The 72089-nt window shown below is 34.2% G+C and overlaps 1 protein-coding gene and 1 pseudogene across 2 annotated transcripts; one reads left to right on the forward strand and one right to left on the reverse strand.

The window, feature by feature from the left end:
* Positions 1 to 709: 709 nt before the first annotated feature.
* On the forward strand, positions 710 to 23766 carry LOC114410569 (annotated as a pseudogene).
* Positions 23767 to 51396: 27630 nt separating this feature from the next.
* LOC114409368 (ankyrin repeat domain-containing protein 2A-like) lies at positions 51397 to 57439 on the reverse strand. Of its 2 annotated transcripts, XM_028372799.1 has the most exons (10): positions 57318 to 57428; positions 57123 to 57178; positions 56417 to 56522; positions 55870 to 56027; positions 55000 to 55209; positions 54764 to 54912; positions 54482 to 54650; positions 53617 to 53709; positions 51890 to 52029; positions 51397 to 51747 (listed from the first exon to the last, which is right to left on the reverse strand). In XM_028372799.1, exons 3-10 carry the CDS (start codon positions 56424 to 56426, stop codon positions 51648 to 51650), a joined length of 1029 nt encoding a protein of 342 aa, XP_028228600.1. In that variant the 5' UTR covers positions 56427 to 56522; positions 57123 to 57178; positions 57318 to 57428; the 3' UTR covers positions 51397 to 51647. The 2 variants fall into 2 exon arrangements, with proteins under 2 accessions (XP_028228600.1, XP_028228599.1); XM_028372798.1 differs by lacking the exon at positions 56417 to 56522 and having other exon boundaries at positions 57318 to 57439.
* Positions 57440 to 72089: the final 14650 nt, after the last annotated feature.

The raw sequence follows: 72089 nt of genomic DNA on the forward strand, positions 1-72089 counted from the left end.
TCATGCTCTTTCTGCGGAGGAGGCAATATTTTTGTTGACCGAGTTGCTTGAGGTGTCTGCTGAGGAGGCTAGAGCCGAAACAACATGATCACGTGGGGCATACGTACAGCTGGGATGGGTTCGAGACATTTATGAGATGAGATGTCAAGCCCGGCGGTGGATTGTAACAGCTCGTGCTTATCTGCTGCACCTGGTCGGTTGCACTCCTTTTGCTAATAAGAGTGCAACATATGTTCATGTGGTGCACCTAGACGCTTTTCGAGACCTAGGTTAGAGTGCTGGTTATGCTTGGGGAGTTGCCACGCTGGTTCATATGTATGACCAGTTAGATGAGGCTTCTAGGACCACCACATGACAGATTGCGGGGTACCTGACTCTATTACAGGTAAATTTTGTGTTTTTAAATATGTTACGTTCGATTATGATTTAAACATGTTTTTATGTTATGTTAACCTCATTTTTTTTGTAGTGCTGGATCTATGAGCACTTTCTAGTGTGCATCAGTGCATCACAAATGATGCATACCAGGAGACGTCCCCACGTGCTTCCCGGTGCTGACGTCGAAGGTGCATATGAAGGGAATCACAGGAGCACCATACAGGGCACGTTGTGATGCTTTGACCGTCACAGATGTGTCCTGGTTGCCTTACACTGAGCATCGGGGGGATAGGGCCTTTGAGCTGATTTCATCATTCCAGGGTCAGCTAAGATGGGGTCCTATGGTGGTCACAGCTTGACCGGAGAGGGTGCTACAACAGTTTGGTTACATTTAGAGCATCCCTCTGCCGCTTGTTAGTGCTCGATTGTCACATGATGATATAGATGACAGGTGGATGCATTTCGTGGACCACGTACTTGCTGTGGATGAGCTTTGTCTAGTGCCTGGGCAGGTATCTGCGGATTACATGGAGTGGTTTTTCTGGATATCTCACCCATTCATGATACCGACCCAGGCAGGTGACCAGCCCAGAGATGCACCTGCCGCAGACCCTGAGGAGTACATGCAGCCGCCCAGCCCCTAGGTTCCAGTGGCATTTGACCCCCCTCCACATGCAGTGGTAAGATTTTTTGCGCGTTTAATGTTTGATGAGTTGTTATTTATTTTAATTTTATAATAAATGTTTTTAATGACTATCACAGGATGATTACGACGGCTATGAGGCGATTGCACAGAGGTTGGAGCGTGTGCTCAACCTTAGGATGGTCACTGTAGGCACAGAGTTATATGATATTATGCAGGATTGCCTGACGATCGCCAGAGGGGGAGCCAGTGCTGATGGAAGTGTCAGGGCTAGACAGAGACGGCGCACAGAGCATTGATTATCGTATTTATTTTTTGTTTTGTAGTTGACATGATTTTTTGTATTTGTTACACTTTTTAGTTTAATATAGTTGACTTATTTTGCACAGTTTATTATTTTATGATATTAACTGACGTATCGATTCTGATTCTGATCGTGGTCCTTAAGCGAAGTTTTGGACTGTTTTAATTTTTTTTAAATGAAGCTAAAATCATTAGTTTTGATCGTAAGAATTACATTAAAAATAAATTTATTTAGAAAAGAGGCAGAAAATCCAAAAAAATAGGAATCGGATCCTTTTTTTGATGTTGAAGTACCCATGTTTGGGGTTTTTTCCGTGGATGTGCAAGTAGCGTAAGACATTGGAGGGGCGCTATTTGTCATGTTTGGACATCAAAGAACCCAAAAAAATTATTGCCGTTCCCTGGTTCCATCAAATAACACCTCAAAAAAGAGGTAGAAAATTCAAAAAAATAGAAATCAGACCCTTTTTATGTTTAAGTACCCATGTTTGGGGTTTTTTTTCGTGGGTGTGCGAGTGGCGTAAGACATTGGAGGGGCACTATTTGTCATTTTTGGACATCAAAGAACCCAAAAAAATTATTGCCGTTCCCTGGTTCCATCAAATAACACCTAAAAAAAGAGGCAGAAAATCCAAAAAAATAGAAATCGGACCCTTTTTTATATTTAAGTACCCATGTTTTGGGGTTTTTTTCGTGGGTGTGCGAGTGGCTTAAGACATTGGAGGGGCGCTATTTGTCATGTTTGGACGTCAAAGAACCCAAAAAAATTATTTCCATTCCCTGGTTCCATCAAATGACACCTAAAAAAAGAGGCATAAAATCCAAAAAAATAGAAATCGGACCCTTCTCAGTATGCGTAAGGTTTGAAGGTCAAACAATTAAAATAAATTATCTTTGGACCATTGAAATAACACAATGAACTTTATTATGGGATTTAAACATGCTGTAAACAGATAAAGGTTACATCAACGAAAAAGCAAAAAAATAAACATTGCATTCAATTGTTTAGCGATGTGGCAGTGACCTCGTCTTCGAATTTCACAACATATTTAGTAAAGACAGCTAAAATTTCTATTGGTCCATATTTTTTCCAGTAGTTAGATTGTACTAACACCTTCAGCAGTTCTTCGTTGGTCTTCATCTCATTAATTTCATATTTTATAAGCGTATATGAATACTCAAAGCGACCTGGTTGGCGGAAAAACAATCGTCTTACCGTTTGTGATTCGTGAATTCCAAGAGGGAGAATCATTTTAGGTGCAACTTGCTTTATTAAATCCTTCAGTTCATCGATGGTACATGTTGAAGGAATTTGAAATTTCTTAGGATTTTTTCCTGTGAACGCGCATCCAACAAATTTGTTCTGCGGTGGCATGTTCCATTTCCCGTTGTAATACAGGATCACGTCATGAGTATGGGGCATAATGCGTTGAAGTAAGTTTATTATTCCATCTGGTGTTCTTCCAACGGTGCATAATAACTCAATCGGACCAACACAAGAAAATTGATCATTACACATTAACATTGTGTTGACATCATCATCATTTATCAATTTCATACACTGAAAGCGAATTTGGTTACCTATATGGGTGTAGCTAAATTTCATCCAAAAATTGTTTGTCGGATAGCTGAAGGGTATTGTGTATTTTGATTTTTAAGCTTGCAAAATCACAGCTGTTTGGTACTCGAATGGGCACCGGAGTAGAAGTTTGGAAGTAAACCCCAGTATCATTGTGAATAATCGATCCATTTGGAAAAATGAAAGTCAACCTTGAGTTGACAATCGTCTGACTGCTAGTTTCTCCTAAAAATGTCATACTTTGTGTATCAATTGGGAGACTATGTGAAAGCAAGATAATGTGTGATTTATTAGCCGTGTCTGCTATATATATTGATGGTTGTGACCGACAGATTGCTTCACTTTGTTTACAAAAAAATAGACACGCGTGAACATGTTTCGTGTTTATGTTTCCTTCAGAATGTGTAGTCAAGTCAGTCAATGTGTTGTTGCGCTCAAACTTTAATATGCATGCATGTCATTATGTGTTGTCAATTATGACAATGATGTATGCTACACGCGTAAATGATTTTTGTTGGACCAACAATTTTTTTGCTTAACGAAATGAGTACTTAATAATATTAATTGGTTATTAATAGCTTACAACAAATTATATCGCATAATGAATACAATTACATAAACAATGCATTTTTAGTCTTCATTTAGGTCGACATAGTGTCATTTGAATGACATCAAGCTTGTGTATTGCTGCATTCTACTAATATATGGAGTTGTCCACTGCTTTGCCTGAGAATAACAATTGCTTGACCACAACAACGCTCGAGGCGGTAAGGGACAATAGTCTTTCAAATAAACCTGTTGTACATGAACAAAGATTATATCATGCGGTGACCGACTCAAATGAACCAACGAAGTCATTGCATAATTGTTATACTAACTATATTCAATGTACCTGAACAAAATGATTTCCAAACACGTGACTGACACATATCATGATGCGGTGTGCAAAAGAATCAGGTGGTGGTTGACTTCTAAGAGGAAAAAATGTCATGCTTTGTTGTCGGGACAATGATACAAGGATTACGTTATACCGTGATGCAATCACATATCCCATCTCCGTTATATCCATCCACTTGTCCACACTAACCTGAATCAACCAAACATACACATGTAAGTAATTTAAAGTTTGTTATTTAAAAAATTAACCTAAAAACATACCTTCGAAAACCCATCAACAAGTAGGGACAACTTTAATTGTTCAAATCTCTCTGTGCCACCGAAGAGGTTCATGTACTCATGCGACCACCTGCCAAGTTCTTTAATCAATTCATTACGCACTAACGACCACAAATCTTCCCCCATACCTAATAAAGCGGCAATGGACCGATATCCACAGTTACCGTCCGCTTTCACATCCACAACGTCACGAATGAAACCTTGAATGAATGGCGCAAATTGATCCAACATCGGGATGATCCTTGTTGGCTGAGGCGGTTCAGAGCATGATGCACTACGTTTGACTGGAGAGTTGCTGCTTTGAACAGAATGAAAAGCATCAACATACTCCCAGTAAGACGAATCACGCTTTGTGGATCTTTGACTTCTTTTCATCGGTTTCTTCGATGCACCTTTAGTGTTGACCTTTGACGGAGGAGGGCACATAGAGTTGTCATCAGGGTATGCAATTTCTCGAAGTTTACTCTTCAGATTTACTCTTCATATTTACTTTGCCAGACACATCAAGTTCGTCAAACCTTTTAGATATGGTCTCAATCTCTTCCTTGATGCTGACTTCCGCCTCACATAACCCTTGGTCTGAAAAGCAAAGTCTCCTCCAGAAAATATGGACTGACTCCACTGGGATGTTGCCAGCAGTATACCTAGAAAGCTCACATGCACAAGAAAGACCGTGTGTGCTTTTCATCACACAACCACAAGAAGAGAGATTGTTGTCGAGATAACGTAGACGGTCAACCTCAGAAGTAATATGATTTAAATCGTCCCTTGAAACCATTCCAAGAAGCCTCTTGTATAAGGTTTTTTTAAATACATGCCCAACCACATGCGTACTGGTTTCAAAGGATGCTTTAATTTCAATGTGTTGCAGCGTGATCATGTTGTTCATGGCATCCCAAACACTACATAGGTCTCCAAGGCTATTTTGTAATAGTCTTTTTAGAGCCCAATGAGCTTATTCAACCCTACATTTAAAATACACAACAAACATGAAAAATATACAACAATTAAATACCATTTATTAATAATCGTTACTAACAAATAAAATCAGTTCTTAATACATGTTTGTTGTTGTGTTGCCTAGGTGCATGACCTTATTCGTCCATGCTGTAATAAATTTTTCCTTGTGGGGGATAATCCATGTGTCGTTAACATAGTCAATGAACATCGGCCAAGGCGAACAAGCAACTTGAAACTTCTGAAGTGACTCAGCGAACTGTTGTTCGGATGGACAATCAACCAAAGTACTCTAGTTATCCATTACATAGTCCCAGACATTTTTTTCACTGATTAAAGATTTTCACTTTGCCTTCACATTCTTATCGATATGAAACCTGCACAACAAATTTGTACACTCTGGGAATATAGTTTTCACTGCATTCATAAGTGCTAGGTCTCTGTCAGTGACAATAACAACAGGGAGTTGATCGTTTCTTAAAAATAGGCCTCGAAATCGTTCCAAAGCCCATACAATATTATTAACACGCTCAACCTCCAGATATGCAAACCCAGCAGAGAATGTCATCGTCGTTGGTGTCACCCCAATAAAGTCAAGTAGTGGGAGTCTGTACCTGTTTGTTTTGTAGGTACTGTCTATAAAAAACACCAGATGACATGCATTGCATAACTTTACTGCATCTGGGTGACACCAAAACAGATCACACACCACAACTTCATCCTTCAATCTATGCCAATGAATGTATTGATCACGTTCGAGAAGTTTCATCAGATGTTGCATTTCGGTATCAACTCTTCTTATTGAAGAACGATATGCACTTCTTGCATTGTAAATTTGCTTTATCGTGGTGCAACTGTTGGCATTGTGTTCCTTCAACGTTAGCAAGATGTTTTTTGGTTTCACCATCGACTTTGTCATATCAGCAATAATTTTCTTTTCATCCTTAGTCAATCGCCCACGTATGGATGTCCAACTAAGAACTTGGCCAATTCATGATTGTGAATCCCACAGATCAACTTCACCATCCAACCTTCCCCTCCATGCACTGGTTTCCCACGAAGCTTGAAGGGACAACCACATTTCCTACTCCCAGTGTCTTTTCTAACGGATTCTTTATTCCTACACTTGTACGTACCACTCCTTTCACACCCAATTAAGACAAATGAACTTTTTTCTTTGCTACTGGTATTTGTGTCAGACCTCATAATCACTGCAGCAAATCCATTTTCATGGGCAATTGTTCGAGCCCACTGTAAAACATCATCTCGAGTACCAAATACCTACGACGCAACCCCAATATATTAATTTTTATACAAAACATCAATTCAACCAAATGACTCAAACTAATCAACATGATTACTTGAGACGTATTAAAAGCATTTGAACAATCGACATGTGGTTCAATCACACCACATTCTTCTTCATTATCATAATCATAATCCATATCAACTTCTTGTGACATCGCATAGTCATACGTCCATTGATCTTCGTCCATTTTAAGGACATATGCTTCATACACAAGTACATACAAATTATCATATAACCACATCCAAAAATTTACTACATATTAACTAACAAACATATTAACAGGACATATGCATCATACAGAAGTATATTCAAATTATCATATAACCACATCCACAAATTGACTAGATATTAAATAACAAACATATTAACAACTAATACAAATACATTCTAAATTTATAACTACATTATTTACTTAAACTAAACTTAACACTATAATAAACAACTAATAAAACAATTTTCTACTACAACAAAATACAATTATGTTACCTAAATCATTTAATATTATACCAAAATCATTATACCTAATTAAACCAATTATCCACAATTGAAAATATAGATATTATAAATGATAATATTCATATATATATATATATATATATATATATATATATATATATATATATAAATTTTAAAACAAAATTAAAAAAATTTGTTAAGAAACTAACATTCCGGAAGAAGTACTTCTTCCAGAAATTCAACATTCTCATTCCGGAACTACTTCCTCCTGTAGTTAAAAGTTCTTCCGGAATAGCTTTTTACTGTTCATCTTCTCTAAACAACTATCCAGAAAACGCAAAAAAAAACCAATAAATGCGTACCTCCGACGAAATAGGAACAACAATGACTAACACAACTTCAAATACGGAACAGCTGCTTCACGGGACCACCAAATCTTCAAATACGGAACAACTACTTCACGGGACCACCAAATCTTCAAAGCTTTACGGAAAAGGATAGCAATAGTAAGAAGACAGGAATGAAGGTGAAATGGAAGGGTGTAGAACAAAAAGGCAGCGCGGTAAATTTAAAGAAAACAAGACAGAGGCAAAATCGTCATTACATATGCATTAAATATTATTTTATTTTTAGTTATTATTATAAAATGAAATTTATTTTTACTTCACGTTGTTATAAAATTATAATTATTTTTTATTATATATTAAGTTTTGTAATACAAATTAAATGTTATCATAATAAATATTTTATATTTTATATAAAATATACGAAATAATTAATTTTTATGATTTAAATTATACTAAAGTGTCACACAAATTATTATTTACATTTACATGCGTGTAAAAAAGGAATTACAAATATTACTGATAATTATGTTCACTAATAATTTATGTACAATAATATTATTTATTTTATAACTTAATTTTGTTATTAAAATTAAATAATTTGAAAAATAAAAAGCTAACAAAATAGCTTCCGGAAGAACCTTCTTCCGGAAGAAGAAAGTGATATTCCGGAAGACCCTTTTTCCGGAAAAATTTCGGAACACATCCTTCCGGAACATATTCCGAAGTTCTTCCGGAAGCCCACCTTCTTCTTCTGGAAGAAGGTTCTTCCGAATGTTTTCCAGAGTGACATCTTTCAGAAATTCTTTCGGAAGAAGGGTCTTCCGGAACAGGCTTCGTAGAAGGGCAATATTGCCCATTCACTGTTTGCTGGGTGCCCCAGCAATATTGCTGGGTGTACGTAGCAACTCCCATAACTGAAACGTTAGATAATCCAACAACCACTATCACGGCTGGAGAGGGTTGGAGGAAAAAATTGAAGATGATCGAAATCCATTTTAGTGTCCTTAATAAGACAAAGGAAAAAGTCATTTTTAATAAAATCCAACAAACCGCAAAAAAAAGGATTCATGACAAACTTGGAAGTTTAACTTGTATGGACAAGAGTTTGAAGAGTTCAATCAATTATTTAAATGAAAATTGGAAAGTCGGAACATATTTTACCACTTCATAAATATTAAATATATTTTATATGCACAATTTTGAAACAAAACATAAACTATAAAATTGAAATTACTAGAGAAATATGAAAGCCAAGTTAGACAGAAAAATACAATTTTATCATCCATGAACCTGAGCATGAAAAAATAATAATTATGAATTTAAATTAAAAAGATAACCACGATAAGAAAAGAATTATGAGAAATTAACGATTTTAATTCATACACAATTTAGTTACATAACAACGCTTAGTATATATTAACAATATATAGGCTAATATTAGTTATAAAGTTGTCTAAACGGGCTGGTCCGGTTTGGTGGGTTGGGCCCACCTCGACCCATCCTTTAAACGGGTCAGTCCAATTCAGCCCACTTCCAGAAAAAGTGATCTGGCTCGACCCATCATGGACTGTAATGCTTCTGATTGTCAACTTTTTGGCTGCTTTCACGTTACGACACTTACACGATGACACTTCATTCAATGCGACTAACACAAGACTTTTCAACTCACAGGGAAACTTCCTAGAAGGTTACCCTTCCCATAATTAATTCCTTTAAATCATTTTCAATCATACAATCTTATACCTACATAACTTTCAGATCCCTTTGTTTTTGGTGTGATTCATCGGGGTGTTACATGGGTTGTGGGTTAAACGGGTTTGCCCATCAACCCACCTAAAATAAAATAAAAAATATTTTTTAAAAAAAGAAAATTCAACAAAAAGAAAATCATTTCTTTTAGAAAAATAAATTTGGATAAATTTTAAAAGTATTCGTTAAATTATATTTTTCACTATCCACACACCACAACAAGACTTATTTTCACAAACTAGAAGTCTAGAACTATAATAACAAAAATTTTAAAAATAGTCTAGAACAAAACACTAAATAAAATAATGTTGAACAATGTTACAAAATACTAAAAACATATTTTAGGTGAGTTTTATTCTAGTTCTAGTTAAATGAACAAAACACTTTAAAGTCTTAAAAAATATTACAAAATACTAATGGGTTATTTTTTTAGGTAAGTTAGGTGGGCTAACTTGGCTCACCATGGGTGCAACCTGAGTGGGTTGGGTCAAGTTTTACAACCAACTGTAAAATTTCCCCTCTTTTCTGGGCCCAATTTGGACCGTTGTGTTGCAGCAATTGACGAGAGTGTGAGCATTGCTTTAGCGATAATTGGACTTTCTAGCTTTTGCTTTCGTGTGAGAGTGAGACGAATGGAAGATTGAAGAAGACAATGGGGGCATGTGGCCGGTGTGAGAGCTAAGAGGCGAGTCAGTGAGAGAGAGGCGGCAATGGGGAGTGTGGACCATGGATGATTGGTCAGAGTGACATGAAGGGAAGATTGAAGAAGACAGTGGGGGGTGGTGGCTGGTGTGAAAGGTAAATCGGTGATAGGCGCCAATGTTAGTGGGGAAGATTGAAGAATGAGAGAGAGAGAGAGAGAGAGAGAGAGAGAGAGTCAAGATCAAGAACCAAAAACCCTAGTTTCAGTAGTTTCTAACTTTCTATTTAAGATATTTCTTATTTCTTATTAATAATATTAATTTAATTATTATATATGACCAGATCAGGTTGGGTCATAGGCTAACAATTCATAACCCGTTGCCCAACTCGAACATAATCGGGTTTACATTAGGTCAAGTTGGGTTTGACCTAAACACTTTTAAAACCCAACCCAATATAATTGGGTCGGGTTAGGTCATGGATTGACCTGGACCCGTGAACACCCTTAGGTTCCTCTGATGAAGATAACATGATATGACAATGTAGATAGCTCAACTCCACATATCCAAACACATTACCACAATACAAGTTATTTTGAAGTAACATACTTTAACATAGGTAACATGTGAAGGTTATTGTTGTGTTGTCTTAGTGTTCTATCCTTGATGAAGACTTCACAAATTCTCTATAGTCTTCATTCTAATGTTGCACACTAAATCTTCTTAAGGCATTCTCAACTTTCCACTTGTGCATCTTCTAATATAGTTAGCATTTACTTTCTAATGTGTCCTTAATGTGTGTGGCAACATATGAAAATTGATATGCTTTCAACCCCAATCTTCTAATGTGCCCTCTATATGTGTGGCAACATATGGAAGAATTGATGTTGTCTTTTAGGTGCATTCTAAGCCTTATTCTGAAGTTTAGTTTTCAAAGTCAAGTTCTTCATCATTCTAATGTAGATTGTGATGCAGTTTCATTTTGATATGTAGATACTGCATGATCTTGACTTCAATACATCATTTTGATGTAGTCATCTCAGACTCTATCTTGTCTTGATCCTAGACTGTCATCAGAGTATCATTTAGATGTTCTCATTCTTAGAGTCCTCAAGTACACCATTCAGATGTTGACTTTGAAACAGCTTCATTCTGATGTTGTCTACTCAATGTAGCCTTTGATAGTTCTTTTGAGTAAGGCCTTCTTGATGTCTTTGCAACATGGTAAAATTAAGATTTATAGAGGGAGGGAAGCACTAAATTCATCACTTTCAAATATTCTAAAACTTCTCACTTGAAAGCATAGTTAGGACATCCATTCTGAGCTTGTTCTGAACTCCTCAAAACACTTGCTATGTTTTGCTCTTTGTATATCTTTCATTTTCATATATGTTGGCTTGCATAGCTTTCTTGCATTTGATGTTGTGCTTTGAGATAGTTCTCTGATGTAGATGACAAGACACTAAATGTTCTTCTTATAGGAATACGTGGATGAGATGACATGACATACTTGTATTCCAAACATTCTGGTGTGAGCTTGATGTAGCATGTTATGCTTGCTACTATTTTTTTTATTTCTTTGACCCTTTCAATGGACAAAATATATTTTGATGTCTTCATAAAATCTAAAGAGAATTCCATCCTTGACATTCAAGCATTGGTTTCATGTCATTTGGACTGCTACAACATAAGCAATCTTCAAATCATTGCAGTTGTGTTATATTCTGAGGACAGAATGACATTTCTATCTTCATAATCAATTTCTTCCAAGATCTAAGCCTTATTAGCCCATGAATTATTCATGAAAGATGTATATCTTTCTCTTATATTTCCACATCCATTGAGATCATCTAAAATGGACTTCTATAGCTCAAGTAGTTTTCAAATTACTGCACACATATCAAGCTTTCCAAGCAAACCAGAGTCTACAACTTTAGGCTCAATTTTGTCCATGATCCAGGTTGTATCAGACCACAACTTGTTCATGAAAGTTAAAGAGACTTCTAAGCTTTCCACAACCACCAATAACTACTCAATTGCATTTCTAGAACTATACATACAATGTCTAAAATGAACTCATTCTATTGATGAAATTCTATTATGAGTGTGTTGCAACAATATTGTTCTTCATGTCATGTTTATTATGCAGATCTTCATGTCTGTAACATTTTTCTTGTCTTTTAGTTGCTGATTACTTCTCATGGCTAGAAGTTTTTCTCTTCATTCAGTGAGCATGATGAGTTCTTCATTGTAGTACATAGCCAATGACACTTTGAGTATTCATTTTGAGTGACTTATGAAAACCTTGAGTTTGCTTTAATTGTCTTTCTTTACAAAAAATTTCTTCTAAATACACTTAAGCAAACTCATCAGTAGGCATAAACTTAGAATGCTTATGATTTGTGTTCAGAAGGTTTGTCATAATTAAAACACCAAGGGTTTTGGACTCAACGCAATGATTGTCCTCATAAACTAACACGAGACTTTTCAATGTGCTTTGCCTTCATTCACATGCTTTTCGGAAAGCTTCCTAGAAGGTCACCCATCTTATAAATACGCTAAACCAACACATGCTTAATTGTGAAATTCTTGAGTGATGGATTACCAAAAAGTATATGCATCTTATTAGTATAGGTAGTACCGATTAATTCCTTTAAGTCATCCTTAACTGTACAGCCTCATACCTCATAGGCTTGGATCCCTCTTATTTGGGTGTGATTTGATTAGGGTGTTACAAGCCCACCAACTTCCGCCTAGTTCATCCTCAAACCACACCGTACTAGGAGAAAGGTCTACTTAGATACCATTTGTAACGCTCTTGATTGTTGACTTCTCGGCGGCTCACACATTACAAAACTTCACATGATAATGCTTCACTCAACATCCTTGTTGTCAGAAACTTCCACCGATCATAACCCCCTCTGTAGGTAGCCCTTTTTCGAGACCTCGACAATTTGCTTCGACTATTTTCAAGATCAATGATTGTGCCCACAAAGCAACATAAGACTTTTCAGCATGCTTTGTTCTCACTTACATGTTTTCCAGTAAACTTACTATAAGGTCACACATCCCATCCCTGAAGTCACTTCCCAACCTATTCCTAAAGATGCACTTACAACAATCATCGCTTCCAATACTCCACGAGAAATAACCCCCTTGACCACAGTTTCTCTAATTGGTGTGTTTGAAGAGCGCCTTTAAGAGCTATTATGCCTTCAAGAGGCCAACAAGGAAGAAACTATCGAGAAAAGTTTCCTTGCTGAATGCATGGAAACCAATTTGCTGATAAAGAATACTTTGGAGTCATCCCTCAAGTCTTTCAACGACTCGGTGCTATTTAACATGAACTTGTTAATGCAACAATGACTGCCTCAAACCATCCAACCACCTCAACCTCCTCCAACTACTATTCCTTTACTTGCAACCACTAAAAATCCTATGCCTGCACCTTCGCCTTCACCAATGAAATCACCACGATCAAACCCTCCACCTCCGTCCACTGAGGGTTGACAATGATGTCCCAAGTTATTTTCCTTTTTCTCTTCAAACTCATGTTTTTTTATAGTGAAAAAGGGAGAGAAAGTAGAATATGAATTTTGATTTATAAAGCATTTGTACTATTTTTCAAGTTTAATAAAACAAGTGTTCTGGTGGTCACATATGTGCGCTTTCATGTTTTTTAATTTCCTACACATATACCGTGTATGTTTTGATTAATACATATTCTATGCTACATGCATAAGATAATGAACTCAAGGAGAGTCTCATTTATCTTCATATAATCTGCTTAATCATTTTGATAACATAATTGCTCTAATTCTGCAATACCTGCTCTGATTATGTTTTTGAAAATCTCTTTATACTCTGATAATTAAAAATTTTGTTGAGTGTCAAAGATATATTCTTCAGAGACACAAACCAAGAGTAAGTGGTGTGCAATAGTACATCCTAAACTTCTCTGATACTCTGATCTTAATTTCCTTATCTTATCCTTTTGATATTAAAATTTATATTGCTTGTCATCATCACAAAGGGGGAGATTGTTAAGTTTGGTTGCGTCAAAGTCACATTGGACAGTACCAAACAATTAAATTCCTAAGGTTTTGAGGTTAACAAAGTATAAATTTTATATATTAAACTTTCGTTCTTAAGCTACATGTTCATATATTAAACTTTATACTGCTTCAACATCCAATAATGAGAAAACAAGTGTTGCTTTAGCACTTGACTCACAGTACAAAAACAATGAAACCATTACTTGATTCTTAAGTACTAAAAACAATCATCAGAAAGTAACATCCATATGCTTAGTAAGAAACTCGTGCCATAGCGCACAAAAGGAAATATTTAAATTGTCTTGTCTTGAAATTCTTAATTCCTTTTATCTTATATTGTTAACATTTCTTTCGGTCCATACAATAAAAGTCAGCTCTGAGCATTGGGTGACACTGATAGATTGTACTTCTCTGAAGATATGTTGCAGAAAGTGTTTGTGGTCCCTACTCTCTCTTTGCATAGTAATGACCTCGTGTCAAGCACCAAAGCTATTAGACAACGGCTAGCTGAGATCTCTCAACGATCGAAGCTCTGAAGTCTATATAAAGCTTGAAGATGTTTGTGTTAAGTTAGTTCAATCATAAGAAAATAATCTGAGACCGTCAGACCCTAATTCCGTCCAAGTGCAAAATAAAAAAATATAAAAAAATAATCCTAATAATAATAAAAATAAATATATATGAAAAAAATAATGATAGTAAAAAAAAGAAAAAAAATATCCCAAAAGGACCTAATGGACTCTCTTAGGTAAAAAAGGATAGAAAGAGGAGTAGTAAAAATGGAGAGGGGGGAGGGGGAGTCTATGTTTTTTCACAGAAGAGAAGCACGGATACCGGGGTGCAAAAAGTGACCAATCTAGTAGTGCCATTTGGCTTCGTGGCCAAAGAAGGAAGAGAGCTCTCTCAGGTATCCCTTTATTCCTTCCCTCTCCTTTGCTCCTCTTTCCTATTTTCTCTTTCATTTTCTTAATTCTTTCTTATTCATTTCATCTCATCCGTGAGCACCTTGGCCCCTGGTGAGATCCGTATAGGTTATTTTTGTTGTTTGTTGCTTATCATTTCATTTTGTTGTTAGTTTATTCAAGCATTTCATCATCATCTTCCTCATTTGTGGTGTTTTGTTTTTTTTACTAGCTCTGACAAGGCATATGCGTTGCCTTTCCCGTGACCCCGCCGTGGCGGTGAGTCTCCCTCGTACCACTGCCGTGACCTCTAGCCTTGTCATGGTGGCTCAAGGTCATGCGAGTTGGTTCTTTCTCACGTCTCTTGCTGTTTGACTGGGGTTTTTGCAATCATTTGCGACCTCCAGTGTCGTGGCTCCGCGTCGCATCGCCGTTGGCCTGGTGGTCGTCTCGTGCCATCGTGCCTTGCGCCCGATGGCATCAATGCCCAGACCACTCTCCATGGTGGTGCACACCTTCAGTGTCGTTAGGGTGCTGCCGTTGCACCTAGGGTTTTCCAACCATTTCCTTGCTTGCAGGTTGGGTCGAGTCGCCCTGATCCGGTCACAACCATAGCCCAATCAATATAAAAAGAAATGGGCAGGTGGACCTAGTTTGTAAAAAAGAAAATAAAAGTAATACTACTAGTTACACCCCCTCCTTTACACACATACCCTTTTTTATTTTAGGCCTAGCTTATTTTCGATAAGTCTGAAATAAAATAAATACTACTAGTTACAACTCCCTCATTTACACATACACCCCTTTGCATTTTGGGCCCAATAGATTTTTGTTAAGTCAGAAGTTAAATAAATATTGCTAGCTACTCCCCCTTTATCCATGTATGCATCCCTGTCACCTAGGCTGATAACCAGGCCCGCGATGTCAACACTCCATCAGTGTTTACTATGTCAAATTCAACCCTTTGACTTTGACCCCCCAAAAGTAATATAATAATAATAATAATAATAATAATAATAATATTAAATAAGTATACTAATAGTTAGCTCTTTATTTTAGTTATTGTTTGTCTCTATTATTTGTTTTATTCTTCAGGTTGATTGTCTTATTATTATCATTGCTTAATTAGTTAGTTTAATTAATAATGAGTCGTAATATTTTCCGTTACTTATTTATTTTATCTTCTCCCACGTTTCAACCACATACCCTTAATTACTAAGTATAATCCCCGCTTCTATTCTATCCCTTTTCATTCCCATTTGATTTATTTGTGCACTCCTTGCCCATTTAATTAATTGCATAGGGCCATGTCAATTATTTTATTTATTTTTGCAATTCCGAATTAGTATTTGCACTTTCATTTCGTGCACTCCATGCTAGGTCTCCGACTTGCTTGGTGGTGTTTCATTAACGTGTGAGTAAATTTTTGAGTCTCTGATTTGCTTGACTTCACAAAATTTACCACAAAATTAAATTCTTTTCTAAAATGGTAAAAATACTCAAGTAAATGATCACTCAATTCTCCTTTTTCTTAACAAAAATTATACATTACTCGAGATCGTTTCAAGGTCCAATGCCTTAAGTGATTCTCTCTGTTGTTTTCTTAAAGTTCAACGTCTTTTCAAGGTCCAATGCCTTAACAACTCTTTTTCATGCAATTAAAACAAATCTTTCAAAAGGATAGAATCAACCCAACACGCAAGCTGTTTTCTTCCCAAAGAAGTACGTAAGTCTGATTTTCTTGTTGCACTTGGGGATACGTAAGAGCAAGGGTAGATAAAATCCTTTCTTTTCAAAAAATTAAAAAAAAAACTTGTTTTCTTTTTCTAAATAAAAATATATAACAAATACAACTCATGTTCTCAAGGAAAGATAACTAAATAAAATGTCACTTTTATTTTTGGCATACTCGATTAAAGGGTGTGGTCTTCATGATGGACGCGTGGGGTGCTAACACCTTCCCCGTACGTAAACAACTTCTAAACTCTTTTTCTCAAATTGTAGACCATTCCTTATCTCTTTTGGTTTTCCTTACGTTTTCCTTAAATAAATATTGGTGACGACTCTCCAGTTTTCTTTTTTTAAAAAAAAAAAACCTCTCTATCTTTTTATCGTCGTCCTATCGTGACCCAGGTTGCGACAAATAAACAAATAAGTGTTGTAACACTATCAGTTTATTGGACAAATGAAACTTGAACAAATCGAGTGAATCTTAGCTTTGCTAAGTTAGCAAGTTTCATTGTATTTGAGATTATTGAGTAAACACTCTTTGAGTGATTAAGAACACATTTTCTATCAAACATATATTGTTTGTGACTTAATGACAAAGAATACCTGAGTCTTAATCTTAGGGGGAGACTAAGTATAGTGCCAGGAGTGGCCTAGAGAGTACTCACTGTAGCCAGAAGTGACATAGAGAATACTTGGTTGTAATCAAAGAATTGATTAGTGAAACCCTTCAAGGTTTGAAGGAGAACTAGACTTAGCCCAAGAGTTGGGGTGAACCAGCATAAAACCTTTGTATTTTCTTTATTGCTTCTATATAACTAGTCCATTTCTATAAATTAGTACAATGTTGTATCCAAGTTTTGTGAACTGGTTTTCTAAGCACAAAGTAATTTCAAGCCCCTTGGACAAAGCCCATTGTCCATTGATAATTGTTTGAGAAAAACTTTTAAAAGTTTTCGAAAGATTAAGTTTTTATTCATTACACTATTCAGCCCCCCTTCTAGTGTGTTTCAGGTATTTCAGTGCATCTGGAGCTGATATTTGAGTGTTGGTTAGTTGATTTATGTCATGAATTTGTTTCTTGGACACAACATATATGCTTCTTCACAGGCATTTGATGATATACCTATCTTTGTCTATTATGCCCCATCAATCAGGTTATTTCTGCTCATAAGGGAGAATTTAAAACTGGATATGAGAGACGTGGACAAACTCATGAACATGTCCAGCTTGCGAAAACGCTAGGTGTGGCTAAGCTTTTTGTTGTTGTCAATAAAATGGATGAGGATATTGTGTAGTGGTCAAAAGAAAGGTTCTCTCACTTTCTTGCTACACACACACTCCTTCTATGCTTATATGCCATTTTAATGAGATTTCTTGTTGCTGATGTACCACTAGGTATGATGAAATTGAGTCAAAGATGGTTCCATTTCTAAAGTAGTCTAGGTATAATGTAAAGAAAAGTATCTGCCTTTTATTTGTTTGAGAAAATGTTGGGATTTATGTTTCCTGTTTTTTAATTCATCTGTTTTTTAATCGTTGGATGTTGGTGTGAATGTGTGATTTATAATGAGCAGGCTATTTAGCTTTTACATGGAGAACATGCATTATATCATATACTAAAAAATGTAATTTGGAGGGACTGTTTGTCATTTTCACTCTTTAAGCTTGTTGTCTTCTTGAGTGGGAAATGTTTTGTCTTGCTTAAAACTGCTAAAGTTTGGGACAAGTTGAATATGATTAGTAGTTTATTTGCACAAAACGTTGAGCAGGTTTGAGATCCTATATATTAAGTTCCATAAGGATGGGGGATGATGTTGAACCTAGTGTACAAAATGAACAACTTGTTTTTTGATTTACAAAAGTAAGAATTGAGATTCAATGGCCTTTAGGTTGTGTGAAGGTTATTCTCTTTCTGCTCCACATGTTATCTCTATGGCGTAGGATTTGAAAAGCTTGTGAAAATGGACATGGAAAGCCCTGTGTTTCGAAAGCATTTCTTAGCAAGAATTTATTTTATGTATATATCTTGACCAGTTTAGTTGATCACTTAATTGTGTAAATGAAATTATTTACTAATTATTTATTTAACAGATAGATGTCTTGTTTTTATCGATATCTGGTCAAAAGAGTACAAACATGAAAACAAGAGTGGATAGTGTTTGTCCATGATGGAATGGGGCTTGCTTTTTTGAGGTCCTTGATGCTATTGAAGTTCCACCATGACCTAGCGGTCCTTTCAGGTATTGTCTTTCTGACCATCTTGTTCCCACTTTCGAGGTCCTTGTTGTTTTATTTCAACATCTTTGCTAAATTTTTCAGGATACCAATTATTTACAGAGTCAAAGACACGGGGGCTGTTGTTATGGGAAAGGTTAAATCTGGTACTGTTAGTGTGGGAGATTCCTTGTTGCGCATGCCAAATAAGGTAGTTTATTTATTTATTCTTTAGGTTGTTGTAAGCTTGTTTAACACGAAATGGGTGAAAATTGCCTATGAACTTGCAAGATAAAGTAAAAGATGTTGCCATATTTATTGATGAGGATCGTGTTAAATGTGTTAGAGTTAGGTGAAAATTTACGGATTAAATTATCGAAGAAGAATAGATATAATTTGGGTTTGTCATGTCTAGTGTTGGTAAGGATTTTTTCCCCTCTATTCATTTAAAATTTTGCTAGACATAACTAGTAAATTTTGGAAGAAGATAATTTTTAAGGGTGTTGTTAACTAATGTTTTTAAGACATTGGTTAAGGAGTTAAAAGGAGAACATAGGAAAATCCAAAAAAAATCATGAGGTATAGAATTTTACACATCTTAATAAAAACTTTTCTCTTTTAGTTTTTTAATCAATGTCTCAAAAGCACACTGATTAGCATTTACCATTTTTCTTAATCATAGCAATTAATTCCGGAAAGCGGTGCCAAGGGGTTGGCAATAGATGGTGGATAGCAATATGACTGCTATGCTAACATTATACATATGTGCTCTATGGGGTTTCCCTTTTGCAGCTAATCCAATACCAACACTCACTGAGTTTGTTACTCAGTTGGTGATCCTTGAATTGTTAGACAATGTATGCATTTTTTTCTCCCTCATCTTCGACATTTGGATGTTAGCTTTTTAGTTTTTATATTAATTAATTAATCTAGGACATTAAAATCTTTATATATAATCTATAGGCTATTTTTACTGTTGGGTAAAAGGCTATTTTGCACATGCACTCTGCGGTTGAGGAATGTGAGATTGTTGAACTTTTACAGCAAATTGATACAAAGACACATAAGCCTTTGAAAAAGAAAGTTCTCTTTGTGAAGACTGGAGCTGCTGTATTGTAGCGTGTTCGATCAAGTGCATTTTTTATTTTTTATTTTTTTGCATTGTGAATCTAGAATCTAATTTGTCCTTTTTCCTTTTTATTAAAAAAATGCAATGGTTGGAGTTGTCATAGGTTTGAGTTGTGGAATTACCTTCTTACCATACAAGATGAGACTCCTTGATATAGATGAACATGTGACTTTCATATTATTAGCATAACATTTTAATCAATTGAACTAATAGACCAATTATGTTAAAATAATTAATGTCATTATATGTAACACTAAAATTTTAAATGTATATTTAATGCACATGTAAATTTACATAATAAATTTTGTGACAAATAATTTTTATCTAATAATTAATTTGTTTACATATATAAATTGTAAATAAAAATCATAGATTTAATAAAAATTTAATAAATTTACTAATGTATTTCTTAACCTTATTACAGTTAATTTTGATCTAATAATGTATTTGTTTACATATATAAACATCTAAATACATCATTCAATTAAATACCAAATTTGTTTAATTTTCAATCACTATGATAAATATCTAAATACATCATTCAATTAAATACCAACTTTGTTTAATTATCAATTGTTCTAATAAACATCTAAATACATCATTCAATTAAATACCATATTTTTTTTAATCTTCAATCATTGTAATAAACATCTAAATACATCATTCAATTAAATACCAAACTTGTTTAACTATTAATTACTGTAATAAACATCTAAATACAACATTTAGTTAAATATCAAATTTTGTAAATAAATTAAATGTATAAAAAAAAATCTAAATAAATTATATATATATATATATATATATTTAAAATATGCACATCTTCTTCTCCGGCGACGAAAAATCACTGAACTTCACCGTATATCCGTAAACAACGCACGTACACTCCCGACGACAATAAACGCTCACAAAAGAACACAAACAGAAGCAAGTTACACTATGGGAGTGCGATTTTACAAAAAAAAAAAAAGCGTTATAGAAATGAAAAAACAATATGTTATTTATAACGAAAATACTCATAAGGACATTTTTGATATTTTGGAAAACTGTTGGGTGTACCAACAAAAATGATGGGTGTCCCAAGCAGTTTCTAATGTTTTTTTTTACTGATTTTCATAGTCTCAAATCGAGAGGATCAATTTGTTATTGATGGTAGTTTGATTTCTCTGTATTTAGTTTCATTCTATTATTATTATTGTTGTTGTTGCTAATATCAGTTTTGCCAAAAATTGATGCTATATAGCACTTTTAACATTTGTTTTTTAGAACCAATGTAGAAAATACTTTAGAATACACACTTTTTGTCACATTTCTACATCGATTTTAGCCAGAACCGATGTAAATAATGATTTTCAATATCAATTTTATGTTGAAAAAAATGTCTACTTTCAATGATGATAGTTTCAACATCGGTTCTAAAGCCCTTTTATGTAGTAATGTAAAGAGTCTTAAAGACCTCACTAATTGACTGACTACAATGTATTTAACATTTTTTTCTCTCAAAGTTGTTTTCTTTTTGGCAGGGCATGCTCTATTTCTATTTTTTTTTTAATTTTTTCATTTTCTAGAATTGGATTGAATGATTGTGCTTCTTATGGGCTTTCTTGATGTATTCCATGTGGACTTTTGGTTTTATGTTCCACACTTGTGGTGTTTTTGGTTTAAAATAATATCATATCTTAAAGGTTCTTGGTATAATTTATTGAGGGATAGGTAATAATGGGTAGCCGAGGTTTTATGTTTTTATTACTGGTGAGGCAAGGGGCACTGATTGTATTGATATATTTTCTATTATTTTATTTATTAGAAAATGCCTTTAAAACAAGGTACCTGAACTAATAATACGAAACATAAAGAAGACTCTGAATGTGTTTTCTTGTGTTCAACTTGATCCTAAAAATGGAAAAGCTTAGAGTACAATAGAATTTGCTTGTATAGAATTATTTCTTTATTGTATTGAAAATACGAAACCACTTAGTTTCTTTTAGTGTATTTATTGTTTTTATTTTGAATCCTCACACATTTAATTATTTAAAGTCTCCTTTTCTATTTTGGTTCCATTCCATCTTTATTTGTCAATTATATACGTGTTAGTTTTTAATTGTGAAAACTACAACTTAGAATTTTACTCATTATAATAATTTATGATATTTTATTTTCAACAACAATATTTTCATTTGTGTTTAAATAATATATAAATATCATTAAAATAAAAATATTTTTTTATTAAATTTTGCAATGATATAGATAGTTAACAAATGATTGTTAATGGCATCAACTTTTTATTATTAAGAAAATATAACAATAATTAATCTTGGTAACAAAAGACTTTATTGTAACAACTTTAGTTGTTGCGAAAATGTATCATATCATAGCGTGATATTAATTGTTAAGAAAAAATATCTAATCGTAGTGACTATAATTGATGACATATAATGTTTTTGCAATAAGAGAAGGATTAGGAGTTGAAACCCTATTAACTCACACAAACCCTTGATAACCCTAACCTATACCAGAATCTATAAAGAAATCAAAATTTGATTGAATACACCTTGATGTGCAGATCACAACATCTTCAAGCTCTTCCTTTGATTATCAACTCATGATGAAAAATGAATGAATCTTGATCAACTTGAATCACTTAAAAAAATGCAAAGTAATTCCCTTAGATGACTCTTAGAATGTGTTTTCTAAAAGATAAGATTGTATCATGAGTCACTAATTAGAAACAATAAGTGAGGGCATTTATAATTTTAACAACTAAAACTGATTCAATTGATTATAAAATATGATAATCGATTAATTCGTTCAAAACCCTCTTTGTTTTGCATTTTCAGAAACATGGTAATTGATTACAGAATGTGGTAATCGATTAAGGGATTGATTAAGGGACTGAGGGTCTCTTAAGTTGTAAGGATTCCTGAACACAAGGGATGGGTTGTCCCTATGTGGTTCAAACTTTGTAAACAGATTTTTACAAAGGGAGTGGAAATCTCAAGTGGGTTGCTTGAGTACTGGATGTAGGCACGGGCTTTGCCGAACCAGTATAAAAATTGTGTTTGCATTCTCTCTTCCCTTATCTCATTTATTTTGTTGTAATCAATTTTGTCTTTCATGTTTAAAGAACATTATTAAATTGATTGTTGCTTCTTCTGCATTCTGAACCTATCTCTTTTAGAAGGGGGTTAAAAGTTTGTTAGTGGGAAATTAATTCACCCCTTCTTAAGATTTCTGAGGCCACATGTCCAACACCAACTATACACCACCCAATGTTGCACAGGCTCCCGATGAGAATGTTGATAACTCCGCTCTCATACCCATTGAGAGCCAACAACCCCAATCTGGTCATGTACAGGTCCCTCAACCCATGGGAAAGACACATGAAGTACCCTGAGACCACACTCTAGTCGACTTCGAGTCTCACCTCGGATATGCCACTGAGGGGCAGACATTTTGTGGCGTACCCCTGCCAAACACTTTGGGAGGCCTCAATATCGCCCACAACCCCAACCCTTACATTTTGCAATGGGAGGAGGGCCTTCTGCTATGGTGGAAAGGGAGAAATTTGATCATATAGAGGAAAGACTGAAGGTCATTGAAGGAGGCGAAAATTATGCCTTTGCTAATATGGCAGAGTTGTGCCTAGTGCCTGACGTGGTCATTCCTCCGAAGTATAAGGGGACTACTTGCCCCAAGAATCACCTGAGGATGTACTGCAAGAAAATGGGGGAATACGCGAAAGATGAAAAGTTGTTGATGCATTTCTTCCAAGAAAGTCTTACTGGGGCAGCCGTCACCTGATATACTAATCTGGAACCTTTCTGGGTTCATTCCTGGAAGGACCTAATGATTGCGTTTATTAGGCAGTATCAGTACAATTTTGATATGGCTCCGGATAGAATGCAACTACATAACATGTGTAAGAAGGAACATGAATCTTTCAAAGAATACGCCCAAAAGTGGAGGGATCTGGAAGCTCAAGTAGCGCCCCTAATGATGGAGAGGAAGATGATAACAATGATAGTAGACACGTTACCGGTGTTCTACTATCAGAAGATGGTGGGCTACATCATTTCAAGCTTTGCAGATTTAGTGTTTGCTGACGAGAGGATTGAAGTGGGTCTGAGAATAGGCAAGTTTGATTATGTTGCTTCAATGAATAGGAAGCCTGGGGCAAACGGAGAGAATAAGGAGTGAGAAACCCATGTTGTGACTGTCGTTCCTATAGGGCCAAATTTCCACTAGCTCAACAATATCAATACTCAGCCAACATTAGTCCTTCTTATTACCCACCATTCTACTAGCCAAGAACACCCAATCATCCATAAGGGCCGCCCCTAAATTGGCCACAAAACCCGCCTGCTGCACATTTGAGGCCAAACACCACCCTTAATATGAACCAAAACACCAACCAGGGAAGGAATTTTCCAAAAAATAAGCCTGTAGAATTCACCCCAATTTCGGTGTCATATGCTAACTTACTCCCATACCTACTCAATAATGAAATGGTAGCCATAATCCCAACAAAGATTCTTCAACCTCCAATTTCTCGAGGATACAACTCGAATGCAACATGTGCTTATCATGGAGGAGTTCTGAGGCATTCCATTGAGCATTGTATGACCCTGAAACATAAGGTGCAAAGTCTAATTGATGCACACTGGCTAATATTCGAGGAGGATAATTGCTTTTGAATTCTGATGTTGTCGAGTGATACTGCACATGATACTTGGGGCAATTTGAAGGTTGTTGTTAGATGTCTCTAATGACTCATTAGGATTTTCAAGTTTATGTCATTACTCTAAACAACAGTCACAATGCTAATAATATGGATAAATTTGATGTCCTTGCCTCTCATTCTCTCACAATTACATTTTTGCATATTTATTTAACATTCACTGGAATGTGAATGTACGTCGTTGGCTTATTTGCTCAAGTGACTTATGTTCCTAAGTTGATCTCCAAGTCTGTTCAATCAAAAATTACTCGTTTTACACATTTGGTGGGGGTGTTGTAAACGACGAGTAAAGTTAATCACCAAAAAAAAAAGAAAAAGAAAAATGTTTGATTGACTGTGTTTCAAATAAAAAATAAGAAACACAGACATTCATGTGACCTCATTTTATCATTCTTAAAAGTTGTCTTTTGAGAGAAAAGTGAGTTCTCAAGAACAAGAGTCATTCGACTTAATTTGTCAATTGAAAATCTTCTAAATATTTCTCGTCCTTGAAAATGCATTTTCGAGAACCTGCACAGTTTCTTTCATTTTTCCTTGCTACAAGGTCATTACAAAAGACATCCATAGATACCTCAGAGCCCTACACTGGGGAAATGAGAGGCACTATGCATGAGCCTCAAGCAAACCTAGGGGCAGATCAGAAGTTTTCACCCGATAGGTTGAAAACCCGAAAGGGCAGCCTAGGCAAAAATTAGGAAAGAAAGAAGAAGGAGCGTGTTTATCAGAGGTTTGGTCCCAAAATCCAAACTGCAAAAGTATCCTAGTGAAGATTTGAAATGACACATGACCATGTTTCTTCATCCCAAACACTGATTTATCCCTTGCTACCCCTTCCAAGCCAAAGCATATTTGAAAGTGTTTACAAACTCTTTTGAATTAGCTTTTGCTTTAGCCTAGAGAGTTTTGGTTGAGATTTCTTATAAGGGATATTCTTGAATTGATTCTACTTTGATCTTTCCTTCTTGGTTCGACATTTCTTTCTTGCACTTTGCTGGTTCGAATTTACTTCCTTATATAAGCCTTGGAGCTAGTCATTTTTGGATGTTGGAGGTAGAATTTTAAAATCCAAATGTTGTATAAGTTGTCCAAGTTCACATGGTTGGTAGTTAATGTTTGTCTTCTCTTCAATGTCTTCTATAGCTTGTAACTCTCTGAAAGTTACTTCTTTGTCCATGATCTTTTCTTCCACTGTCAACTGCATGCACATTTTAAACTTGAAAAGTATATGTTGGTGCTTATTTTTGGTCTTAGTGGTTTCTCATGAATTCTTGAGATTTGTCATAGAAATTCTTCTAAAGATTGTCCTACAACATGTCTTCTGGATACACTTGATTATTTTAGTGCTTATGCTTCAACATTTAGTCTTTTGGTTGCTTATTTTGGTCAATACTTGATGATGTCTTTGAGAGACTTCTAGAGAACTTTTAGCTTCCAAAAATGCTTCAGGACATTTATGCATGCATTCTGACTTGTAACCTTTAGTGTGTGTTTTTGGATAGTGTAGACTCTTCTATCTTCATCCAACTATTTTGCAACGCATCTTGTGATGATCTTTGAGTCATGTGTAGCTTCTAATATCTATCTATTGTATAAAGATACCCCCAAACTCATGCCTCTAATCATACATAGCTTCAAATATCTACATTTTGATCAAGAAAACACAACTTTCTTTTTAGGTTCTTATTAACTCTCCTTCTGCTAGCGCTTCTTTTAAATTAATAGAATCTATGTCTGGAGTGCTCTTGTTGTAGGCCAATACTTTACAACTTTCTTCATGCTTTTGAATTAAGTCTTGTCTTTTAAGGAACATCTCAAAGCAACCATGAGTAGCTAAGTTCAAAAAACTTATGATTTACTTCTTGAAAGTTTTTTGTCGTTAAAACTTAATCTTTAGGAGGGACTTTTTTTCAACACTTCTATTAAAGGTGCTTACTAAGGGAGGAAGCTTAAGTCATTTGAATAGGGTCTTCAGTTCCTGTATGTAAATGGATTCTAGTATGACATTATGCTTGATATTGTGTTGTAGAATCATGAAGCCCAATTTTCCATAAATCCTCCCTTTTAATCTTGTCTAATGATCTTAAACACTTTCTTCACTTTTTGCTATATAAAAAATGTTGACCGGTTAGTTTGAATTGACTAGCCCTTCAATAGTCATATTATCTCCATGTCTCCCAAGATGTTGAAATATATTTTCAAGAAAAGAAATATGAACATTATTTCAGTTCAGAAGTGTAACCTTGAATGCTTGTGCTATTAATAGATGTTCTTTTTTTATCTTTTGTCTTGGTGTAGTTTAATGAATGAACTGGTGGACAAATTTAATATTGCATATGATTGGCAATGCAAAAGGTGTGGTGATGTGCTTTTATGTGAGAGTTGCTTGGTTACTCATTTATGGTGGACATCCTCAAAGCACTTTTCCAACTTTGTAGGCAAATATGTTTTTTAACCACTTTTTGCTAGTTAGGCACACATTATTGAAGCTTTGTATTGCTTTGGTTTAAAGAGAAGATCAATAGGGGGAAACAAAAAAAGGAATAACGACACTCTCTTTATGTTTGACAAAAAATTATTGGAAATTATAAATTTGGGTGAGGTCCATTTCTCATTTAATGACTCTTTTCTGATTTAGAAATAAGAGCCACCAAAATTGATGATTTCCAATAAGTTTCACTCTCATAAAGAGAGGATTAGAGAAAGTGTCACTAGCATTCCTCTAGGTGATCATTTCATTGTTAGTCGATCGTTACATCCACCAATGTATCAGTGATTAGCATGACATACTCAACCTTTGTTGTGGCCTAGCTCAAATTATGAAAATCAAAGCAGACACTTACTTGCCCATACTTTTTGTTAACTGACATAATATTGGACAACGAGTATGTGTGCTTTGTCTTTTTGAAAAAGCCTATTACCAACAACTACTCAATTTCTTCTTTGATGTAACATGAGATCCAAATTGAAGTTCCTTGGCAGTTGTTTGTGCAACTTAAATCCATCTTTAATAGGGCTATGTGTTCCATTAGGGACCTTTCCAATCTTGACATTTCATGATAATCCTAAGGAAATCAATCAATATATTCAAAAACTAGTTGCAACAATTTTGATTACCTCTCTTCGTTAAGAAAGACACTTTGGTCATTTTGGGGATACCAATTGTCCTCAAGTTAACATCCATCATAGAAGAGGTAGGGGGTGTTCATCAGATTGGATTTAAGGAATGAACCCGATAATCCAAACCAAATAAATGAAATTGTTTCAAATTAGTTTGGTTATATGTCTTTTCACTCCAAATTCGAACCAAACCAATAATAATTCGTTCAATTATTGGATATTTTTTTAAACCCAAAATAGTCCAAGAAAATTTTTATGTTTTAAATTAATATGTTTCAAACTTATAACTTAAATATGAGCTTAAACTATTCACATGGTCCCTTACCTTTATTTTAGGTTTTAATTTGATCTCTTATTTTTTTAAAGTTGCAAAATGGTCTCTTATTTATTAAAAGTTGTCAAATGATCCCTTAAATAATTTTTTTAAAGCATGTTTATCCCAAACAAAAATTAAAAAAGATATTACTTTTGGGGTAAAACATGTTGTTGGAATACAAGTATGAGGTGACGTCTCACATTGGGTAGGAATGAGCAGGTTGGGAACCATATTAGTGAGGATAAGACCCATAAATCTGAGCCTTAAGGTTTTGGGTTAAAGTGTAGTGTCAAGTTCAATTATGTGATTGTTCATGGCTCATTGGTGAAAATCTCCTTGGTGTTTATCCCCCTCGATTGCACAACAATTGGTATCAGAGTCGATGGTTCGACTTGGTGACCGGCCCAGACGAGTAAGATAGCGGTGGTGGATCCTTGGCCTGGGGATCCCTTGTATCAAAAATCTTCCTGGCGATAGATCTAGACATCGTGTTCCATGGGTGGAGCAAAGGTGCAAGTATCTAGAGCATGTGGGCTTTAATGGCTACCATGGAAATACCCATGAATGAAAATGACTTCTGCTTTAGGGGAGACTATCATGTGGAAGAGACTCACACTTGAGGGGGAGATTGTTGGAATACAAGTGTGAGGTAAAGTCCCGCATTGGGCAGGAATGAAAAGGTTGACAATCATATAAGTGAGGATAAGACCCGTAAACCTAAGCCTTAAGGTTTTGGATTAAAGTGTGGTATCAAATTAACTTATGTGATTGCTCATAGCCCATTGATGAAAGTCTCCTCGGTGTTTATCCCTTTCGGTTGCACAACACATGTTATAAATAAAATAATTGTTGCAACCAGGGTCGTGACAAGACGATGAAAAAATAATTATTTGAAAATAAAGGAGTCGCCTCAATAATTTATTTGGAGGAAAACTACGGAAAATCCTTAAGAAAATAATAATCTTTGGAACTAGATTTGATTTTGGAAGTCCATTACGCGCAGGGAAGACACTAACACCTTATGACATCCATCATCAAGATGGTTACTTTTAATTAAATGTGCAAAATTATTTATAACTTTAAAGTTATTTATTTTACCCCTAAAAAAACTATTTTAGATATTTTGTTTATTGTGGTTATTTTTACAAAACACGACAATTTAAGAGAGAAAAGAGAGGAATTTTGGTTTTTTTTTAATAATCTTTTTTCATTGTCTTGTAGCAATTTAATCTTGATTCACTACTAGAAAAATCGGGATTAGGCATTGAAATTAGTGACCAAACATTTTTTGTCACAAACTACAACTGATTTAGTATGATAACAAAAAATGTTTTACACAAAACATCAACCACTTTTGCAACCAAACATTTTAGTGGATGAATGGTAGTCGTTATTTCGGTCGCATAGTAGTTTATTTTAAAAAAAAAAGTCTAGAAAATTTAGCGACTGATTTGGTGATTGGATATTTTTCCTCAACAACCGAGTACTTTTTGGTTGCTGACAGAGTTAATGATTGAAGAAAACACAATTGATTTAATTTTGGTACTTGAATAACAACTGCATTATTCTATGGCGATAAAATTTTTAGTCGCTAATTTGATATTTTGCTAATATTTGATTATTATTTTTTTTGGAAAGAACTAACATTTTATTATTAACATTAATAATTTTGTAAACATTCTGAATATTTGATATAATTCAAAATATAAATAATAATCATAAAATAATTTAGGATGTAATTTTTTTATAATTTTTGACATGTTTTTATATAAAAAAACTAATATAAATAAGTGTTACAAGATTTATTTTTGTTATAAATATAAAGGTACTTTTACATGTTAGAACATTAATAATGGTTAAAAAATGCTATTTAAACCCCTTTGAGGACCAAAAGGTTGTGCATTTTCAAATTAGAATGACTAAAATATAGGAATATTTTTTTGGGACTAAAGTCAAACATTAAAATTTTTAAACAAACCAAAATTAACCAGAATTTATTCTATAATATAAATACAAATATATCAATATTAATATCATAATAAATATTATACATAATTAAAATTATAAATATAATAGATCTATAACATTTTTTGGTGCAAAATAAACCAAAAAATATAATAAATATTTAACATATATTACAAAAAAATAAATAAAAATAAGAATATAGAATTAGAAATACAATATGAACTTTTATGTTGGTGTGTGATTAAATCTAGTAAAACCCACTTGTAAAACTAATTATTGTCTAAGGCCTAATAAGGTCGGTGTGAAATGTTGATGATTGACCAAGGTCTAGTAAGATACAAGTGAAATACTAATGACTGACAAATACTCAATAAGGTTTGAGTTTAAAACTAATGATTGTCCAAGGTCCAATAAGATCCAATTGTAATAATAATGATTAACTAAGATCCAATAAGACTTAGTGTAATACTAATGATTGACCTAGGCCTAATAAGGCTTAAGTTCAACCTTGATGATTGATTAAGACATAATAAGGCCCAGGTGTAGTATTGAGGATTGACCAAAACCCAATAAGGCTTAGGTGTAATATTGATGATTGACCAAGATTCAACAAAGTTCAAGTGTAATACTGATTATTGACTATGGTCCAATAAGACCCTATTGTAAAATTGATAATTGATTATGACTCAATAAGGTTTAGGTGTAATATTGATGATTGACCAAGACTCAACAAAGTCCAAGTGTAATACACTAATACTGATTATTGACTACGGTCCAATAAGATCCTACTGTAAAATTGATGATTGATTATGACTCAATAAGGCTTAGGTGTAGTACTAATGATTGACCAAGATCCAATAAGACTTAGGTATAGTAGTGATGATTGACTAAGGTCTAATAAGACCCAAGTGTAATACTGCTTATTGATTATTAAGGTTATTATTTATTATAATTATAAATTATATAAAATGAAATAAATATATCTAGTGATAAAATTAAATAAGTATAAATAAATTATTGTGATTCAATGTCACGTCTAATCATCCCCATCAATATCAATGTGATCTAAATAAATTAATTAATATGTTAATAATATTGATTCTTAAAATTAGAATCAACCATTGAAATCATAATTAATAGATAATAAATGAAATAAAATTTTCAAATTAGATAAGAGGGGAATGATGTACCATAGAAAAAGGTAGCATTTTGTTTTGTCTATGATGTGTGCAAATCTTGCACCGTTGCATATTTGTATTCATGTTATGTCCTTAGCATCCCAATTTCAAAAAGCACACTATTTTATTTTATTTTCCAAAAACTTTTGTGAAGATGAAGGGAATGTGTCAAACCTTTTGATTTGCTTTTGTGTTACGAAACATAACCTTATTCTTGTGCCCCTTTCGCCGCGGTTCTCCGCTGCTGTGATTTGTGGGAGTGCTATTGTGTTTTAATTTTACTAATGTGTTGTGTAGTACAATGATTAATGTATGTTAACTATTTTATATAATGAATTAGCAATAATTTCATATTTTATATTTCAGTTTGTTAATTGTATAATGTGATGTTTGACTATAAAATGCCTAGATGTAGAAATCTACAAGCATGGATTTGGTCAGAATCGGTATATAGATTTTCTTACTAAAATTTTAATGTAGTGTTCATAGTTATCAATGAGAGACTCACTATTGTTGGATCTAGAACATTAATCTAGCACACATCAAGCAATGAAACTTGAATCACACACTCGAACTCACCAAGAAAAATGGAGAAGATGAGCAAGAAAGAGATGGAGGAAAAACAGAATAACGGAAATTGCGTATTTTGCGGAAACAGAAAAGTGTTTATCTCATAACAAATGCTCCTCTATATTGTGAAATTACACTTATTCCCCTACTTATACTGATAAACAGAATTACCCCTTTCTCTAATAACTATCACATTAGGCTATTCTTTGAAGGTGATCTGTACCATTTTTAATACCCTGCTAGTCAACTGGTTTCTGTTGGTGGTTTTGCCATGGGTCAAGAATTTGGGTTTGTTTATGTTGGAAAAAGTAATTAGGCTATTCTTTGAAGCTAATCTATACCATTTTTAATATTGCTTTCTATATTTTTCTAATGTGCATGGTTCTGAATTTATGTAAACCATGAGATAAATATAGCAATATTTGGCATCAATATGAGAGAATGATCGTGCATGTTAAAAAGGTTAATATTATATTTACCGGACACTAAGTGCAGACCAATTAATTATCTTTTTGCCTTAGTCGTCAATTTGGGAGTGTAGTAAGGATTTTATGGTAGAATTCCTTGTTTGCAGCTAGCAAGTGGATTAGCGCAAAATGGGGAAGTTTACATGTGAAAGTTTATTTGCTATTGGAAATATCTTTCATAAGTTTTGGTTTGATGCGGCCACACCTTATGGTCCAACTGGATTCTTTGCTACTTTAATAGTAATTAGAGGTGTTCATGGGTCACATTGGATTATGTTTGACAAAACCCATTATTCAATTTGATCAAAATTTTATGGGTTGGATCAGATTGGGTTCATCAGAACATTTGAAAAAAAATTAGAACAATAATATGTTTTTGCTTGAAGTTTTGTAAGTAATAATGACTAAATGCACTCAAAAGAGACTAAGATGTGACAATATTTGACTAATAAAATTAATTATTTCAATGCTAATATGATTAATTTATTTTAGATAGAAATAAAGTATTGTATTATCATGAGAAAACATAAATAAAATCAAGACAGAGATAAAATAACTTAGAAAAAAGAGAAAAAAATCATGGGTAATTTAATAAACTATGTGAGCTAAAATTTGATGTGTTTTATATTTAATAATTAATTTGTATATAATAATAAATGTAATTATATGGTATGAGTGGGGTCGGGTTCAAAAAATAAAACCTGTTATCCAACCCGTTTATGATTGGATCTTAATTGAGTTGGGTCGGATTTAACTCGAATACTTTAAAAACTTAACCCAATATAATTGGGTTGAGTTGGAATCATGAATAGACCCATACTCGTGAATACCCTTAATAATATTCATTTGACCTTTTAAGAAGAAGGATATTACAATTTTTAACACATGTCTAAATTGATATAGTCTAAAGAGCATGGGCGACCACCAACGACTGGGAGGTGATGGAGAAAACGAAGAAATTGAAATCGGGAGAATGAGTCAATGACAAGTGCAGAAACCTTATTGTCTTATTGTAAGTTTAACATTTCTACATTTGGATTCTACTTTAAAGTTTATTATATGTTAATTTGGTGAAGGATAAAAATATGTTGTTTTGCCTTACTCTAAGACATTTATGCTGAATTTGCATTTAATCATAGCATGTGAATATTTTGTTTTGACTACATTATTCCTATTGAAAAAATGTTAATCATGAATATATCTTAGCATGTGGCCAGGATATTGTGAAAAGAAAGGAAAAGAATTGTATTTTATTTCTTTGAATTTTTTTCTTGAGTGGTTTTATTGTCCCTAATACTAACTACTAGTGCTTGGCTGGCTACCTAGTTTAAAAGTATTATTGAGTTTGCTTTGGTTGTTTTTCCCTATCTTGGTGAGGAACTTAATCTACACTTTCTATTTTTTGTGAGGGACTAAGTGTATTCTGATGTTCTTTATTTGACTTTATTTTTCTTGTGAAAATTCAACAAGATCGAGATGAGGCCTTGCAGCATGCCACACAGGATGGCTCATTTACCCCTTTTGCCTCTGTCAATGATAAGGACATATATTTAGTTGATGTCTATATAAATGAGAATGGAAATGTGTATGGGCTAGGTGCATTGAGCAACTAAAAATCTACCCAATCTACTATCATTCATCCTCAGGTGGTAGATCAAATAGCGGGGATGCATGGGACAATAAAAAAATTGAATGTTGAGCTTATGTCAAAACAAGATAAGGAGAGGACACTTGAGATGCAGGTTATGCAACCAAGGCAGAATCATGACCAGAGAATTGAGTAGCTGTAGTGAGAGATTCAAAAACAAAACTATTAAATTTGGAAGCAAAGTGAACAAATTTAGCAACAAAATGGTTGGATGCAACTTATATTACAACACATTAACTTAAATCTCTCAAGCCAGGTCCTACTACCTCCACAAATGACACTAAGAACCATGTTGATGATACTACACTTGATTGACTTCATCGCATATTAGAGTATTGTTCACTTTTATTTTGCTTTTATTCACTATGATGTGTTTTTTGTGGGTACCTATTTATTCTATTTGGTGCGTTTAATAGTAAGATTACTATAGTTGTATTTTTTGTTAGTACTTTGACTTGTGAATATGTACTTTTATTAGTATTATGAATATGTACTTTTTACTAGTATTGAAGTTGAAATTTATCATATATTTTAACGGAGATATTATAAATCTTTTTTAGATCTGACTCTAATAAAAACATAATTTATTAAGTAGGTTACAAATTTATTAATTATCAAAATGGCAAACATAATGTATGCTATTTAGTGAACAAATATTTTGGTTGCTAATATGTATAGAGAGAAGTTACAATTTGCGACCGAAATGACAACTACCTTGTTATTAATAATTGGTCACTAAGTTGCTACCGAAATCGTGACTATAGGTTATTTTAATTATTTGTTTTTCTGAACGACCATTGTTTGGTGGTTATATTGCCACTGACACAACAACTAAACACATTATCTAAAATTATAAATTTAACATAAATTTAGCGACCGAAATAGACGTGGATTCCATCCCTGAGTCAGTCTAAAACAATAAAAGCAACTAGACTAAATAATTTTAGCGACTGATTATTTCAATTGCATAACACTGACCTTAAAAAACTCGGCCGCTGACAATTTAGCAACTTGAATTTTACCACCGATTTGATTTTACGCTGACTCAACAACAACAAATTTTCCTAGTTTAGTGACCGATTTTCTTAGTTAGCGACCGATTACTTCAATGGCTAATCCACAATTTTCTATTAGTAATTCAACACTTTATTTAAGACAAGAGTTTCAAGACATCCAACATGCACTCAAAGTCTCAGAATTAAGAAGATGTCGCATCTAATTTATCTTTTCCATTAAAGTTTCATCTTATAACTATTAGTTATTATCTTATTATTATTCTTTTCAATATGATGGAAAAGGTTCATGTGGCAAATTACATAAAACAAAATATCACCCTGTATCAACTATTTTTGCACAAAATATTTTATTTTATTAGTTGTTTTTTTGTACGAAATTAGTTATTTGTTATTATTTAATTAAACTAAACTTTAACCTAGTACAAGAACTAGCATGCGCACTCCTGTAGCATATTTGGGTGTTGCTATTGGCACTACGATAATTGCTAATGGCACTATCTATGTGGGTTCCTTTTAGTTGTATTCCAAAATTATCCTTTGGACGAAAACACAAAAAAATTATGTTTCTATTGCCTATATGAGAGATGGAAAAAAAATTATGAAACCTGATTTTGTTGTACAAGTGTACAATAGAATCAGTTTGTTATTATTTGGGAGGTAAAAAATATAAAGCAAAAGAAATATGATTCCATTGTACACTATACAATGGAATTGTATTTCTGTTGCACACACAACAAAGTTTTATTCCTGTTGCGTTCATTTATTCACCCCTTTATTTCAACAACGCAAACATGATTTCGTTGTAATCCAATAAACGGAATCACATTTCCGTTGAGTCCATTGTCGCCTTCCACACCTTTCTACTCTTCCTTCTTCCTCCCTTAACTAGCACATCTCATCCCCACTTCTTTCATAATCGGCCTCCCTTAACTTGCACATATACACACCCATCACCAAAGAAAGGGCCAGCCAATGATGCCTCATCCTAGCAGCACTCACTATCATCACTGTGGTGTCACTTGTCCTCACCCATGCAACACAAATGGCCCAAATGAACACACAACAAAAAAAATTGCAACTGGAATCATATAAACCCAAATTCAATCTTCCAAAGATGCAATCATACAACAAAAACAAAAGAAGAATCGAAAAACCTCTGATCAGGAGAAATCCTTTTTGCAGTGAAAAGCCTCGTTCTAGCAAGGGGATCAAAAATTGATCATCGAAAAACCTACTTTTGCCATTTCTTGATCGGGTCCCAGATCTCTGCCATTCATGGTGCAACATGATGTGATCTCTACCCAAGATGGGGTTGGCCGACACAATCTAACTCGAAGGAAAATACAAAATATTGTATAATAATAATGAAAATGCAGTATTATATAATGAATATATGATGAAGATAGTTTAAAATTAGGGTTTAAAGAATAATAAAGATAAGATGAAAATAAGATTTTAGATAGGTTTTAAAGAACACTAATCATAGGATGAAAATAAGACTAACAAACATGGGTATAAGATAATCGTTTATCTTCTCTTTTTTTAAAAAAAAAATTCTTATCAGTCATCTTAGTTCTTAAGTGATATTTTATTGAAAAATATATACATATTCTGAAAGTATATCTCTGAAACTATGAATCATAGTTCTTGAGATACATTTTTGGAATATGTATATGTAATTTTGGAAAGACATTTCTGGAAAGCATAAAGGGTGTACTTCTTTAAGAAAAAGAGTATAATGGGTAACTTAGAGGTAGAAAGGGGGTACAAGGGTGTAAATAGCAAGAACCTTATTGGACACTTGAAATTGGGTTTCTAGCCCAAAATATTGTTTCAAGGCTTTGCTTTGTTTTTTTTTTCCACAAGCAGACACCGACATCGGGATAGGCTAGGATGGAAAACCTTAGTCGATATGATAGGACTAGTTTCTTTGAAAAGCAAGGCCTAAGTCGAGAGCCCATTTCATATTATCCAATTCCATTCCAGATCGAGCCAACCAATTGGAAAAATAAGAAAACATGAATAGTGATTGGATTGATGATAAAATAGAGTCCTGGATCTTGAATAGTATTTCCCCCCTTCTCTAATGTGGAAGGACTCAAATTGAGAAATTAGAACAATTATAATAGAATAAAAGATAAAGTGAAACATAATTGAAATAAGAAATAAAAATGCAATAATAAATTAAGGAGGACAAATAGGGTGTTGACAATTACTTAAAAGATCATTTTACAACTTTTAATAAATAAGAGATCATTTGTAACTTTTAATAAATAAGAGATCATTTTGTAACTTTAATTTTAATAAATAAGGGACAAAATTGCAACCTAAAATAAAGATAAGTGACAAGTGGAGTAAGTTAGCCTAGATTTTGTTTCAATTTTTTTTTTACTTTTATTTCAACTTTTGTTCTTTCTTTGTTTTTTCATTTATTTTAATTTTCTTATGATCTTATCTCATATTATCAAATGTCTTAACTTGGTCATGTTTATCATGTAATTTTTTAATATACTTAAGTTAAAGAATTATTTTAAATATAGAAAAATAATTATTATAAATAAAACTAATAATTAGTTATTAAAAATAAGGAACATTTTTGTCTTTCATTAATTTAAAATTAAATATTTATATCAAATAAATAATAAGTGTAAATAAAAACTTTTAAAATATAATGTTATATCTTTTTCATCATAATCCGATGACCCAAACCAAAATAACCCAATTTTAATTGGTTTGATTTTGTTCATATTGGTAGGAATAAAACTCACAATTTAAACGAGAGCAATCAAATCAAATATAATTGGTTTGGATTTAATTTTATCTTAGAATTGAACAAATCACTACTACAAAAAAAGGTATTTAAAGATGGTTATTTTTTCACTTTCCACAATGGCTATGAACCGTCTTTGAATCCGCCATCGTGACAGGACGGTTTTGCAAACTGTCTTAGAATATTGCTTTTTACATCGGTTCTTCATGAAACTCTCTTAGAATTTTTTTAAAATAATGTTAAAAAAATTTCATTTAAGAGGATTTTTCAAAAAAACTCATCTTAGAAAATAAACTTTCTAAGATGGTTGTTTAAAAAACCGTCTTAGAAAGTCTATTTTCTAAGACGGCTTTTTTAACAACGGTGTTAACAAGGGTGTTTTTTTAAGGTCAGTTTGATGAGTGAAAAAATAGGAATCTGATATAACTATGCTTTTATCATCTCTTTACTCTTAGTGAAAATGATGGTAAAATGATCTTTTGTAGCTAAAATAATGGTTGCATTAATTAACCCAATGATGAGGGACTTAATAATTGTGACAATGACTGAATATTTTTCTGCTCTTGGGGGTCCTGATCCAAGCTCATTGGAAACCCTCACACCGAGAAAATGAAAAAAAAAAATATATCATTCCTAGAAGTTGTAAAATAACCATTACACTAAGGTGGGAAAAAAATTAGCCATAAATTAAGAATTTACCTAATTGCTGCATTGATCCCTATAAATAACATGCCTTCAAATCCATTGATAGTCATGTTGAAAGAGGAGAAACATAACAAGTATCAAATCAGTGTCAAGACTATTTCGGGTTCTTGTCCAAGGAGTAGCAAGATTGGTTCAGGATAAATGTAAATTGGTGTGAGGTAGATGCATGCACCCAATAAGATTAATCAAGAACGTTGCATGTAGACCCCATCATTTCTACATGTCCAGCAACAAATGCTTTCCCACATAAAGTCTCTAATGCACTTTCCATACCAAGCTGCAGATTTGATGAAAAATTCAATGCCCCATTCTTTTAAACTTGAGAGAAAAAGATGTTAAAATAGACCATTTTCTCCTAGAAATGGACAAATTGTGTTACTTTGGACCTCAAAAGTGCATGTCTATACAAATGAAATTATTGACAAGTATATAACTTGGTAAAATGAACTTGTTAATGTTTCCAAGGATCAAATTGTATATGAGAGCAGAAAATGCAACAGAAACCATGACCCTCCAACACATGGGGAATTGGTTGATGAGGAATGATAAAATGTCGACTCCAAACTGGGGTGGATTTTAGTTATAGTGATAGAAAGAGAAAAATAAAAGGAAGAGAAAGAAAGTGATAGATACGATAATTAGCATTTTTGAACACCTCAACTTTGACTTCATTAGGGTCTTCAATGTATTCTCTTTCCTCCCAGTCTGCAAGCTGTAATTTGGACGATGTTTTAATTTCAAAATACAAGTTATTATAAAAAACAATAAAGATATCTTAACAATAAAATCTGATTAAGATTAGTTAATTATCTTTATGGTACTCTAGGAAATCTAAACTGAGTTACAATATTGTTATAAGATATTTAGAAGACCAAAAGCATCATAATATGCAAAAGGACAACATCAAAATTCAGAAGTTAACTACAGAGTAAAACAACTCAAAATGAAACCTTTTTGGCCTTGACATCTTTGAAGGCTCGTGGAGGAAGAATATCCCAATCTGTATACATACTTCTAGAATCTCTCTTTCTATTATCAACCAGGACACTATATGTGGCATCTGGATTGAGAATGAATGTGTAGAAATGAGTTAACCTGGCAATTTCACATTGCAGGACCTTCTATATGGGGTAATTTTAACCGTGGTAGGAGAGTATCACATGGAACTTCTTTGTATATGTGCCACATAAATTTGTTCCAAACATTAAAATAAAGAGAGTGTGTCAGCAAGACATTCTTTCTTTCTGTTTTTTAAGGTAAAACTAGAAAACATGGATCAAGAAAATAACATCACATTACATATGCTTGCCTAAAATAACTTTTTTGTTTTATTATTAATATAAATGATATTTTATATTAGTAGTCAAGTCGCAAATGAACCATTTATATTGAGTAATCAAGTAGCAGCTTGTTCATCTAATATAATGGGAAAAAATAGAATAAGTTGAAAATAATCTAGCTAGGGAGTAAATTAAAGTAGAAAAGGGTAGAGTATAAGATAGATAGCATAATAAATACCAGTGAGAATTTGTAAGGTATTTTCGATATCACGGCAAGTCGTGACAGCCTATATGGCAAAGATGGCAAAGTGTTTTATAAGGACCAATGTTCTATTATTGTTTGTGAATTTTGGTATTTTTGTAGAGATGCCAAAGTGTTTGGCATCATTGGATGTTTGAATACCTACAATATCCACAAAATGGTAACATGTTACAATAATAAGCACATATGATGAGTATGATAATGTGTTGGTTTTTGTACATATTAACAAAGGAAACAAATACAAATTCCTTAGAATATAAAGTGTATTCAATAATTGAAATTTTGTGGTAGTAAAACAGGTTATGTTTATGTGATGAAATAGGGCGCATTGAGAACCTATCTAACATTTTAATTAAACTATACCGAAACATTTTATTTCATTGGAAGTTATATATTGCTGTCAATCTATGTGTATGCAAAGATTAATCAACTTTGATGTTATATACAACTAGCATGATTGTATGTATATATATATATATATATATATATATATATATATATATATATATATATATATATAATTAACCCCATCAACTTTGATTGTATTTATCAAACTATACAATTATCATGGTAAATATACAATCAGAAACAAAATTGGACAACTCACTAACTGCAATACAATAACAGAAGGATTTAATTCCCAAATCAAAACATATTATCATTATTAAGATCCATATTATAAATATGACGAATCATATGGCTTTAGGTTAAGTTTCTATATGGTAATTAATAATGCAATATACCAGTGAAAACAAATATATCTCTTCAAATTTTCAGTTACTCGACCATCATCGGAATGATTAATTGATTAATTGCTCACTCACCATTTCACCTTAATTCGTCTAAGATTCATCACCTTCCTTATAGGAAATTATGTTACAAGGATTAAAAAATGGCAAAAGGGGGAAGAAGAAAAAGAATGGAAGCTAGGGGAAAAGAAGAATATATAGAAAGCCTGGAATCTGGATACATATAACATTCTAAAACACAAACTCTGAAGCTTAACTAAAATTTTCTTTTACAAGAATAATTCTTTGTTGATAATTTTTCGCTAGTTCCGGCAAGTGCACCGGATCGCACAAGTAGTATAAAACGGTAAGAACCGAGTATCGAACACTCGGGAAACTTGTGTTATTTGGTAAGCTATTTCAGCAAATAGGTGTCTGGTGTGTAAAGATAAGTGCGAATATGAACAGGTGTATAAACTATCTGTGCAAAAAAAAAATCACGCGAGAGAAATGATGTGTAAAAACAAGTAGAGAACACGTTGGTCTTCCTAATAGGTGTCTGATGCTAAAAAGATATTCTCTATCTAACAATGCTCATGTGTTCTTATGGTGTCTCCTGAGATACTAAACCTCGATTCCTCATGATAGTTTAGCCTAATCCTGATCAAGCATCATCCGCAAATTCCTCTTGTAAGACTAAACTCAACCAGGACCGCATTAAGACACACATACTCAACTAAATTATTGCACCCCGATTCCTCGTGAAAGCACGATAACTCAGCCCTGCACTATCAAAGACTTTAGAGTCAGACCAGTTTCCACTGTTGAATGACCCTAACAAAGCATGCATCTACGTGATCAAGGTAAAGACATACTGGAATGAAAAGCATATAGCACAGAGAACACAAAAAACATCATTAAATAGATAGAAATATATTTACATCAGGTACCTACAGGGAAGATCCAACAGAGGATTTAGCTTTCTATACCAGGAAGCCTTCTTACAAACAAATAGAAGAACAAGATGAAATATTGCAAAAATACAAGTGGTGAGGATGTCTCCTTCACCTCTAGGATCTCACAATCACTCACAAACTCATCTCAAGCTCTCAAACCGGCTCCTGTTTCAAGCTTTGGTCTCTGCAGATCTTCACACAGCAAAATCTCTCAAAACTCTCTGGAACTTGGACCTTTCTCTCTCTAGAAACCCTAGACATGCAAAGCTCTGAATCTCAGTCCAAACTCACTTTCTAAAATCTGATTTCAGGCTTAAATAGGTGGCCTTGTTCGTGCTCATGCGCTTAGCGCACTTATGGACCGCTTAGCGCATGTTAGTGATTTTTGGCTTAGCGTGCCTTTCTCGCTTAGCGGATGAACTGAAGCGGTGCGCTTAGTGAGATGAAGCGGTGCGCTTAGCGAACCTGTACAACTCATCTTCTTCCAGAGTCTTCCTCGCGCTTAGCCTAGGAGTGTTGTGCTTAGCAAATGCTCGCTAAGCCAGCAGATTGGCTTAGCGAGAAAGTGAAAAACAACACTTTCCAAAGCTTGCCTAATTAACCTGAAATTGAGAGAAAATGATTATTAAACACACAAAATGAAAATACTAAGTATTTATTACCTATACTTAACAAAAAATACTTATAACATTACAAAATAACCATAAATTGGGAGAGTTTGATACAATTTATACAAGTTTTATACACAAAAGTTAGTCATTTCCATCGACTAACAATAATCAATCATTGATCCTTGCACGCTTACAAGAACACAAATGAAACAAATTAAATATGGAAAGAAAAATTCAATTATCAATTAATTAATTTGATAATATATAAACTCTTCTCACTCTATTTTTTGCTTCCCTTTTTTTCTTTAGTGACTAGAATTAGGAGGAAAGTACTCACAAACTACCTCAAGTAACAGAAAATTTGAAAATATAAAATTAATTGAGTGATTAAACAAGGGAGAAATGTCACTAAATCGATCTCCCTTGCCATGTTGTGCTGCAACCTGTGAGAGAAGTCAACGACCCTGTACTCGTCGTAGCCCTAGCAAAAACTTGCTGGCCCACTTTACTGTTGGTGACAAAGAGCGCGAACATGGTGAAGAACACCAGCCCCACAATCACCATGAACGTCACCAACGGTATACGTAGAGCACCCTATTCACGTGGCACAACGACCCTACAATTCCGAAGGCCGAGACCAGCACCATGAAGATTCCATCCACGAGGAGCGACACCTGCAACACCTTCTGGCAGTCGGAGCCGCCATGAACGTGGATGTACACAGAGGAGCCCACGGTGCTGATGCCCAATAGAAGGGACATGTTAAGGGCTCCGACCATAGAGTTGCTTATGCAGAACATGCTCGTGACATACAGTGAGTGACTGAAGGCACAAGGGTGTGTGAGTGAGTGAAAGTGTTTGTTAAATGACCGTGCAAACCACGACGGTTTTACCAAAAATGATGTGGAATGTTGAGTTCAATGACGGTTATATAATTAATCATCGTTGAACACATCATTCAAAGATAGTTTTTATAAAACAATCTTCATTGAAAAACCTCATATTTATAAAATTGTCATTGCCTTATTTATTAAGACAATTATTGGGGGTTGTCGTCGAAGGTGCATCGTAAAAAATTATTTTTTTAGTAGTGAATCCAATATGTGAATAACACTAAGTGGTGGCCTCCAAATTTGCTAGACATGATTAGGGTCCATGACCCGCTTTGCCCCCCAAGCATTAATTTCTCTTAATATTTCAACAACTACAATACTTGGGAAGTTTTAGTTCAACCTACGCATTAAGTCTTCAATCACCTCCATGGACTAATCCTCTAATGGTGCACCAAGGTTGTACGTCTATTATTTATTCTATTATGTTTTTCCTTTTTAACCAAGTGGCCTTAATAACTTGAGTTAATTTAAAATTGTTTCACACTCAACCTCTAATCCTAAGCGAATTAGTTATCTTCAAATATATTTCATTGTATTAGATTTAGTGAGAAAGCTAAAAATTAACTTAAACCCTAACCCCGCATATATCTCATATGAATTAATAAAGCAATTTATCGAAGCGGTACAGACAATATAAAAGAGTAAGGGTTAGAAGAAACTGCAGTAGTGATTTTTATACTAGTTTGGCCAACTCAATCCTATATGAAGTACTCAAGCCACAACTTGAGATTTTCCACTAAGAATAGCAATTACAGAGACAAAGTCGATTATGTTTATACGTTGACAACCTCTAAGGGACACCCCTCTTAAACCCTACATTTACACTTGATCAGTCAACAAATATAGAGATCAAGCTTATTATGTCTACATGTTGACCACCTTTGAGAGATACCCTTCTCTAGACCCTAGACCCAAACCTTGGGGATCACACACCCTAGTGAATCTAACAAAGAAGCAATGAGCTAATTATGCCACTGTCTATGACAACCTGTAAGGGATACTTCTCTTCTTCTCAAACAACAACCCCTTAAGGTTTAAACACCTCAAGTAATAACTTGCTAACAATCACTCTCAACAGTGGGAATAATAACTAACTTGATGGAGATGATAAAGTTGGCATTGATGCACCAACACTTGATGTCGATGAGGATCAATGGAATAAAGTTGACGCATATGAGGCCTAAGAATAGATCAAGGTTATGGAGGTCCACATCAACGTCGATGGCGACGATGTTGAAGTCATGATTGTGGCAAAGTTGTTCTAATTGTGGGGGTAAGCTCAAAAGGTGAAGGGGGCGACAAGTCTGTGAGACGTGCTTATGAGCCATTCCTGCTGAACCAAATGTGAATATCAGATTCTACCTTGGTTTCAGAGGACATTGAATCTTGGAATGGCTAACCTACAACAAAGTCTAGAGAAACAAGGTAGATATTGGGACTCAGGTCCTTGATCCTGAAATGCAAAAGTTAAAGCCAAAAAAGCTAAATCTACTTAAGCTCTAGAAGGAAGGTTTCTCAGGGATTGATATGTTCTCATATCCATGTTGGGACACCTCACCTGAAGAGGAGCATCATGCTTTTGATTTCTATGGTGCAGACGAACCAGTCCTTCAAACACTTTCTCCTCGATAGATTGTTGCTCCCAATCCCAATAGTATTATCTTTGAGCATCTACGAATAGAGCACAAGGTTTATCCTCCTGGTGTGGTCATCTGGAATAATAGAGAAGCTGCATCTACTTCTACACCTTTCTCTACTCCCATGGATTTACAATAGTTGATGGGTCTTCTGTGCACACTTAATGTTGGTCTTCCCTAGGATCACTCTCAATCAGACGTGACCTTCCAGACTGAAGATATTTTTTTGGCTAATCCTGAAGCTAGTTCAAATTTCTCTAACTAGGATTTATCATATCATGGGCCAAAACTCATAATGAAGCTATCTACCTATAAAAAGGAGATTTGATCCACACAAGCCTCTTTAGGCAAAATTCAATGACTCAACACTCGCCAACCCTTTATGTTGGGAACCCAGTTCTCGTGCTTGGTCACATCAGAAACTAGCTTTTAAATTGTTGTTGACAAGCATGTACTCTATCAAAAGGTCAAATGCTACAAGGGCAAAGAAGTAATTCTTGATGATGAAGAAGAGGTTGTCTTTGTGTGCTTTGTTAAAGCTTGTCCAGGGAGTTTGTTTAAACATGAGTTTGAGGTGCTCAAACACAAGTTTGGGCTCACGTCTCTAGATGGCCATGTCATACAAAGGTTTTACAGATTGCAAGAATATTCCTCTGGCTTAGAACCTGAAGAGAAGCCACTTGTTGATGCTTATCATCATGAAGTTGGACAATGTTATCAGACTCTGAATCACTCCTGCTTCACTCAAGAAACTCCTTTCAACATGATCTGCTCATGGCAAATGGACTTTTATGCAACATCTGATCGCACATTCTCTTTTCTGGTGATATTGCTCTTCTCTCGCTTCTTCTTTATTCATCATGTAGACCTCAAAATTAAAGAAGTTGACTTAGATATTGATGTTGCATCTGGCTCCATGGTTGTTCAAGTGTATGACCCTCCACCTTCTCACTCCTATGTTCAACTGCTTGAGAAAGAGCTTATCAAAACCTGAGAGGCACTTGCTCAAGCCTTGAAGGATTGTGCCCTTACTAAGAAGAAGCCTCGTAAATGGTCTTTAATTGGAGACTTCTTTTACAAGAAAGCATCTGGATGGAAGCCTCCTCACTCTCCTACACCTCTTGGTAGCCCCCTTACCATCTCCTCTGATTTTGAGGACTTTGGTGATGAGTTCCTAAGGAAGCTTAATGAAGAAGTTGCCAAACAAAGAGGGAGAAAAATGTAAAACTTGAAGTGCTTGGCAAGGAAATGTCAAAGTCTAAAGGAAGCACAATCTTAGGGGGAGCTCCTATGGTGCATTTTGTCCTATCTGTTTATTATGTACTCCAAAACACATCTCCTTGATGTGAAATTTTTACATGAATAAAAGAGAAATGCTTTATGTTACCTGTTCAGACTTTGTCTTGAAGTCTTATAATGCTTTAAGTTTTCTTTTTTGTCTTATACTCTCTTGCATTCGATAAGACTGTTATTATGTTTTTCAACGAAATACTTTATGTTTGCATTCATCTTCTACATTTGTAATTGTTTGACATCATAAAAAAAAGGGATATTGTTGAGGCAAAGGACGTTTGCGCCCGAAAGATGAATCAAGATCCTTAATTATTTTGATTAGATGAAAACAAATACATATGGAAAATGTTGTGTAATATCTAATTTCTTTATAATATCTAGGTCTGATGTTTTTCAAACGATAGGCAAATAAAGTCATGATCTGCTACTGCATGTGGTATAATCTTTAATACTTCATTTATTACTGTGTCTGAGATTCTATTTGCAAAAACATTCTTCTAGGATCTATCGAATTCTATGAAGAATAAATGAAGTCAAGATTTGATATGGCATATTCACTATCAAAAGAAGAGCTCTGCTAAGCAAGACCTACTCTGACACAAAGATGTGACTACCTAATGCAATTTCTCGTACATGCAAGTCTTAAACAAAGAGCTCTCTGCATGAGGAAAGAACGTGCATTAAGTGGACCCAACGACCCTCTTTTATTAGACAAGATCAAATAAAGATCTACCTGTTATGAGACAATGAATACTTGAAGATGAGGCCTATATAAGCTAGAAGCTTTGAAGACTGAAGTAGTTGGTCTTGCACAAATATTGCTTACTCTTCTCCTTCAACAAGACTTTTTGTATATTCTTGTAAGGTTAGAAAAAGCTCTCAAAACACCTTGAAAACCCTAAGAGAAAAGGACTAAGTGCTAAGTTTGTTTACGCGTCTGTAAGAAAATTTTGTGTTAGTCTTTAAGCAATCCTCAACCAAAAATCTTGTCTGACTTGTTCAGAGCCAATAGTGGCTTGGTAGAACAAAGAATACTAAGTGTTGATCGAACTTGGGGTTGACTTTGATTTGTAAGTGCCAAAAGTGGTTGTAACATAATACTTGTAACTTGTGAAAAGTTAGTGGAACTTGATGGTTTACCAAGAATTGGACGTAGTTGCAGTGGAAGGGACAAACCTGTATAACCCTTTGTGTTTATTTATCTTTTGTTTTCTCTCTGATTTTTAACTGACCTTGGGTTTGAATTGTGTTTCAGTCATCTTAAGATATACTACATTTTTGCGAACTTGTTTCTCTCATTATTTGAAGTGCTCTTATAATAAAGGTTGTTACACTTTTTTACAAAGTTATCTTCACAGACGAAAAAATTTGTTTGTTTGAAAATTTTTTCAATAATTATGTTAAATCACAATTTAATCCCTCCCCTTCTTGTGATATTTGCCTTTATAGTTTGGTATCAGATCTTGACCTTACATTCTTTGTGTGGCAATTGTGTTGTTTCTGCCATTGTTCGAGATGCTTTTGATAGATACATAGGGATCGTGTTGGTGATAGTGTGATAGGTTCAAGGGTAAATATCTATTTTGGTCTCTAAAAGTGTGAGGCATCAACAATTGATCCGTGTAAGATAGAAAACTAAAATTTAGTCCTCAAAGGTCCAAAAATACGACAGACTGGTCCTGTCATTAACTCTCATCCGTTATCCTTAATTTGCATACCTACGTGGCACCCTAGTGATGAAGTGACAGTTGATGATTGTCTTGTGTCTAAAATATGGCTTTTCAATTTAGTTTTTGGACTGAACAACTTGTCATTTTAGTCCCTAAACTTAAGCACTTACTAATATTTTAGTCTCTAAACTTAACCACTTATTGACATTTTGGTCCCTAAACTTAACCATTTACTGTCATTTTGGTCCCTAAAAGTACTTTTGAAATTTAAATTATGTATCATGCTACATGTAAATTATTAGCATAGACATCATATCCCTTACTTCCATTTTGTATTCCTCATATTTTCCACCTTCCTCTTCCACACTTTGTAGTTCATCTTGACTTTCACATCCACTATTTGCATGTGAAGTTCTCCATTTATTTAACTCTAACATCAATTCTAATAGGAAAACAAAAAAAAAACATCTTTAAAAACTATTTTTTTTCTTAATAAAAATTGTCTAGCTTCTTTAAGAAGTCACATTTCATTCAAAAAATTAAAAAAAAATCAAAGCTTTTTTAACACTCTCAAGTAACAATTACATTTAGATTCTTTGATGTCTATATATACCTTGCAGTAGTAGTTCATGAAAACAACTTTCATTGTTTACATTTTCTAATGTTCCTCATGCTTTCACTTTGATCATCGATCATGTGTCAATTGATTGCATGGATCCCACATCACCCTACACCTCTTTCTTCCTTAAAAATTTCCACTTTGCACTCCAAATGTGATCAAAAGAATGAAAAAAGACATGTGCTTCACATGCTACTTGAGGATCATGTCCTCCAATACTCAACCCTTGAGCAATGATGTGAAAAACTGAAAAGATTGAAAAAAAAGGAACAAGATGTACTACAGATGCCCCATCGAAAGGGTATATAAGGAAATTATTCTAACACTTTCATTTTTCTCCCTTTTGTGATTCTCAAGTTTTTTTTAACTGTCTTTTCAATAAGTAATGTTATTCTATAAAATAGATTAATTAATTAATTTATCATTCTACACATATTAATAGCATATAAGATAATAAGCTGATTTGGGTAGAAAATCTGATTTGGAACCTTATAGAATCTTGTTAGCAATGTACTGGATTTAGCTGCTAACTACTGCTATATAATCACTCATAAATTGATTCATATTTTGTATAATTTAAATGGCAAAATTGGTAACAGAAAGGTGAAAAATATGAGGGATAAAGCATATAACTGAGGAAATATGATAATGTCTATGTTAATAATTTTGCATGCAACATGATACTTAATTAAAAATTTGAAAGTGTTTTTGGGACCAAAATGACAGTATGTGGTTAAGTTCAAGGGCTAAAATGTCAGTAAGTGAATAAGTTTAAGAACTAAAATAATAATGAAAAGTTAACTTTTAGACACATGGATGACACGTGAGAACCATGTGGATGACACATAGCAACCGTCGACTGCTATGTCATCACCAGGGTACCACATAGATGCACACATTAAAGATAATGGATGAAAGTTAACAGCAAGACTAATATGTCACACTTTTGACACATTCGGGGATTAAATTTGAATTTTTCATCTTTCAGCAATCAATTTGTTAGTGTCTTACACCTTTAAGGATGAAAATGGACATTTATCCTACGTTCAATTTTCTCATAACATTAAGGCATGTATCTGATGTTACCAAATTGAGCATCATCGTTCATTCCTATAATGAAGAGGTGGGCTTTTTCATTTATTTTTTTTTGGGTTTTCATCAAGTTTGGATTTTGAGATTGGGAACTTGTGTTGTAGCTTCAACTTGGAGTTGATGAAAGCTATAATTCATTGTAGGGTATGGGATTGATGGCACAGCGGCTTCAAATGCCTTTTCTTTATGATTTGAATCCTACACCTCCCATATTGAATTCTACACCTCCCAAATTTTTTAAAATCCCAAATTATCCTTCTCATATTATACCATTTTGGAATAGATGTTCCACAACAGTAAAAAGTAGTTTCCGAAATAGGTGTTCTATAACAATAAAATATTGATTTGCCTCCCAGAATAAGTGTTCCACAATAGTAAAAAAATAGCTTATGGAATAGGAGTTCCATAACAATAAAAAATAGTTTCCGGGATAAGGGTTCCACAATAATAAAAAATAGTTTTGCCTTCCAGAATAGGCATTCCATAATAGTAAAAAATAGCTTCCGGTATAGGTGTTCCATAACAGTAAAAAATAATTTTACCTTCCAGAATAGGTGTTCCATAATGGTAAAAAATAGCTTCTAGAATAGATATTCCATAACAATAAAAAATAGCTTTTGGAATACGTGTTTCATAATAGTAAAAAATAGATTCCAAAATAAGTGTTTCATAACAGTAAAAAATAGTTTCTGGAATAGGTGTTTCATAATAGTAAAAAATAATTTTGCCTTCTAGAATAGGCATTCCATAACAATAAAAAATAGCTTTCAGAATAAGTGTTCCATAACAGTAAAAAATAGTTTTGTCTTCTAGAATAGGTGTTCCATAACAATAAAAAAATAGCTTCCAGAATATGCATTCCATAACCGTAAAAAAATAATTTTACTTTTCAATATAGTTGTTCCATAACAATTAAAAATAGCTTCCGAAATAAGCGTTCCATAACAATAAGAATAGCTTTCAGAACAAGTGTTTCATAACAATAAAAAATAGTTTTGCCTTCTGAGATAGTTGTTCCATAATAGTAAAAAAATAGCTTCTAGAATGAGCATTCCATAACAGTAAGAATAGTTTTTGAAATAAGTGTTCCAAAATAGTAAAAAATAATTTTACCTTTCAGAATGAGTGTTTCATAACAATAAAAAAATAACTTCCAAAATACGTGTTGCATAACAGTAACAATGTAGTTCGATATTTTCAAATAGAAACGAGGGATACATGATACACATATAGGAGTGTTGTATTCAAATCCCCTTTTCTTTATTATGTTTTGTTGTATTACATAGATTGGTGCTTTTTTATTTGGGATTGATTGCCAAATTTTGCAATCCTTTGTTTTGGATGATAGCAACAAATTGAGTTGTGGGTTTAAAAGTTATAATGAGAAGGAATTTTCGGTGAATTAAAACCACCAAAAATTGTTTAAAAAATTTCAAACAAGTAAACTAAGCATTTTGGGGGAGCGGTAATTTTGAAGCACCAAAAAATTAACCACCACAATTGTTTAACACATGTCAATCACTGTTACAATCAATTATTTTACAGCACATTTGATGGTAAAGACTAAAAATATAAACAAACAAAAACATTAGGTGAGGGAGAAAAAAGTAAAGACTATTGATCCAATATTTTGATAATCTATAAATAGAATTAGGTACTAACTTCACCCATCCACCCCCACCCACCCACACACAAATATACACATCTAAACGAGCTATTAATGTCAAACTTATAAAGTTTGAACTTAACTCATTTAGATAATCAAATTCTATCTCAAACTTAAGTTTATTCATTTAATTAAAATTAACAAATCAAACTCAAATAACTCAAATAAATAACTTGACTCGTTTGCACCCTTACTTATAGGGAACCACCTCCATCTAACAGTCAATCTGAAAGACCATGATCTTTTGATGGACTTTACATAAAACTTGATATTGAAAATTTGTAATTTGCGTTAGTTTAATGCATATTTGAGTTGTTGCCAATAGTAACGAACAAAACATAAATTAAACCAGGCTTGCCGATATGTAAGTTGTCTTCAAACATAACTATACCGTTTTAACAAAACCATGACATATAAAATCAGACACTTCGATCCATTGAATCAATTTTCAAAACTTAATAGTCCTGTAAAGAGTCAAATTTGAGAGGGGGGCTCGATGTTCAAGTTTAGGGGAGAATTTGTTGGCAATTTAGTCCCCTAGATCAAAATCTTCCAAACCTTTTCAGCTCTCGACTCGCCTTATATTCTTGTACGATACCATTTGAACCAGAATTTTGCCACGAAGCAATGTAGTACAAGTAAAATTGAAGCATGAATAAAATCATGACGGCACTAATCTTCAAAATCATGCAGTGTGACAATAAATGCATTACAAGAACATAGATAACAAATTCTATGGTGACTCACATCCAACAACGTTAATCAATTTAGTTTAACACACAACGGTTGGAAGAAACCAAAAGATAAATAACAAAGTCGTGCCTTCTTCCCCTCAGTTTCCCCTTTGCTTGTTGGTGACAGCATGGCATCATGCATTGCAATTACAGAAAAGCATCTTTCTCAAGTAGCTTCAGGACTTCATTTTGATTGTTTAGCTTCGCAACATCTATTGGAGTTTTACCATCCATATTCTGGAGAGTACTGCAAATTGAACGAGGGAAAAAGCACTATACATGATTAAACCTAATTAAGCATCAATAGTCACTAAATAGTTTTGTACGCAATTAAGCAATAGAATTAATACTTGGAGGTTTTTAAAACACAAAATGAAAAGACTACTTACACTGCAGCACCATTTTCAAGGAGAAGGGCCACACATTCCTTTCTGCCATAACCAGCTGCATAATGGAGAGCAGTGTTCTTATTCTTATCCAAAGCATCCACTTTTGCTCCAGCCTCGAGGAGAACTTGAGCACATTTCACCTGAAATGATATCAAGAGCATGTCAGCCAGGCGTTAGAAAGAGCCCAATTAGGATCTAAAATTATAATTCCTGACGAGCCATTCACTTTGCTTGACACCATGCAAGAGGGGGCTGAAGGAAGGTAGAACCCAAATAGCACTATCCATTCACCACTAACACTGTTGTCACTCTCCACCACCACTTCTGCCATCATTGCCACTATCCCTCATCAACATCACCACCACCAATATTACACATTGCCATTGCTACAACTGCCACTGTTATCTCCATTCTCCACTCCTCCATAAATGGAATCAAATCTAGACTTTTCTGTGGGAGGAATATGAACATTATTTATAAAACTACTAATGTACCATCCTACTTTACACTTGTTAGCACCAGGGTTCTTCATGACATGAATATACATTGATGAATCACACCCAAACTTTCTTTTCCGTTTGATGAATATAATAATTTGAAAGAATAAAATGGCATTGCCTAATCTATATAGTGGATCCCACCTAAAAGAATGTGTAATAAAAAGGAAAATTACTAGGTTAGTTAATAACCTATTCCTTCAAAAATTAAAGGAAACTGTCCAATTCCTTCACTTATGAGAGAGAACTCTCCTTATAATAAGCGTGCATAAGTGGCCATGTAGAGGCTATCCCACAACATACAATAATTAAGGGTAAATAAATGCCTTTGAAATTGCAAGCATTCTATAAACCAGATGGACTCAAATCTTTCATTTTCCTGTTCATGCTCCTATGTCCTGACTCACTAATCAAATACTGACAAAGACAAACAATCAAAAAATAATTTAGCTCACTTAGTAATTAGTAAGTTTTTGATGAATTGTCAAAATATAATTTGGTATAATGGGAAAAACAGATAAGATTTTCATACCAGATCCCATCAGAGAACCATGTAAACAAATAGTTATAAGTGTTACACTCGTCCCTTTTCAAAACATGTGAAAAATTGCTCCGAAGTCAAAAGTGTAAGAACATATCCAGTATCAACCAACATCTAAAGCAGATTATTCACCAAGAGAGTATCTGCCTGCAAATGAAAAAAAAAAAAAAAACTAAAAGGCAGATGATTCCAAACTAGCCTAATATCATCAACTTGCACTTCGTTTCCTCATTTCCAACTGCTTCCCTCTTTGCTCTTGTGCTTTCTTCTCCATTTCCAATCCATCCAATTCATCATTGTCATTTTCCATTGTTTTTTTCCTAGAATCAGCTGCAGCCGGTAGCTTCTCCATTACCCAAGAAAAATCAGACAGTTGGAAATTTCAGATGCTTCCAATGGTTGTCATCAAGTCCAACCCATACTCGCCCCAAATTTCAGCAATGCTTTAGAAATTGACTCTCATATTTTAACATGTTTGACAAGCCTGCATTGCCCACCATGGTGGAAGAAACAATCAAGACCACAGTCTTTTACTAAATAATACCCTGAGCCTCAATATATCCTTCATTTACTTCGCACCATGGTTCTAAAGTCAACACCACCACCCAACAACATAAGCAGACATTCTAAGAAACAAAAAGCATGTGATATAAGAGATGAGAAAATATTCACTCCAAATATTAGCATACCTCACCATATCCACAGGCAAAATGCAAAGCAGTTCTTCCCTCTGAATCTTCTTCATCCTTGTCAGCACCAGCGGCTAGTGCATTTTTCAAGCCCTACATGTGCAAAATTTTAGCTCTCAAATATTTCAAATCATACCCAATGACACTAAGAGAATGGCTGAATTTAACAATACCATAACTAGACAGCTTAGCAACCAAATCAACCCTTAAAAAATGAACAGTTTGAGTTCTGGGTGATTTTATATTCCTTCAAAGTTGACAAAAAAAAAAAGCACATAACCCATGTATAGGGGCATACAAAAAACACTTGCCCATGCAACTGCAATAATAAATGTCTGATTTCCATAAATTTAAAAGGATTTTAAGCCACCTTTTCTACAAATGATATCACAAGTTCCAATTTATATTGTATAATCCAAAACCTTCAAAGATGGATTTTTTAAAATTGATAAAAGAAATTAAAAAGTAGAAATAATTCAGAAGATAACTGATCCTCCATACAGAAGATGTGGAAATAAAATAACAGCAATAAAGAAATAACATTAAGGGCTAAAAGCTACCTAATCCCTTTATACGTTTATTAAGGAAACTCCCTTAAAAATACCATGTGATTTGCACCAAATAGAACCAAATCAACTAATCTTATTCAAAATCACCACTGCAGACTTCCAGAGCCAGAAAATGGTCCTTAAAAATACAAGGTTTATACTCCCATCAACTGTCGCATGCAGAAGCATAACTGCACATTTTGTCTTTCATTGGAATAACTTCAAGTCTTCAATCATAAAGTAAAATTCATGATTTCTTTCAAAAAGGGAGAAGATTTAAGAGCATATGCATGTAGAAAAATAGTGCTATATCACACCTCCACATCACCAACACTAGCAGTATGATGAACAATTGATTCATCTTCATTTCCCAAATCTTCTGTCTCATCTGCCCCAGAATTTTCAGCAGAGGCACCTACATCTCCAGAATTTGCAAGACCCATGGCTTGTCCCAACTTCCGCAAAACCTCCTCATCATTCCAGTACCTGAAATAAAAAGAATCACTTAAGAAGCTACTTGACATCAATATTATGGGGGAAATATGGAAATGTCAAAAACAGCAAAAAAAAAAAATTAAAAAGAAAAATTGCTTCTAAACCTCATCATAGCAGCAGGACCACCAGTCTCTATCTCCTCCAAAATATGTTTCAGAGATGGATCCTCCTTGATGCGTGTCATTCTTTCTTCAAGCTGGTCTTTATTTGATGGATTAGAAAAACTTTCAAGCATGGCAGACATAGATGGATCCTGTGATATACAGCATCTATATTCTATTAACCAGTAGAAATTTCATGAAAAAAAAAAATATAAGGGAGAAATTGGCAAAATAGTGACCTGCATCAATGCATTACCCAGGCGCTCAGCCATGGTCATAAAATTAGGATTCTGCATAACCTGTTGCATGGTTGAAAAATATTGTTGATTATCAAAGCTAGGCATAGCATCCTGTGGAGCTCCTTGAAAAGTTTTCTGAAGCTGCTCAGCCATCTGGTTGAATGATGGATCTTTTGCTATCTGTTCAGCCAATTCCTTGATACTTGGATCCTATGCATTTCACATTTAAGCATTAGTACGCCTATATGAAGAAATATTAATATAGAATAGAAATTGAGAGCCAACAACTCCAAACATCTGACAAACAAAATTCCCTCGAGAGTGAAAAACAAAAAAGGGAAGACTCAGGTCAAACCATATAAAGAGCTCAAAAACCATTAAATGTTTCTCCTCATTTAAATTCTTCCATAGATTTCAAATACAGGCTGCAAAAGATTTACGAAGATAGAAGCTATAAGAAATGAAACTATCAACCACAATATTATTCTTATCCAAATCCAAAACCACTACAAAATGTTCACTCCACTACTCTCATACTCAGGAAAGCTTTGAAGGAAAAGACAAATACAACTCTGATGAAGTCTCACTGTCTCAATCAACAGTAAAGAACTTTAAAAAAATTCTAAATAGTTTTTTTTTCCTTACAAATCCCGGCATCATTGTCCAACCACAGGCTCCAAAACTAGAGCCCCACCAAGACTTGTAAAAACAAGCATTTGTCAAAACAACAATATCTATAAGATGGCACATGATCATAAAGTGCATGCAAACATATTCAACGACATTAACAATTAGCATGTCCTAATTATTAATAAATACAGCAGACAATGCACATATAATACAAATAAGGAAACAAAGAGAATGATTTACATTGAGCAGGCCAGACATTGCAGAGAAATCAAAAGGGTTGCCTGGAAAACCAGTTGCAGGTCCAGAAGTAGCTGTAGTAGCTCTTTGTGCTGCTGGAGAATCTTTAGATGACGTTTCATCTTTGGATGCTTTATTCTCTGCTGTTCCAGCTTTGTCATCTACGAAAATCTCAACATGTGTAAAACTAACACACTTTAAAGATTCAAGAAACTATGGCAGTTACGCTAAATTGCTAGCACTAAAAGTAGAAGAAATATAAATGATGGAGACAAGTAAAAACAAAATAAATTAGGAAAAAGTTAAACAAAGAAGGCACCAATAAGCAGATAACAAAACAGAACCTTCAAATAATGGCTTGTTCTACAAGCAGAAGGGTCAGTGCAGATTCCAAAATCATGAGTTCAAGGTAATATAGTCTAATACGGATTTACCAATGATGATAAGTGTGCAACAATAGTATTTTTGTAACAATCCATAAAGCAAAACTCCATACAACAAGTACTAAATAGAATAACGCACTTCAAAGTGTCAGGACGTTATCTCTTACTCTTTGTCATGCCTACACACAAATGCAAACTTTTTTTCCAGAAGCAAATGAGATGGAAGGAATCAGGAGGAACCACAACGTGTAAAGCAATTACCCCCTTATTGTTCTGATTACATGAAAGAAGGAATAAAAATAACGAGGAAGTAGCAAAGTTATAAATTCAGGTGAATAAATAAACAAATAACTTTATTCAGAGATTATTGCAGCACTAGGAAAGCGTCATTGAACTTTAACAAAACAAAAAGAAGAAAGGAAGCTACGTGTAGTACACCCAAAGTAAAGGATAAAGGGCAAAAGTGCTACTCTAAGTATTCATATATTCACATAAATATAAACATTAATTAATATAAACACAGGTAAGTCATACATGACGGCAACTATGTAACTTGAAAACACCAAACTCGTGTTGCAAATTCGATTCAACCAGCTCAAGGCGTTAATCCCAAGTCCACACATCTTCTATAAAGTGATAAATAAACATCAATTGAGATCAAAATTTAAGTATCCTTTTGGCAAAGACTGTTTTTTAGGGCAAAAAACCGTTTTTTTTTTCAATACCTCCAGTAAGGAAAACTAAGCTAAATAAATCAATAAACTGCGTTGAATTTTCACCAGATGGGAAAAATAATCCAACAACAATAGCAATAACATCATTATTACTATTCTGATTATTATTATCAAATCTAGAGAAGGAGATTGCACATACCAGCAGGGAAATCCTTTTTGGAATCTGAAGCCATGAGAGAAGAAAATAGAAAATTGCTGAAAGAAACGCAGAGAGATAATAACTATTTAGTATTTGGGTTACGATGAATCGCGGATTCGAATTGAGAGAAAATCGGGGTTTCGAAATTGAGAGAGAAACCTAAACGGAGAGAGAGAGAGAGAGAAGAGTTCGAACCTGAATCTGAGTGAGAGAGGAAGAGGAAGTGTGAGATGAGTGAGTTTGGAAGGAAAAAAAAGAACGAAATGAAAACAAAACCCTTTTTCCTTTTTTTATTTATATATTTATTTATTTATAACCTTTAGCGATAGAAATCTCCACCCATGAGATGATAGAATACAACACACAAATAATAGTGATAGGTGTGGGCCCCCTCAATCCCCATCCTTTCAAATGAATGGCTCACTATGATATCACCCATTTGCATCCACCTTCCGTATTTGAATAATACTCCAGCAATCCAAATTTGTCGTGTGATATATTTTGTTGAAAAATAATATAATTAAATTTAAGGTAAATAATCATTTTTGTTTATAGATGTGTAGGATGTTGATAAATTTATTTCTAAAATATAAAATTTTAAATGTTAGTCTCTCAACGTGAAAAAAGTGCAATAAATTTATTCATTTGTTAACTTTTATTTACTACCGTTAATGGAAGAGTTCACGTTACACAAATGGAAGAAAATGACACAAAAATAATTGTCAACATGGCTTAATTGGACCAAAATACCAGTAAGTTATCATTTGATCAAAATGTTAAGAAATTACCATTGGATCAAAATATCAATAATTTTGTTTTGGACTAAAATGTCGATATATTTTCATTGGATCAAAATGTTAGTAAGTTGTCATTGGACTAAAATGTCACTAATTTTCCATTGGATCAAAATGGTAGTAATTTTTTTGGACCAAAATGTATGTACGTGTTTCCATTGGACTAATTTATCAGACTCCAAATTTCGTTTCATTTAAGGATAAAATGTAATTTGATTTTCATTTTTTCACCCCTTTTTTTATCGTTGCAAGCATAACATTACAATAAACACTTAAAAAATAAGGAGTTAGAACAAACATAATAATAAACATAATATTGATTAATAAGCATTTTTGTAAGGATTAATTTAATGGTTGTATATTTTTGTTTGAGTATCATATTTTGGGTAAAGTACTATCACATTAGAAATTTTATAGGAACAGACAGATTATGATTATTAATCAATATTATGCTTATTCTAACTTATGCTTATTTTTCTATTTTTTTTAAGTGTTTATTATAATGTTATGCTTAAAACGATAAAAAAGGGAGAGAAGATGAAGGTTAAATTATATTTTACCCTTAAATAAAACGAAATTTCGGGCTTGACAAATTAGTCCAATGGAAACTTACTAACATTTACTGACATTTTGGTCTAAAAAAATTACTGACATTTTGGTCCAATGAAAAATTATTGACATTTTAGTCCGATGGTAACTTACTGACATTTTGGTCCAATGGTAACTTAGTGACATTTTTGTCTAATTTATTCAACAACCATGTTTGCAATCATTTTTGTGACATTTTGGTCCCTTTGTGCCACGTAGGCTCTTTTATTAATGATAACAGACGGATGGATGGATTTGTCACACATTTTTTCACTTTTGGGGATTAAAATTTGAATTTTCATCTTTCAGGGATAAATTTGTCAGCATTCTACACATTCAGAAACAAAAATGATTATTTACCCTTAAATTTACACTCTCTTTTTTAACTTTATGGGTGTTCCTTAACTTAGGAGTGTTCATAAGTTTATCTAATTCAATATAAATAAATAAATAAAACTAAATCAACCAATAAGGATATAGTTGGCTTGTGGTGTTATCCATCCTTCTTAGTGAGAATGAGTGCTCAGGATTTCTCTCCAACTACGAATAATATGGGTGCTACTAGCTTGCGAAAGAAACCATCAGACGACAGCAATGACGATGACTCTTCATCAACAACAAGGACTTCCTTCAGGGATAGAGTTATGGGTAACAAGCAATGCCCACCTCCTTTACCATCAAAGGATTTGTTCAAGGATAATTGGCTCATATAGAGTATGAAGGAGGCAACCCGATGAAGTACATGGTACACATTGACCACTCTATTCTGGAAGGGTTATGTGCACCATGGGAGGATGCGTTGGTGATTAAATTGTTGGGGGAAAATGTTGTTTATCAAATAATGTAAGATAGGCTCCCAAAACTATGGAAGTTCTCGGCTGGTTACGACCTCATGGACATAAGCAATGGGTTCTACATGGCGAAGTTTGATATAGAGCCGGATAGGGCTCATGTTATGGAAGATGGTCCTTGGATGCTTTTCAACCATTATCTCACAGTTCTACGTCGGTCCCCAGAGTTTGCTTCCCCTACTGCGAAGATTGATCGCACACTTGTTTGGATTTGATTCCCAGGTTTGAACCTTGTCTTTTATGATGAAAGTGTCCTCATGGCCATGGCTATTGTTGTAAGGCGTCCAGTCAGAGTGGATGCAAACACGAGAGATGTCTAACAAGGCCGGTTTGCGAGAATGTGTATTGAAGTGGACCTAGACAAACCAATGGTGGGTCTCATGTGGTTCCATGGACACTAGTATCATATATAGTATGAAGGCCTCCATTGAATTTGCTCAACCTGTGGTTGTTATGGCCACCTTTTACAAGAGTGTAAGAAGCAAGTGCCAACTACCCCGGTGACAGTGAGCCCAACACCGGAAACTCAGGTCATTCCTATTGTGGCTGTAGACAAACACATGACGATGCAACCATTCCCTAACAACGAGAATGATACTCAACCTAACCCTAATGTGCTAAATCTTGTCAAATCACCAATCCCAGATTTTCGACGTCCCAGGCAGGTATGAATCAGGGTACAATGGCAAGAGATCAGGGTGTTAATGACGACGACCCCACTCATAAGGAATGGATGATTGTGAAGTATAAAAGTAGGAAGCAGAATATTCTAAAAAAACATAAAGATGGGACATCTAATTTCCAATCATTGCCTAAGGAAGGGGCCCACCAACAGCTAGTGGGTCGAGGAAGTCTATAAGTGGTTTCAATGCCCCTAAAAAGTCAGACATGGGTCCCACCGGCTTGATGATTGTGGTAAGCAAACCAAAATACTTGTCCAACAATAAAATGTCACGTAAGGACCATGAGACTGGCCTGCCACAATCAGTGAAAGCCACGACCTAGCTTGTCCCCACCGAACCTTTCCCACATGCACGTCCTCCTCGTGCTGAAATCCGAGAACTAAGGGATGGTGCCAAAATAGCTCTCGACATTGAGCTTCTTCAACATGGTAGATACGCAATGCAAATGGATGATGGACACTCGGGACTTATGTCAGACATGGAAATTTCCCAGCCCATAGGTGATGCAGACCTTGCTTGCAACAACATGGAAAATGCAACATAAGGCTCTCGGAGCCCCTACATACACCCCCACCATTATGTTTCCATGGAATCCTTTTAAGATATCTCTATCCTATCATGGAATATCAGGGGTGCTACAATTACAGGCAAATGGTGCCATATTAAGGATATTGTTAGGAAACTATCCTCTCCTATCATCATGTTGTATGAAACTCATAACTTGTTCTCCAACAGCAAGATTGTTGGGATCAAGTGGCCAATCGTGCCTTGTTCCTTCAAGAAGCAGCTGGGAATTCTGGGGGTATTTGGGTGCTTATCTGGCTTGTTGACATTACTTTTCAGTTGTTGGACTCCTCTCCACAAGCTATTACCTTCTCCCTTCAGCGAAGACACCTTTTCTGGTATTGCATTGTTGTCTATGCCTCCCCCAACCCCATGGTAAGGCCACTTTTTTGGGACTATCTCATACACACTCAACACATGATGAATGGGCCCTAAATTCTTCTTGGGAACTTCAACGAGATATTATACTCTACAGAACTCAAGGGAGGCACATTTAATGTTACGCAAGCCAATCACTTTGCGAGTGTACTCCTATCTTGTCAACTCCTTGTTATCGATATTGTAGGGGTATCTTTACGTGGAGGAAGAACATCCAAAATGGACAACGCATTTGGAAGAAACTTGATTATTGTCTATCGAATGTTAAGTGGCACTTACCGTTCCCTTATGCACTTGCAGAGCTACTTCCTACACATAACTCAGACCACAACCCGATCCTTCTCAATTGTTGCAAATCCAGAAGTAATAAAACCCTCATGTTCCATTTTTCAGGCTACATGGCTCGCTCATTTGGGTTACCAGGATATAGTTGCTTTGGCATGGAAGAAGCCCAACATGAATGTCGTAAACTGTCTTTCAAATGTCAAAGAGGATTCTCTAGTTTTCAATAGAGAGACTTTTAGGAATATCTTCAGGAAGAAGCGCCAACTTGAAGCCAGAATCAAAGGTGTGTAAAAGGAATTGGAACCATAAGTTAGTTTAGCCTTATCTCTTTGGAGCATCGACTTCATAAACAATATGATGAGGTTCTAGTGCAAAAGGAACTCCTTTGGTTCTAGAAATCATGTGAGGAATGGACTAAATTTGGAAATAAAATCACCAAATTTTTCCATACTCAAGTGGTTATTAGGAGGAGGAGAAATAAAATCACGAGTCTTATGATTGATGGAATTCAGTGCACAGATGATGACTTACTCAGGAAGAAAGCCTTGAAGTTCTTTAAGAAGCTCTTCTAATGCCCTAAAACTTGTGATCCATCTAGCCTTTATCTGAATTCTATCCCTCAGATTGGCCAAAATATGTTTGATGAACTAGCAAAACTAGTCACCATTGAGGAAGTTAAGGGCACCCTCTTTTCTATGGACTCGTACAAGGCTCCTGGCCCAGATGGTTTTCAACCAATCTTCTTCAGCAATTTTGGGACTTGGTGGGTATGGATGTTTAGGATATAGTGGCCCAAGCTTTTAACATAGGCTTCATTCATCTGGGACTAGTAGAGACTCTCATAGTGCGAATTCCTAAGGTGGACCAACCTAAGTGCCTTAAGGAATTCAGGCCTATTAGTTTATGCAATGTGTTGTCCAAAACCATTTTGAAGGTCCTTGTCCACAAAGTTAGACCTTTGTTGGATGAGCTGATTAGCCCCCTTCAAAGTGTCTTCATCTCTGGCCAAGGCACGAGTAACAATGCACTAATTACCAAGGAAATAGTCCACCACATGTGTAAGAAGATGAGTAGAGAAGGATATCTTTTGTTTAAAATAGACTTTGAAAAGGATTATGATAGGATTGATTGGCCCCCTTCAAAGTAGCTTCATCCTTGGACAAGGCACGAGTAACAATACACTAATTACCCAAGAAATAGTCCACCACATGCGTAAGAAGACGAGTAGAGAAGGATATCTTATGTTTAAAATAAAATTTGAAAAGGCTTATGATAAGGTTGATGGGGATTTCTTGGAGCTTACCCTCACTGAGTTTGGCTTCCTTGCTTCGATCATTCATCTCATTATGAATAACACGAGGGCCACGTCTTTATCCTTGAAGTGGGATAACGAAGTCTCATATCCTTTCTTCCCCACTCGCAGCCTCAGAAAAGGTGACCCGCTCTCGCCCTATCTATTTGTTTTTTGCATGGAGAAGTTGACAACTTTTATTCAAGAGAAAGTCCAAAGCGGATCCTGACATCCTGTTCCTGTATCAAGGGAAAGGCCTAAAGTTTCCCATCTTTTCTTTGCAAATGACAGTCTATTATGAAGACGAAGACATCTTAGGTTCAGCTGGTTTTGAAAGATCTGGCGGATTTTGCCAAGGCCTCAAGTCTTTAGGTCAACTTACAAAAGTCAAAGTTCTACTCCTCTAAGAATGTTGCTCGGACCAAAGTGAATAAATTTAGAGACATCTTGGGCTTTTCCCCAACATGCAACATTGGTAGATATCTTGGCTTTCCCATCTTCACTAGGAAGGTGAAGAAGGTGGACTTTGGGTTCATTCTTGATCGGATGACCTCGAAACTAACTGATTGGAAGGCTAACCTACTAGGAAGAGCACACAGAGTGGTCCTAGCATCATCAGTATTGAACTCCATCCCTAATTATGTGATATAAAATGTTTGGCTTCCGCAAGGTGTTTGCAATGCTATAGACAAGATTGTGCAATCATTCGTATGGGGTGACCAGCACAAGCACTGGGCCAATTGGAAAACGATGACCAAGTCGAAGAAGGAAAGGAGTTTGGGGATTCGTTCCTCTAGAGAGGTCAATATCGCCATGCTAGGAAAGCATACATGGGATCTCATTTTTGAGACACCGAAACTATGGACCCGGATTCTAAAAAAGAAATACCTCAAGAGAGACTTTATCTTGCATATCAAGGAGTATAAGGGCAATTCTTACACTTGGAAATATATTAGGAAAGCCATTGAGTCTCTTGAGGTGGGTTTTCGGTTCCACGTGGGGGTAGGGAACTTGTCCTATTAGTTTGGTCAATGGTCTTCAAATAGGCCTCTATGCTCATTGGTGTATTATGTGCACATTATGGACTCAAATTTTATAACACCTTGTTTTTCATAAAATAAAATAAAAAGTTTTATTTAAAAATTAAGAGTTTTAGAAATTAAATAAATGAGAGAAAAGGGTTTTTGTTAATTAAAATAAGAGAAGTTTTAATTGGTTATTTATTTAATGAAAAAGTAAAATAGAGTTCTTTTTCATAAAATAATAAAATAAAGAAAATACAGTAAATAATAGGCTCATAGTACCCTAGCTATAAATAGAGACATACTAGGTCAGTTTTTACAATTACGATACGTCTTTAGGCTCTTTCTTCCTCCCAAATTTGTTCTCCCTTCTTCCTTTCCCAAAACCCTCTCTTTTTCCCGCATATACCCAAATTTGTCCTAGTAAAACTAAGATCTCAGACTTGTTAACCGTTGAATCATCTTAAAATTTGGACACCACCTTTGAAACTCATTTTCGCACATTACCACCTTTAGGATTTGCCAAATAATGTCTATAGAGAGAGAAATACCCCTCATATGCAAACAATGAAATTGAGGCTCCAATCCCTTCTCTATCTCTCTAACGCTTGAAAACCCTAGCAGAACAATCAAAGGAAAAGCTTGAGGAATCTTAAGGAGCTGCTAGACATGCTACTATCATTGTTAGACTACACACGTGAGCCCGCTTAGAGGTAAGGTATGAGTTATTCACAGTTGGGGATTAGTGAGAACATGTGTAGGGATCCTTAGAGAATCAATTGTGATGGGTTTTGGGGTGTTTCTGCAATTTTGATTCCATCTTTACAATTATAACTGCGAATTATATATGTTTGACGGGCCAATTAATGTCCCATTGTGAAATTACTATGAAATTGATGTGTTCTTGTGTTGAGTGTGAACCCTAGAAATTGAGTTTTTTTTCTAATTGTCATGAATTAGTGAAACTGAATTATTAGTATGATGTCTTTACTAGTTAATTTGCATTGAGTTTATATTTGAATCTAGCACATTGTGATAAAGAATAAATGGTAAAAAGACAAAAAATTCCTCTATTTTTTTTGCATATTGTGGTAGATTGAAAAAGTTATTGTAATGTTATATTAAAATAAACTTTCAAATCAAACCGAAATTGTACACGAATTTGTATGTCCTGTACCACTGCACTTTTGATATTTGACACCACGCACATCAATTTCACTTTATTAAAGAACGTGAATTGTACTCTAAATAATCTTCACTTTAGTTGCTTATTTTATACAAATTATTGCCTTTGTGTTGTATCCTCCCACAATGATGATCAGCATGTTATATATACATTGTAATAATAAAAGTAATAAAATAATAAATTAAAGAAAGTTGTAAAGTTAATGCTTAGTAGTAATTTCTTTTGATACAATTTTAATTTAATAGTCGTAGAAACTCCTTTTAATTGAAAATAGTGTAGTTCGATTTAATATGTGTGTGTGTGTGTGTGTTTTGTGCCATGCAAATATTAATAGTATGTGATGTGTATATGATTCATGAGGCATGATAAATTATTATATTGGGATTATGAAATTGTTATTGAGATTGTGTGTAAATGATAAATTGAGTATGTGTTGAATTGTAAGATTCATATGTATTGAGATATTATACGCATTGAGTTATGAGCTATGAATTGTACAATCACACAACTGTAAGACCATTTAAGAGCGACGAGTTAATGCATAAAAAGTTTTATGATAGGCTTCACTATGGGAACCCGACAAGTCTAATCACTTTAAGGCGTGATGAGTTAAAATGATTTTGAAAACCATTGAGTAGTTGTGTGTATTGCATAGTTCATAGGTAAAGTTTGTGTTTGTGCCATGTATATATTACTACTGTGTGATGTGTATATGATTCATGAGGTGTGATAACATATTGCTTTGGGATTATAACATTGTGATTGAGATTGAGTTTATGTGATAAATTGAGTATGTGTTGAATTGTAAGACACATGTATATTGAGATATTGTATGCATTGAGTTGTGAGCTATGAAATGTACAATCACACAACTGTAAGACCTTTTAAGGGGGATAAGTTAATGTGTGACGAGTATTGTGATGGGATCCATTGTAGGAACTCGACGAGTTTAATCACTTTGAGGCGCGATGAGTTAAAATTAATTTGAGAACAATTGAGGAGTTGTGTGTTTTGTATAGTTCCTATATAGAGTCTGCATGGTAAAATATTTTTTGGGTTGGACCTGAATCAGGAGGGAGAGGCCCTGAAGGACTCTTCGGAGTCTAGGCCTTAGGGGTAAATACACCCGATTTAAGTGTTACTTTAAGCCTGTGCCAATCCCACATGGTTGGAGCATTATCACAAAATAGCGTGACCCTGACTGGTCTCCCTATTATTTTACCTAGTGAAAGTGACCTAACTTACTAGTGTGTCGTCTATCTTGTCATGTACTCCTAGGCACCCGACGAGGTTTTTCAACGACATGGTACCACATTGCATATAGGATTGAGTCTTAGTGTTATCTATTGCATAATGTATGTGCAATGATCATTGTGACTTATTACGTGATGGTGGGTAATGAATTATGTGAGTGTGAGATGTTGTGTTGTACTTGAGATGTGAACACGTGATTAATGTGAAAGGGTAAAATGTGATTTTTTTATTAAATCCTTGGGACAAGTGATGTTACACAATGAGTGGTAAAATGATGTGAATTGTGCTAAGTTGAGCTTGTTATGCTTATATTATATATATGTGTGTGTGTGTGTGTGTGTGTGTGTGTGTGTGTGTGTGTGTGCTTTCATTTATCTCTATCTATTTAGGAATGTGATAACTCACTCCTTGTGTGTTGTTTGTGTTTGGATCCTATGATGATCTCGAACCTTTTGTTCGTGGAGCAGATGGTTAGGTAGATGGCCCTGGAAAACCTTATGCTTGAGGATGCTCGGACACTGTGCTCTGATAGGATATGACATTGAGGCTTAGGGTTTTATGTTGTTTTTATCATACATTATTTTTAGATATGTAGTTGAACATGATTTACTTCTATGTTTCTCATTAGAATTTTAGTTGTAATATCGGTACAGTCTTTGTTTGGATCCGGAACTCATTTTTATATTCTTACTTATAAGTTTTAACTTGGTTAAATTGTGAACGTGAACCTTTTACTCCGTTGAGAAGTTTTATTTTGAGTTGTGAAATAAATATTTTTAAATTACTCTCGTTATTCCATGTTTCCTTTCACTATATTTATGTCGGGATAGAGGGTGTCACACATTTGAGTTTAAAGGACGTCTGGAATGATGGTAACTAATACACAAACATCCTTGCCACTCCTATGAGTCTAGAGGTGAACACAATCAGAAGCTTGTTCCTCCTGGTCAATACCCACGACTGTATCATTTGGGACTCCTCTCCTTTTGTTGAATATGCTGCAAGCCACACCTACAAATGGTTAATGCAGGAAAGTAACACCTAGAGTACAAGCGTGGAGAACAAGCCTTGGATGTGGTCCATTAGAATACCAGATAACATTAAACACTTCCTATGGTTATCTAATATAAATTGTTTGCCTACTAACCTTTTTTTGTAACAGCGTCACCTTTCTCCTAATCCTACTTGTTGCAAATGCAACCAAGACAATGAGACAATCCTCCACTTATTTCGTGATTGTTATTAGTCTCTCCAAGTGTGGGATTTCTTCAAAGTCCAAGTTGCTACGTCAAACATGTCTCCCATGTCAACAAGGGAGTGGCTGCAACACAAGATTAAAGGAAACTATGGTCAAGTGTCCACCATCATCTATTGTTTCATTTGGAGGGCAAGGAATGAACTTATCTTCCTGAATAAACCTTGGAATAATCAAGTCATCATTATCAAGATCAAGTTGACCTTAACAGAGGTACAGTGAATATTCCCTCCCTCTTCGTCAGATGCTCAACCCAAGCTTGTAAGGTGGATTCCTTTTACAGCCCCTACGGTCAAGTGAAACATGGATGGGAGCGTTCATGGAAACCCAGGAAAGGCAGGTTTTGACGGGCTCATTCGGGACTTTAAGGGACAATGGATCTCTGGTTTCATAGGCTCTTGTAGCTTTAAACCTCACTTGTGACTGAGCTTCATGCCATCTTGTTCGGGTAGAGGCTAGCGTGGGAAGTTGGCCACATAAACTTAGTTTGTGAATCTGACTCGCTTTATGCTATTAATTTGGTTACAAGAGGAGTGGGCTTACACCATCCTCACTTTCCTCTCATTGATCACATCAAGACATTGTTGGCTCAAAACTGGAAGGTACTTCTTCAAATACCTTGAGTCAAAGGAGTACCTATGTAGACTCGTTGGCAAATGCAGGTGCTACATCTAATTCAAGGTACCAAGTACTTCATATTTGCCCAACAGAGCTTTAACCCTTGCTCTTAGCTGATGCAAAAGGAACTTACTTTGTTAGGCCCCCCTAAGTGGCCTTTTCTTTTTTCTTTTTGTTTCTTGTAATTTTCATTCCCACTCATAAAAAAAACCCAATAAGGATATGAGTTTTGGAACCCAACTCACTCAAATTTTTTTCAATAAAAAATGATAAAAAACAAAAACCTAATAAATCAAAATTGAAATCAAAATTTTTAATTGTATCGTATCAAATTTTGAATTTGATTTTAAAAACATATTCAATCCAATCCAAATCAAACTCGTACATATGTATATATTTTTATTCATAAATTTATAATATATTACTCATATTTTATTTTATTTCTTATATATTTATAAAATTATCATATAATTAATAGCTATTTATGAAAAATATATTTAATTTGAGATACTTGTTTACTAACTATTTCAGTTAAGATGCATAAATATATTATTATTAGTTATTTAATACATACAAATGAAATATTTAATATTTTAAATTCTTTTTATTATATTTATTATATATCTTACATTTTATTTAATATTTTTCAAAAGAAATAAAAGTAAGATTCAAACTGATAAGTGACCCAATTTAAACCTCTTTAAATTGGATTGGTTTGGATTACAATTTAAATCAAACCCATTGGATGATAAATTTACATAACCTACATGATTTGATCGGTTGATTTTTGTCTTCAAAATTTATCTAATCTAATCTATGAATACCCTTATCCTAATTCATTGAGTTATAGATTAATTTCGTTTGCGGTGGATTGTTACAGTTGTCCCAACGAAATTTTGCACACTGAGGAATTGAATCCACTTACTAAATAGATCATTTTTTTCACTTAGGGTAAAAATTTATGCATTTATACATTATACATATAAATAAAAGTAAAAGTATAATAAAACTAAGAATATGAATATGAATATTAATGTTATTATTATTAATTAACTAACAGTACAAAGTATTTATTTTTTATAAAAAATATGCCTTTAATGGTCAAAATAAATAATTATTCTATTAAATAAGAATGTATTTCATTTATATTCTTTTTTTACCATGGTGTTAATACAAAATATTCAAATTCAAAAATAATGTTTTTTTATGTATAAATAATATATATACTCATAATATATAGTTGACTAATCAGTGTTCTGATAAAGATTAATTATTGGCAAAGATGGTGAATACTTTGCACAAATTACATGATGACCTAAAAAAACATAAAAAGTTATTAACCAAATTACACTAACACTCTCTGAAGTTTTGTCGAATTACACAAATACTCTTTCTTTTAAAACCTTAAAGGGGGCATGTAACATAAAAAAGAGTGACATTGTAATGTTTTTCACAGGATTATGATAGGTTTGTGTAGGAATAAAAAAGTATGGGTAATTTGTGTAATTTGACAAAGCCTTGGGATCATTAATATAATTTGCTCAATTTTATTTATAATAGGCCAAATAACCTATCTGGTCATTTATCCTTTTTTTTGGTCCAATTTGATCCTTTAACTTTTAAAAAATTTATTTTGATCCTCTATGTTTTAAGAAAGAACCAGAATGGTCCTTTCATTAGTGTAGATTTAACGTCATTAATGAAATAAAGGTATCTTCCTCTTCTTCTTCTCCCTTCTCCTTCCTCTCAAATTCTGCAATCAAAACTAATCACACCATTTTCACACCCTTTTCTTCTTTCCCCATTCTTCCTCGCCTAGCTTCAGAAAATTAGGTCCCTCATTTTTTTAATCTGAATCTTCTTTCTTCTTTGGATTTTTTTCCAGAGAAATAAGGGATCCTCAGGTTCATAAGTGGCAGCCATAATTGTGAAAACCAAAACCCCAATAACAAAAAATGAGAAGTAAATGTTCCCAATCATAGCCATGGCATTCTAACCTAAATTCTCAGGCCTGAAACTCCCAATTTGAGAAAATATAGCTCGACCCAACATTCTTGTTGTGTATCAAATCACCCCCGAGATATGTACCCTACATGGACATGAAAAAACAATGATACCTAGTAAATTGCAACTGATTAAGACAACAAAAAAGGTTTAAAGTTCTCATTTTATCGGAGAGAAAGAAAGATGAAATGAACAAATAATGGAATTTGAAGATCTAAAAATGAATGGAAGCAGAATAAAGCTAAATCTTAATAGAGTGAACAAATACAAATTCAAATACCCATTTATCCAAATTACAATATCTGAATGCAGAATTGATAAAGTTAAATCTTTTTATTTTCTTGATTTGCGATCTCAATCCACTATGCAACATCACTGGCACGAACGACCTCTTTGCAAAGCATCGACACCACTCTTACTACCACAACGTATCAAACCACCGAATCTGCGACAGGGTGCAGAAGTGAAAGATGAGGTGCAAAAGTAAATGATGCTTTTATAAGTGTAATACCTTATCAGGTACTTCACTTTAAAATCCACCCTTAGAAACAGATTTGCTTCAAATCTAGGGTTTCCCTGCCCCAAATTATGAGTCCATTGAGTTTGATTTTGTGGATGAAAGCATAGGGCTTTCAAAAGCCCTCCAATGTTTCTCGAAATTATATGACACACACCACCACCATGCATCAAATGCATATGTTGCACTCATTCTCCTTCATGTTCCTCTATTGGTTCTACTGCAACTCATGTCAGTACAAGTGTTGGAAGATGAAGCAAATAGAAAGAAATTTCTATATTTCTTGCTAACTTATTTCAGCCTTTTAATTCTAAATTCACTCAAGGAAAATGTACATATTATGAAAGCTTTTTGGGATGCCACATTTTGTTTTTAAATTTCTTTTAATAACGCAATTGTGGAATAATTAATAATCATATTTTGAAGTAAGATTTAATATTTTAGAATTTTTAAACATTTTTATTTGTATTTAATGCTTATAACTTACAACTTAATAAAATCTTAATTTTTTAAAATATTTAACCATTTTGTATATCCTACAACTAAATTTCTTTAGTTTTGTTATCATGGCATAGCTTATGCCATCTCATTTACATAATGATTTCAAAATTCAAAATTACAACAGAACAAATTCAAATTGTTTCCAATTAACTTCTGGAAAATCATTTGGCTAGTCCAATAAAGCATTATGGACTATAATATACTTACGAAGCATACCAAAAAAATTAAGAAATATTAAGTAATGACCCCTAGAAATCACAAAAGGTCAAAAATGGCACCATGACAAGAATGACACCGCTACGAATCAAGAAAACATAATATAAAATATAGAAAGAAAGTAGAATTTTTAGGTTGAATGTTTCTTCAATTTTCTACCTCTTGACTTATCCTCTAATTGACTCAAGTGTCAAAATCATTGTAAGAGATATCATTTCTCATCAAATATTAGAGGGACAATGAATAATCAATCTATCTACTTAGGGGAATGATTTCTTTTCTTGTGAGCCCTGAATGTAGGAGTAAAAGAGAAGAATATGTAATCTAGAGGAGAAAGTAATGAGGTTTATCTTGGTAGTAAAGAACCAAGAATGATTTGGAGAGAATATTTTTCCAATAAACAATGCCACATGAATTTCTCCTCCAGCTTACACATTCCTCTCATTTACTCCTACATTCATGGCTCACAAGAAATGAAATAATTCACATTCACACCAACTACCAAGGAAATTATGCTCATATGCAAAGCCAAGGACACAGTAACAGTGATCCTTTCCCCTCCTTAAGAGGCTAGGATTGTTCACAAGGCCCCAAGCAACTCAACGATCACACTATTAAGAGAGACAAACTAGAAAAACTCATTTGAGAACATATCTAACTCATAAATACTTATAATTAATGGATTTAATGCTTGGAAGAATTGCACACTAAAGTGACAGCTAAAATCCTAGAGGTTGGAGCATGCCCTTACTATCAAACCATTGGTGACTCACAAAGAGGTAATTTGTATAGCAATATCTAATAATAGTTTTTGGAATAAGTTCCAAGAAATCGTTAGGTTGCAAGGGAGTATATAATGCTTTTGTGGTTTGTTTGCACCAATCCTTAATTATTAATGAATTGCCTTAGGTCAAGGACAAAAATCAACAAAAAAAAGGGTTTGGCACCCTTACCATTCCC

Source organism: Glycine soja, chromosome 4, assembly GCF_004193775.1.
Source record: "Glycine soja cultivar W05 chromosome 4, ASM419377v2, whole genome shotgun sequence".
Lineage (NCBI taxonomy): Eukaryota > Viridiplantae > Streptophyta > Magnoliopsida > Fabales > Fabaceae > Glycine > Glycine soja.

Coding starts and splice junctions, on each gene's coding strand:
- LOC114409368 (XM_028372798.1), bottom strand. CDS start 57,156: ATGGCTTCAGATTCCAAAAAGGATTTCCCTGCTG. Junction 56,028..57,122: donor CAAAAAGGATTTCCCTGCTG/GTATGTGCAATC, acceptor AGATTTTCGTAG/ATGACAAAGCTGGAACAGCA. Junction 54,651..54,763: donor GGTCCTGCTGCTATGATGAG/GTTTAGAAGCAA, acceptor TTTTTATTTCAG/GTACTGGAATGATGAGGAGG.